Raw genomic sequence first — 71918 nt, forward strand, 5'->3', positions numbered from 1 at the left:
GTGTGCTGGAACTCAGAAGAGTTAAGGGGATGTGTATCATGGAGCTGTTGCCCGAAAGGTCCTTACAAAATCATAAAATGTCCTGAGTTGAAAGGGACTCACAAGGATCATGGAGTCCAACTCCTGTCCCTGCACAGGACAACCCCACAGTTCACACCATGTGTCTGAGGGTGTTGTCCAGTCTCTTCTTGAACACTGTCAGGCTTGGGGCCGTGACACCTCCCTGGGGAGCCTGTTCCAGTGCTCCACCATCCTCTGGGGGAAGAACCTTTTCCTCATGTCCAACTTAAACCTCCCCTGGCACATCTTCTTGAAAATTCCCTTGGGTTCTGTCGTTGGCTGCCAGAGAGAAGAAATCAGGGCCTGCCCCTCCTCTTCCCCTTGTGAGGAAGCTGTTAGCCCCCTGAGGTCTCCCCTCAGTCTCCTGGGCTGAACAAACCCAGTGACTTTAGCTGCTTCTCATCTGGCTTCCCCTCCAAACCCTTCACCAACCTTGTACCCCTCTTCTGGACACTCTCCAGTAGCTTTATATCCTTTTTACCCTGTGTTGCCCAAAACTGCACACAGTGCTCCAGGTGAGGCCACACCAGTGCAGAGTAGAGCAGGACAATCACTTCCCTGCCCGGCTGGCAATGTTGTGCTTGATGCACACAGGACACGGTTGCCTTCTTGGCTGCCAGGGCACACTGTTGGCTCGTGTTCAACTTGCCATCAACCAGAACCCCCAGATCCCTCCCCACGGAGTTGTTTTCCAGCATCTCGTCCCAGTCTGCATGTACAGCCTGGGTTGCTGCATTCCAGGTGTAAAATCCAGCACTTGTCTTTGTTGAACTTCATGCCATTGGTGATTGCCCAGTTCTCCAATTTGTCCAGATCCCTCTGCAGGGCCTCTCTGCCCCTGAGAGTGTCAACAGCTTCTCCCAGTTTTGTGTCATTGGTGAACTTAGTGTAAGAGTCTTAGTGAGGACCCCAGAAGGGGTCCTCATCATCTGCTTGCCCATCCAGTTCTGGGGCCTCATGCGTGTTGTGTACAGGCACCTGGGAAGGTGGGGCAGAATGAGGGTGTGTTTGCCTGCCACCCCCAGCAGTAACCTGTTTCCATTCTTCACCATCTGCTGGTTTGCCCCTTTCAGCATGGTGGTGAGAGGATAGGGGGTCCTTTGTATCCAGTGCCATGACTGGCTTCTGCTCCTGCCTCAGGGACCGTAGACTATGAGTCCGCCATTCTGGTTGCATGCGAGCCGGCATCCAGCGGCCAAGGCTGAGCTGGATGGGTCATGTATCCCATGAAGCGGAGCAGCTGGCTTTCAAAATCTGTGGCAAGCAGCAGCATTTCACATACAATTGCAGCTCATGCCACCGGCTACCAGCTCATGCACAACTAGGACGAAGTCCTAGGGAGGAGGTGTTCAGCGGGACTGAGGCAGGTTTAATGTCAAAAGAGTTCAGGCTTGTATGTGTGGGGCTTAATGTTTGGTCTATTTTTTTGAGTGGCAGACTGTAGCTGGACTCTGGGCAGTATTTCTGAATGGAAATCAGATCTGTGGAATGGTTAATTCGTTCATCACCATGTGAGACATGGGGGCAGCCTGGGGACACGCTGGGGCCCTGGGCCAGTGTGCCTGCCACAGGTGTCAGAAGAGCTCAGCAGTCTCTTCGGGGAGGACAGGGACAACTTCAAGACCAATGCGCTGATTGACCGCAAGTTACAGGTAACACTGAACCCAGGCATTCAGGAGGGACCCAGACATTAGGGAGAGGGAGGGGGGAACCAATGTGTTGGAACCGAAGTTCAGGGTCATGGGGGTGATGGGGAAAAGGGACGAGGGGGGATGGGATTCGAAGTGACATAGAGCATCACCAAAGTTGGGCAGAACCATAGTTCAGGGTTATGGGAGTAAGAGATGATAACAGATGGGACACGGAGCGGGGCGGGGGGAGAGAGGGAGGGTTTTGATCCAAAAGGTGGGCTGAAACAAAGGTCAGCGTCACGGGGGTGGGGGGAGAGGGAGGGGGAAAAAAGGAGGCACCCAGGGAAGGATTTCGCTGTGACACCGGGTAGAACCAATGTTGGCCGAAACCAAAGTTCAGAGTCAGGGTCATGGCGTGAAGGGAGAGGAAGGAGCACCAAAGCAAGTGGGGGACAGGATTGAGGGGACACCGAGGCCCCTAGGGGTGATGGATGGGGTGGGATCTGGGTAGACCAGCGGTCCGAGGGGACCCAGATGTCCGAGGCGAAGGTAGAGGAATGAACAGTGGGGTAACGTGAAGCAGGTGAGTGTGGGTCTGTAAATTCTTGTGAGGGGCTTCCTAGTTTTTCGGAGGCTAGGTTTTTTAAATTCTTTTTTTCCTTTTTCTTATTAATTTCCTCCCCCTTCTTTTATCTTTTCCTTTTTTTTTTTCTTGGTTGCTTTTTCTTTCTTTTTTCCTGTTTTCTCTTTTTTCTTGTCTTTTCATTTTTTCTTTTTATTTCCCTTTTCCCTGCTTCCTTGCCCCCTTTCCCCCTCTCTTTTTTCCTTCCTTTTTGTCTTCTCTTTTCCTTCCTTTTTATTTTTCTTCTTCATTTTTCCCTAGTTTTTCCTTGGTTACCTAGGTTGTTACTTCATTCTTTCCTTTCCTCTCCCCCTCCTAGTTTTTCAGAGCCTTCCTAGTTTCTGGTATCATCTGATGAGTGAAGTGTTATTTTTGTGTGCAGGTTTGGAAGCTAAAGGTCCACTCCAACACAAAGAACTCCCTCAGATTCCACCAGAACTCCACAGAGGCAATCTCACTGTGCGTCTGCTAAGGACAGCCAGGTGTCTCATGTAGAATTAAATTCTTTGTGCCGTGTGTGTGTGTCCTGCCTTTGAAATAAAGCTGCGCTGCCCAGTGTTCCAGCGTTACGTACCGTACCTGCTGGGATGGGTCTGTCCTCCCCACAGTCGCTGTCATTTCCATCGTGTTGCCGCAGCTTCGGCAGCATCACAGGTTTTGTTGGGCACACTGTTGGTGGGGACGGCAGCTGACAATCTCCAGTCACGTTGAGGTGCTCCGGTGTTTTTTCCTGGAATTTCCAAGGTCCTTTGTTTCTATTATTTTAATTTTGACTACTTATTTACTGTAAAACATTTAGAATAAAAACTTAATTGTAACTAGAAGAGTCTTTGGGAGTAAATAATGCCTACAATCTACTCTAGCTACTACTTAAAACTCTGCCGACAGTCATTACCCCAAATTTACATAATAAAATTAAAAATAGCAGAATATAAATACTGGAGCAGTAATCAGAAGTACTACATGTAGAGAAAAAAACGAAACTAGTTTTTGTTAAAAAAATATCTGTGCTGGTTAATCCACTTAGAAGTGATGATTAAAATGCCAGAGTGCAAATAAATAAAAGTAATATTATTTAGAGGGGGTTTTAGATCAGGTTCCAGGTCAGGACATGGTTCTAGAGCAGGGTTGGGTTCTGAGTTGGGGAGAGGTTCTAGAATCTAGTTCAGGTCGTGCTCCTGTTTTGGCATCTCTTTGGGGATATGTGGTACTTGTTGATGGCAGTGGGGCAGTCCCTGGGGAGCCCTGAGGAGATGAGGTGCACCCTGGGGAGGACTGGGAAGCCCTGGGGAACTGAGGAGAGCCCTGGGCAGGAGCCGGGGAGCCGAGACAAGTTTTGGAGAACTGTGGTGAGCTCTGGGGAAGGCTGGGCAGCCCTGGGGAAAACTGGGGAGCCTGAGGGAGCTGAGCTGAGTCCTGGGGAGGCTTGGGGAAATGAGGCGGATCATGGGGAGAACTGGGATTCCTGGGGAGTTGAGGCAAGCCATGGGAAGATGAGATGAGCTTTGGGAAGCCATGGAGAGCCTTGTGGACGCCTGGGGAGCCCAAGGGAGATGAAGAGAGGCCTCGGGAGCCCTGAGAAGAGCTTTGGAACTTTGGGGAATCAAGGGAGCCCTGTGGAGTACTGTGGATCTCTGGCGAGCCCTGGGAAGATGAGGGCAGTCCTTAGGGGACCTTTAGAGTCCTGGGGAGGCAAAGCAAGCCCTGGTTTATTTTTTAGAAGAGATTCTTATGGAATCTAATTCCGCTTTGTCATTTAGTCCTACCCAGAATGTAGTTGTGGTAGAAATTAGGTAGGATGCGTGGTCTTGCTAGAGCTTCAACATAATGCAATAGCATTTTAGTTTTTTATAGAAAATTTCAGCACAGAATTTTAATAATAATATAGTTACTGCATTTAATGAGCTACATTTTTACACAGCTTAGTATGACATCTATCTTTTTCTTTCTATGTCCTAGGAGAATTAAACTTAACTCCCTACTCAGTCACATTGCAGATGCAATAGATGTAGTAAAAGAGCAGGTATTGTCATTTCCAGTAAGGGTCCAGGTGATTGTGGTAAGGGTGTTGGGCAGGGCCTGGGGTATATGAGCCACACAGCCTCTCATCAGGTAGTTCATTCTGCTCCTAGGCTGCTTTGATGTTGGTATTCTGCTGCTCCTTTGTTCCTGCAGTAGTGTGCAGCTTTTGAGCCGTCTGAGCTAGAGAAGCAGAGATGTATATTTGAGATAAGAGGTTCAGGACGAGGGTTGTTTGGTTTGTTTGGTTGGTTTGCTTTTGTTTGGTTTTTTTCTTATTGCAGATGTTCAACGAGAACCTGGTGACTTACAGAAAGATCTGTGTTAGCTGATATGGTGTTCTGCTGAGGATGGTTTCAGACGCCTGGCCCTCTGAAAGCTAAGTAGAGGGACTGGGGCTGGGGAGGCTCTGGGAACTGCAGGGAGGGGTTTTAAAGTTGGCGTAGGAGAGGGCCATCCAGGAGCAGTCCTCTTTGGGCAGGTAAAGGGTGCAGGTAACTTTTCAGTGTGATGCTAGCTTGTGCCAGGCTCCAGCCTGTGTCTGTGTTGTTGTGTAGTCTGAGAAGTCTGCCTTGTGCTTGTTAGATGTTCCTTGGGTCTTCATAGAATCATAGAAATGTCCTGAGCTGGAAGGGACCCACAAGGATCATGGAGTCCAACTCCTGTCCCTGCACAGGACAACCCCACAGTTCACACCATGTGTCTGAGGGTGTTGTCCAGTCTCTTGTTGAACACTGTCAGGCTGGGGGGCCGTGACATCTCCCTAAGGAGCCTGTTCCAGTGTTCAACCACCCTCTGGGAGAAGAATCTTTTCCTAATGTCCAATCTAAACTTTCCCTGGCACATCTTTATGCCAATCTGTGAATCCCTTGCACCTGGGCCTGTGTGTGCTGTGCAATTCATACAGCTGACTCCCACCCCATTAAAACTTTCAGCCTCCTGTACAGGTATATGCAGAGATTCAAAACGAGGAGGTATGTGGGTGCTGTGTCCTCTTCAGAACCGCTGCAGCGAGGGATCACCTGATGTATGTCTTATCAATTTCCTATACTCTGCTAGAGTTTTTGAACATCTTGTGTGAGGAGTGAGAAGCCTCATTTTGGGAAATGTGTTTGTTCACAAATAAACACTTGCTCTGGCTTGAAGCAAGTTTTGCTGCTACTGTGTACTAGATTGAACTACTGGGGCTACATTAACTCTGAATTTTTATTAGTCAGTCTTGAACTTCTGAGCACAGTGCCTTGCTCCCTGTTCAAGGGACCTAATCAGGAGCTTTCTGTCTTTCTGAGAACATCTCGCTCATTTGGAGTTACTACAGTTCCTGTGCTTCAGATCATCCCTTCAATGGCAGACGATCAGCTGTTAGCCTTTTCACTAGCAGTGATCTTTACTGCAGCCTTAGTTTTTGCGTTTTCCAAAGGATTGGGCTACTGAGGGCAGACTCGATTTTACTTTTTCTTGTCCCAACTTCCAGGGTGTCCTTATGTTTCTCCTGAATCCTGGAAGTGACAGCATGAATAGGGCAAAGTGCTTGTCCCTGGACTGGCTGCTTAAACAGGTGAATTGCTCGCAGTGCAGACCTACTCTGAAATCCTGGAAGATTTTAGTATCCAAAATGGGTAAAAAGGGAGCTTTGGGCCTGGCTTTTCACCACTAGATGGCATGGGCCTTCAAGCTTTGCCACAAGAGGTCCATCTCGCAGGAGAAACGTTGAGTGTCCACCAGTACCAAAGCCATTGAGGTATTTTGCATTTGGTGTTGCGGTTTATAGTAATTCTGTTGATGTTTAACAGGGTTGGGAAGTACAAAGGCAGTTCCTTGCAGAGGCTGGGCCCAGTTCTTGTTTGGCTGGGTGCTCCACTCCAAAAAAGCTGCGGGACACGTGGAGCCCTGTGTCTAGGGGGGCCCTGCGTGTTGCTTTGTGGCAAAGGAGCATCACTGGATTTTGCTTTGTAAAGGAAAAGTGACCTCTACAGTTATTTGCCCCGAGGAGGGAGATCACAAAAATGCCAAGAGGGATCTGCTTTTCCTACCTCTCATCTTTCCTAAACAAAAAAACCCCAACAAAATACCACAAAACCAAAAGAACAACGACAAAAAACAACGTCATAGCAGCATTTCGTCACATCTCAGGGTTACAAATGTATTGTAATGTTGTAAACAGTTAAAAGAAAAGGTTCAGGTTTGTGCGGTTGTGGTGTTGTGTGTTGTTTTTGGTGGGTTTTGTTTTTCTTTCACAGTCTACTCACAAGGGCAAGCTGCCTGCTGTCCAAATCTGTTCAAAACCAACTCACAACTGCATGTCCTCATGCTTCTCATGGTTTCTCTGCAGACATGTGAGGTAAATGCCACCACACCAGAGGTGGTCTAAATCCTTCTGGTTACTGAACAGGTAAAGTAAAGGCTTATGATCAGCTCACTTTAAAATGTTCACCCTGCTATTAATATTAGAACTGGGGCTGGAGATCCTACACAACTTTTTTAACTTTGTGTTAAAGACACATTTTTGGGAAGAGCAATAAAATAAAGATACAGTAGGAGCCTTGTTGAGTTATCTTGCTACTGTATCTCAGTATGCAGGCTGATGGAGATGGAGGGAGCCCTTCATTGCACAAGGCTTCAGAGAAACCTGTTTCCCCTTTATTGAGCCCTTCATTTATTACCTAGGAGGAACAGCAAGCCCTCATTAGGAGATCTAAGGTCTACATTTAGAGAGCTGCTGGCATTTTTTTTCTTTCTTTTTTTCTTTTTTTTTTTTTTATTTTCAGTCTGTATGGTTTGCCAGGAAAATAAGGCTTATCCCAGCCATGCAGGTGTGTGCCTGAAGAGTCTATCTGCTGCTTGGGTCTGAGTGCTGCTGCTTTTGTGTTAACGACCTTTAGTGTTTGGCGAGACTGTCTGACTCATGAGCGAGAATAAACACATTGGGATTAAAACGTGGGCTGTCTGTAATCACCTGGCAGTGGCTGGGGGTGACACTGACTCTTACACTGCAGCGCTGCCTGGTGCAGGCAGCTCCACGGGGAGCATGGGACCACCTCTGCAAAGGACTTGCTTGCCTGTGTGCTGGACCACTGCAGCTGTGGCCACCTGCCCACATTATGGGGCTTGGGCAGAAGGAGGAAGCCTTGGCCTTATGGCCAGCAGGAGGAATGACTGAAGCTAGCCTCCTCTGTATGTTATTCAGGTCCTAAAGCAGACAGGGATTCTGGGGTTTTGTTATTGTTGTCTGGAATCCACTCCAAGGTTGACTATCTTGGATCCATCCATCACATCAGGGAATACAACAATCACAACAGTGTTTCTCCCCTCTCCAATACCCTTCCTCTCAGTTCATGTTAGGTGAGATGTGCTCATCAGCCCCACACTAACCAGGACTAGGGGATGCTTCAAAAGTAATTGTGAGGGACTGTGGGATGAGTCTGTCCTAGGGAAAGGAAGAAAGTGCTGAGAGGAGGAAAGTGTAGGGCTGTTGGGGTTCGGTGTGCCCTTCCTGCTCTGGGAAGGGAACACAACATACTAAGGACACTGTTTCAAGGTACAGGTATGTCACAGGTATGCGGCAGGAGCAGTGGTTTTTCTAGGAATGCAAAGAACTTCAGTGGTGGCCAGAGCAAGAGGTTTCTTGGCATGTCCTGCATGTAGATTAAAAAAATGCATTCCATGCAGTAGGTGATGAGAGCCTGCAATCTGCTGCCATGGGATCCCATGAAGATATGGCTGTGAGCCTCCAGATACAGGCTAATTGACATATCCATGGACAAACCCCAAGTTCATAGGTTAATGAAAAGTATACACAGGGCTGTATTTACTCCTATCTCCAGTCCAGTGATTGTGAGCTGCAGGGAGAGTCAGGTTTGTCAGTTTACCCTGGACCTACCCATCTGCCCCTGTTAAAAACAAAACATGGGGCTGTGTGCACAGCATACTTCTTGCTCTCTTAAATGTCAGCAGGCTGATAGCTAGAGATGCTCAGAGAACAAAACCAATCAAGTATTGCACACACCCCCACCACTAAAAAAAGTCTCTGAAGTCCAGAATGAAAAAAAAAATAACCCTTTGTTTTACAAATAGCCATCGTGTTTACTGCTACAAGAGACCAGCATTTGGTGCAGCACATGGGATGAGATCATGACCCTGCCTGCTTGCCTGCCTGTCTCCATGGTTGGAGATACTCTGCATGCTGAGCAGAGCTGGCAGAGCTCATGGGGCTCTGCTGTTGGGCTTTGTGCTGTAGTCAGCAGGTGTGAGACTGTCCTACCCTCTTTGTAGTTGGTTTCACCTGTGTAAGGAAGTTGTGAAAAGCTAATTAGCTCCTACTTGTGCAAGAGGTAGAGTTTAGAAAGCCTTTTAAAAATTATTAGTATTATTTTTTTTTTTTTAACTTGTGCTCTTTACCTAAAGTGCAAGGGCTAGAAACAAATCAGGCCTGGAAGACTTGCTGCTGTGTGCATGGAATGAGCCTTAAAAACAGATGCATCTCAGCTGGTGATGGGCCCACAGCTGTGGCTTTTCTGTGTGTAAGTCCTGTGCCTTCGTCTTTGTGTCCGTGGAAAAGAAGCATTGCTGAGGAACAAAAAGTGGCACTTGTTGAAATGCTCTCCTGGCTATTTGTCATATATATTTTTCTCCTGGGAAGCCTCATATGCATTCAGGTAGAGAACCCTGTATTTCACTTTTGTACCTTTTTCTTGTTGTTGTTTGTTTTTTTTCCTGTTTTGTTTTTTGTTTTAATTTTAAGGGTGGAAAACTGAGTAATGTTCACAGAACATGGAGATTTTATTTTCTGTCTTGTCTGGAAACAGAAGTTGGTATTTTCTGTTTAAGTTGTTCTTTGTAAAGTGGTTTTGGTGGGTTGCCCCAAAGATTTTGGTTTGCTGTGGAAGAGATGCCGCAAGCTCCTGTGCTACTGCCCTGTTATAGGATTCTGAGTAGAAGAAGTTATCTGTAGCAGAGCCCCTCTGATGAGTCTCTGAGATGTAATGGCTCCATATGAACTATGTGAATTGTGGGACTACTGTCGCTGCTAGTGCAGCCTGAGGCAGATTCATCTGCTGGCAAACTAGTCAACTGCAGGGGTCTGGGTTGCATGGTGGTGCTCTGGTATCTGTGCTGGCCTCCAAGCAGCTGCTTTTCTTCCCTCCAGTAGCAGTATTGTTGTTTTGTGACACAGGAGCAGCTTGTATCTTGGTGCTTCTCAGTCTGGTTAACTGCTAATGAGCACTGTGTCCAAATATAATACCTGCCTGCTTATTCCTGTGCTGCCAGCTGCCCCGGCAGTTCATTGCACAGGTATTTTCTTGCTGGTAGAAGGCTTTGCTTGTGTCATTGAGACTAAGCTTTCTGAGAGTTTGTTCCTAAATATTGTGAAAAGAAAACCAAAAACGCATGAACACTCCAGAGATAAAAATTTATTCAGTTGGATGTATGTACTTGCCTGTCAAGGGTTTGATTGTGGGGTGACAATCAAACCCTGGCAGATGTATTGTTAACCTCCTCCCCGCCCCCTTCCCTCTTTTGGCCCTCCCTCTCCCCTCTTCCCACTCAGGACAGGCGATCGGGAGGGAAAGAAGGACAGAGAGAAGAGAGTTGGAAAAGTTAAAAACATTTTAATAGTGCTACTAATAAGAATAGAGAAAATAATACAAAATATACAAAACCAATCTTGTAAGTCTCAGCAACTACAGAGCTGGCACCCGAAGTCCTGGATTGGACCCTGTAGCCAACTGGAGCTGGATTCAGTCTCTTACTAGGCCTCAGTTCGCAGGGATGACTCCTCTCCTAATGTTGGCCATAAGCAAAAGGGACAAGATCCTCATGATCTCCCACTTTTATATGAAGTATTCACGTGAATGGGATGTTTTACTCAGTTGGTCAGTTCCTTGGTCACCTGTTTTTTGTTGCCCCTCTCGTGAGATGTCCATCCATCCTTATCAATAACTTCGCATTCCATTGCTATGTTTACCAAAACATGTATCTGGTTCTCCAAGAAAATGCAGCTAATATGAAGGCTTTAGCTGACAGGCAAATTCACTAAAAGAGAAACTTGTTTTTTAACAAAACCAGGACATTGCCATATTGTTTGCAATTGTGTCATCCTCGTACTGGGGGCAAGGGAGGAAACCCAGACAAAAATGGAGTGAGGCATCTATAAGTAAAATAAAGTAAATAAAAAGAGTCTTTCACCAAATGTTTCTAACTAGTGAAAGAAAGAAAACTCACTTCTTCAGAAAATAATTTTGAAACCCTCCCTTCCAAGTTAAATGCTATTCAATGGCATGAAGCTCCTTTAGTCTTCCTTGGGGATCCAGCCCTTCCTGTGTTGGAGGACACCCGTGCCAGGTGTATGGCTACTTAGCCCTGGAAATGAGTGTCTAAAACTGTGTTTTGTGCTTTTCCATCAAGGCAGGGATATGTGCAGGATTGCTTATTGAAGAGGAGCTAAGCACCGTCTAAACATGTTCTCTGTGAGCCTCAAGAACACCTGCCTGATTTTCCTGTCCAGATATGTGAGCTACCTGTGTGTCCAGCTCGTCCCCTATCGAGCACAGAGCTCATTTAGGTTGATGGAACCAATGGGTCAGGTCTGATCCCAAAGCCTGGAGGCTGCCTGAACACAGAGGGAGGTGGCAGGACTGGAGGGATACAGCTCAGATGGGGGTTGCGACATTTGCAGGCTCAGGCTCCATGACTGCTCAGACTTGCTGAACCCTCAGGACCAACATTTTGGTGGTACCAATACCAGCTTCAGGCTTGATGGGCCAAGGGGAGTTCAAGAGTTTCTGTGGTGTGTTAGTGTTCAGTTTGTGACTTGACCTGTGTATGTAGCCATACTCTGTTTCAGGAGGGTTTCTGTGTAGGAGTTATCATGCTCAAATTTTAGGGGCCCATGGTACGTTCATTTGCATCTCCTTGTCTCAGTTGCTTTTGAAGACCTAAGGACACCTAAACACTGGAGCCTGGAAATGGTTTATCTCCTCCTAAAGTAGACTGAATCATATAGCTTGGTCTTTACGGAGTCTGTTTCTCTCTGTTCAGTTTAAAGGGGACCCTGATGATATCTCGCATGCAAAAGTATTCAGGTAGGCGAGATGAATTGCACCTGTGGTGTCTCACACTGGGAGGAGAGGTGGGCTAATCCAAACTGGGGCACTTCTGAGCATCGCCATCCCCATGGAGAAGGAGGGAGCAAGAAAGAGGCTTTCATGTTTGCATATCTCAGTGCCTTCAGCAGCTTTACACCTCAGATGGAGCAGGTGGTTCTGTGTCCTGCTGGTGTCTGTGGGACATGTGGATTTCCACCTTCTCGGTGTGCAGAGGCAGCTGCATTTGCTGCTGGATGGAAATGGTGGATTGTGCATCCACGTCCTGTGTGTGTGCAGGGGGACAAGGTGTCCTGTGCAGCACAGCTCAGCTCTAGGAATGTCCTTTTGGTCATCGTAGCAATTATTATGAAAATGATATAAACTGCCTCATGGCTGTGCTCATTCCTTCAGTAAATCTGAGTGGACAACTGAAAGCCATGTCTTGAGCAGTGAGGCCTGAAAATAACTGCAAGCCAAGCATTGTAGAATGCACATGCTCTTTCTCATTTATCAAAAATTAATTTCTCTTTGAATTGTGGCAGAAAGAAAAGCCAAATAAGTGAACTTTTCCCCTTCTGGAAGGCAAGTTAATTACAGGTACCTGTTTGCAACTCAAATCACCAACTGAGATAAAAGGCTTTTAAGGGGGCTGTTCCTACAATTCTTTATAAAATCAAAGCACAGGGTGAAAAAACACCAGAAGTCCATTTTTTTTCTTTGACATGTTCATGGTCGGTCACCCTTGTGGCTTTTTCTATTTGAGCTCAACTGGAAATAAAGGCAGACTTGAATCACTGCACAGGGAAATACCTGGGAGCCTCCTGCCTGCCCCAAAAGCTCTAAGGTATACTTTGATTCTTTTCTGCAAGAATATATAAAGTCAGAACAGGCTCTTTTTTTTTTTTTTCCTCCCCCCTGCTCGTTTAATTTAACCAAGCTTAAGTCTGCCTCATATAAATAGCAGGTGCTTCTGGGACATTGTTATTGCACTTTCCTGGTTGGCAATGGTTTGGGTAGCCCTGGCTGCAGTGTTGAGCAACATAAAGCTAGTGAAGTAGGAGGCAATGAATGGCCTCTTGGATTTGCTTTCCTGCAACTTTGTATCAAGGAAAGAGCTCTGGTAATTTTTCCTGTAATTAAGGGAAATTACAGGTAAGGGGAACCCCAGTCCCCCCTTACCCCCCAAATCTCAGAGCACAACCTCCCCACATAGCAGCAAGATTTTTATATCCATCCCATGGCTGATGGATGCTGATAACCACGTGAATGTGCATGGAACCAGGGAATTGTGATTTTTTTTTTTCGTTGTCGTTGTTTGTTTTGGCTTATGGTATCTGTAACCTTTTGGGAGCCCACTGTGTGCAGAGGTGGTGGCTGCTGCTTGTGCCAGGAAACTGAAGCAGTGCTTTACAGATGAGATGAGCTTTGCATATTTCCTGTAGAGCAAATACTTTGTGCTCCCCCATTCCATTTTTTGCTGTAGTCATCCTGATATATTGGGCTCCTGCTTATACAGAAAAGGATATCATGTGTCTTGGTGTTCAGCAGAGGAAGAGAAACCCCTGTCGGGGAGGTGGTGTGTTATGCTGAGTCCATTGCAGCTGCAGCAGTGTTCCTTGGATGCAGGTTTCCCAAGCTCTGGGTTTTGCCCTCAGCAGGGACTCAGAGGACTCATGGAGATGAAGAAGTCAACAGCAACAAGGTGAACTCATGTCAGGAACACTGACTTGATGGACTTTGTTTGTAGGGCTGCAGGGTAGAAGTTAAACCCAGAGGCTGCAGAGAGAAGAATGCAAACCCCAGATCCATTCTAGGTTGAGCTTAGTCTAATCGTGTCTGCTGAAAAGACAGAAGCGAAGCCCAGACTCCTGCGAGGAGATTACTATTGCAAATGAAATCCCAGGAGAGGTGGGAAAGTCATGTTCTTCTCAGCATTGCCTCACCCTCAGAGCATTTCAGCTTCTGCTGCTCACAAATCCACAGCAACTGCAAGGCAAGACCACGTTGCTGTAAAGACGTGGGTTTATCAGGAGATACAAGGAGCTTTTGTCTCCTTGCTTTTGGCCATGGAACTGCCAGCTCCTGGTTTTCTGCTGCCCTGTGAGGCTGAAGAGGAGGGCTCTGCAACAGCCAGCAACATGCATGGCCAGCCATGCCCTTATGTTTTGAACTGGAAACTGTCCTTGTTGGTCCTTTGCTCTGGGAGAGCAGCCCTCAGTGGTCCTAGCCTGGAAGGTGGTGGGACGAAGAGCACTCTGCTCTGAACCCAGCAGCTCCTCAGAGGCACAAAGCAATGCCCTGGGAAGGTGTCTCCTCTCAGATCAGGCTGCTGACTATTTCATGCCCTCCGTATCTCACAAGCACTGAAGTTTAAATATTTGGTTTGAGAATAGAGAATGACATATTTGTGTTTCCTCAGTGATTCCAACAGCATGTGCAGCATGATCAGGCCTTGCTAATGATGCTAGCTGCACTCAAAACTTAAGTTCTAATTTAATTAAATTGCCTCTGAGCAGGTCATTGGAGGGAAATGGGGGCCATACCAGCTGCTAAGTAAGAGGATCTGTGCTAACTCCCAGGAGGTGAAGGTTCCTGTCACTCCGGCTCCTTCTGAAGTCAGCACATCTATGGTAAGTCTGGATCAGGTGGTCCTTCTGCTGCCATTCACTTTACCCAGGTATTCTTAAACCTGGATTCAGTGTCGTCTTTGAGTAAGAACTTCTGGGAGGACTTTGTAGCACTAGATATGTACTACTGACTAGCTGTGATGCTGAAAAGCCACACAGGTATATCCAGGGCTCCTCAGACAGAGAAAGCTGCTGTCTTAGGCGGAATTTGAGTGCACATAGCAAAAAGAAATGCTTTAGAAAAATAACCTGCAGTATCTGGACAGTCCATCTCTGAGATGGAAAATCTGTCAGAAAAAGGGCTGAGTTATTTTAAGCACAGTGTGTATGCACTGCTTTTGCAACATGTTTCAGAGTTGGGAGGAATGTTCTGTTGTCCTCCAAGACTGGCAAGACCCTGTCTTTGCCCTGGCAACATTCCTCTCTAAATGTGGACTAATGCTGTGAACACCGTGAGAGGAGAAAGCGGCAAAGAAGGGCTAAGAATTACCTTTGGAGTAAATCCTACAACTTTCTAAAGCCTTTTGACTGAGACTGAGCCATGTTAAGACACAGTAGGCAGCCTGGAAGTGGGGTTTGACAGGGAAAAGCTGGATTTGGAGCAGGACAGCTACAGATGCTTGGCTTGTGGGCAGAGGGAAGGTGTCACTGCTGTGGCGATGCTCTGAAGAGCGCTGGCAGCGGGTGTGGGAGGGACATGACTGAAATGTAGCCCAGACGTACATGTCGGAGAGTGCCAGAAGCTCTAAGGATTGGAAGTTACAGGGATAGTGAAGATGCTGGGGCATAATCTAGCATCAGGTTATGATGTGGGAATTTGGTTTCCTCTACCTGGTTTGCCTTTGTGGGGACAGCAGACAGTAGGTTTGTGGGGGCTGCAGCAACCCACATTTAATGGAAACACAGAAGCTGTGTGGCCCTGGCCTGCACGAGAGGGTGGAGGAAGCAGCAAGGAGTGCACTGAAATATGTCCCGTGGGCTCTACTGAAACGTGCGTTGCAATGGTCTGACAGAACTGATAATTTCTCCAAAACCTGCCCATTTCAAGTGTGGGTTTTGTCTTTCCTCTTTTCTCCCTTTCTCATCATCCTGGAAGATAAAAGCAGCAGTTTTCTAATTAATATCAATATTTACTGTCTGGAATAAGGAGCCAAGTGTCTCCTGCATCTTCCACTAGCATGAGGCAGACTTTCTTTTCCCCGCTGGATGTCAGACAGTCATTTCACACTGGCCATTGACTTGGTTGCCAGACAGCAGCAGTTTCTAGGCAACTGGGTGGGGACACTGTGGTTCAGGCAGGAGAGCAAAGAGGCTCTGGCTTCTGTTCTGAACCATTTTGGTTATCCAGTCCAGTTGTTGTTAGTTGGCCTTCTAACTTTTACCAGAGGAATGAAATGGGGCACTCTCAGGAAGCAGCCCTGCATCACTGGCTGTCCCCTTACAAGGACACAACAAACCAGACCAGGCACTTTCCTTGCACTTACACCATCTGGCAGGAAAGTCTTTTGTTGGCAGCCGAGGACTGGCATTAAGCACAGAGCTGGTCCCAAGCTTGTCACAGGGTGTTTGACAAGAGGGAGGGAGGTGCCACAGCAACAGTGAAACGGGAAAAAAACTTGGCTGTAAGAATCACAGAGTTTTTCTGCAATGTGGTTATTTCAGATGGAACCCATACCCAGGTGATGCTCGATGTGGCATGCAGCAGAAGATGGGTGCTCTTACTGTTGAGTTAGAGGGGAAGGATGGCTGCGTTGAGGGAAGTTGCTCTTCCAGCTCCTTTGTGGATCATGGCTTCACCAGTAAATGCCGGAGAGAGGGAGCAGGTTGGAATGGGTGGACAGTCACATCTGTGTCCTGCCACCCCACCTTATAGAATCACAGAATAGTCTGGGTTGGAAGGGACCTTCCAAGGCCATCTTGTCCAACTCCCTGCCATGGGCAGGGACATCTTCAACTACATCAGGTTGCTCAGAGCCCCATCCAGACTGGCCTCAATGTGTCCAGGGATGGGGCATCTACCACCTCCTGGTAGTATTATCCTGAGATAGTATTGAGAGGAACTGCCCCATCCACCCCAAGGACCAGTGCCTGTGCTCAGATGAGGTGGCTCAACATGCAGCTCATGCCACAGGGACAGACACCAGGAATGGGGCAGGATGGTCACCTGGCGCACTGAAGACTGTGACTGTGGTTATTTTGGACTTGATGTGTTGTGTAGCTGAGTTGGATAGATGCCGCTTCACCTGCTGCTTCTGGACAGTCAGAGAACCACTCTATTCCTTCCTCTTAAACCCTCAGGTTCCCACTTCATGCTACAGGCACTGATCAGTGAAAAGATGGAAAGCAAACTCCTCATTTCAGAAAGGCTTTGACAGTATTGGCACCAGCACTATTTCCTTTTAAGATGCTTACAGGACTCTGAAAACAAGAAAAAATAAGACCAAGTGCTGCCTTTTTAATATAAAAAAGCCTAGTCCTTTAATCATTATAAAATCGCTCTCTACAAGGTAACAAACTGTAATACAGGCTTGCAAAAAAGGTTCTCCTTTTGAAAATACAAACTATCAACATAACCACTAAGCTTTGAAACACTTTTTAACTTTCTAAGAATATACAGTGAAAAAATGGACAAGGAAATCCAAAAGAATCCCAAACACCACTAGTACAAACCAGGTTCAGGTGGATTGCTTTTTGGCTATCGGTTGCAAGAGGATAACCACCTGTTCTGGATGTTATGCCAGAACCAAGGCCTGGAGCTGACTCTGGGCCAGCTGAGGTCGTGCTGGTTCCCACCACCCTTCGGGAATGTTCTGCAGACTCTAGAAGCAACATCACGGTAGCTTCATTCTGAGACAATACATTAAAGCTGCAAGATTTCACACACTGCTGAGGTTTTGGCATCTGAGAGGACAAATCCCATTTCAATAAGGCACATGTTTGGATATGAACTGGGAAAGCAAGAAGTTGGGAAGGAGTGCCCAATTTTGAGGTACTCCTGATTTCACAACTGTCTATTTACCAGTAATCTGCTCACTGTTGCAAATGCTCAGAACACGTCCATGTAGGAGCACCCCAAAGTAAGCAAGGACAGTAGTGCTTCTGCTTTAGAAATGCCAGGATTTACTGGAATTTCCTTGAGCTATTGCCCACTTCAAAGCATGGCTTTTAGTCTGAGGACCACAGGTAAGTGGAATTCTGTGACTCATTTTTAGGGGGTTCACAAAAGGCAATGAAGACAAGTAAGCTTATACATGTTTTGGAGCAGCCAGCATACATGAAATTTCTAAAGGAGTCTACCACTCTGCTAACAATTTTTAAGGGCCTAAACTGAAAATTACTGGGTGGGATCATGTGTACTTACAGATGGAATGGCCCCTTTAAAACAGGAGGTCATTTTTGGCAACAGTGTAGTGCAGAAGGACCAGCACCTATGCAACAGAATTTGGAAAAAAAGCCTAACAGTTGAATGGAAGTCAGAACTGCAGCAGATGCAATTCTCAAGAATATGTCCTAGAAAAATAAGTGCTATTTCTTTATTGACTTGTGTATGTGCTCTAGAGATTTTAAAATATCTGTGATTTCAAACTAAGCTGTTTTTTTCCATACGAATTACAATTTGTATGTGAATCCCTCTGGAAGGAACTGGTATTTAGAGACACGGCTCATCTGCAACCTCAAAGGTGGTCCCAATGGATGCTGGGATCCTCTCCGGATAACTCTGAGTTAGTGAACAATAAGGCTTTCAAGCCTCACTGTTAAATTTAACTGTCAATGTAAGGACATACAAGTTAAACACATATGAATTTACATTGCTGGGAATTCATCCATATTTTGAAATCCCATGTTGCACAGCTATTAGAAATAGCAAAGTTTGAATACCACAAGATATTAAACATATATGATTCTGCCTTCCTCTTTAGAAAGTTCTGTTTCTTATACAGCCTAAAAATGCTTTTCTCACAAATGCTGTACACCTTGCTTGACGTGTTGAAGTTGTGCATATATGCTACTCAGAATGATCAAATGCTGTACATAATAAAGTAACATCAAGAGAAGAGTTAAATTTCATGGAATTAACCGATAGAAAGTAATTTCTAAGAAGGGAACAGAGTTCTATGAGAACCATTACACTTGCTTCATGGATTGCTACAAACAGGTTTCACAATCAAGTCCATATGCCAAAATCAAGCTGGAATGAAACAAGAAGAGTGCAGCATCCAGTTAACAAATATACTGAGGAAACAGGCAGTATATACAAAAGATAAGTACTGCTTACCTGACGTGTAATTTTTAAGGTGCTTAATTGATGTTTTAGGGAATGTAGCGACATATACATATATGCAGTGTATACAGATCTAAATGTGTATTAGAAACATAATACAGAACCAGATATATTCCCAGATCCCTGATTTCATTAGATTCTCTAACGCACAAGAATGTATTTAAAATATTTCATTTTAAAAAATCTAAAACAAACAAACAAAAAAAAACCCAACAAAAAACCCCAAAAACATTTACATAAAAACAGCTCCAGTTTATTTGCTCTTCTGCTTTGCTGCTCACGGATTGGATTCTCATGGGTTTCATAAGGACGCCATTTGGACCAGCGAGAGTTTGAACAACTGTGCGTGGCGAGACAGCTCTGTCACTTGGTCCACCATCTTCTGCAGGGCTGCAGTGTTGGGGTAATGCAAGGCAGCCGTCTTAGTGGCCAGAACAACGCTCTTCAGCAGTTCACACAACTGGTTGCTGGAGTTCATCACTTTGTTGCGTATGTCCTGAGTTGTCACTTGCCTCGTGAGCGTGTCCCCAATGAACACGAGTTTGTGAGCACTCAAAATGACAAATTTGCTGTGAGCCACGAAGATACGGGGGGGCTGAGAAGCATTGACACAACTGAAAAAGGCGTCGATGGCATTTAGGAGGGAGTTGAAGTGAGTCTCGCATTGGTCAGCGTAGAATAAAAGCAGGTGGCTGTCACGGGAGGTGGTGGTGCTGTTTGCAATCTGGAGAGCGTGAGGTGGCTTCCACTTTGAGATGTCATTCTCTACTGGCTTTGTGATCTCTTGCTCCAGACGTTGAAACTGATTAATCTGAAAGGCAAATAAAAGGGCTCTCTTGAAAGAATATTCTTGTAGGATGTTGTTACAGATTACAGTTTCACCTTAGGCCTCAGGACACCCCTGAGTATCCTAGATTTGCCTTATGCTTAATAAAACATTTTCTAAGATATTTTCTTTTGGAGAGTGAGGGGTAATCAAGTGCTGTGGTTACCATCAATCCAAATACACAGAGTTCAGAACAGAAAAACATCTGAAATACTTCATTCGCATTTAAAAAAAAAAAAAACAAAACAACATCAACCCTCCTGAATTTACAGGCTGTTGCTCATTTGGAATATTCTGAAATCACAAGCAAGAGAGATGGTTCCAAGTGGCAATGACTCCTACACAATCTTTTAAAAGCTGCCATCTCTGTGGGATTTTGAGAGGACAAACCTTCAACTCTCGCCTCCACAGTGCTTGTACAATTTTCTGCCATACGATACGGCAACAACATATTGAAGAACTAATATGAGGGCAAAGTGACAACCCTCAATCTTGTATGATCTGTTTTTTTAGCATTTACAGGGATGTTAAGCACAGTATTTAATTTCATGGTATTGATGTTCACTGAACAGATGTGCAGGCAGCACATGTATTCAGTATGGGCCAGTGATTAAGGCAGCGGAGTGCAGGTCAGGAAAGCCAATTTCTCAAGCTGGCTTTGTGACTGACTCGCTGTGAGACACTGCAGAAGTCTGTTTCTCCTCTGCAGTAAGCTTTCAGAAATGGAGATTGCTTTTTATTATACGTATGAACCGGGCCCACCACAATAGCACACTGCATAAAAAAGTAATTAGTCTCTTAAATTGAGATGGTTAGAAATTGTTTTCAAGGGAAGGGCTTGTTCCTGCCACAAGAGATGTCAATCCTGACACTGAGAGCTGTGGCTGTGCTTCTGCTCAGTTACTAAGTGGCAACAAGGAAGCAAACAGGGGAGAGATGCTGATCTTCAGAATAGCTACTCTGCAGTGAATGCTTAAGTTGTCTTTGACATATGCAATTGCTAACACAGATGCACAGGGTCAGGAAGGTGCAAAAATCTTGATGCTTGCCATTTCCCATGTGGAGCATGACAGTTCCTGTCCTTGCCCTTTGTGTTGGTAAATCCATTAATGGTGGAGCCTGACTGGCACAAATCCCACTTGGAAAGAAACTAACCTGGAGCCACCGTTTACCCAAGACCTGACACCTTCTGCCTTCCCTATCTAGCGTCTGGGACTCCCCAACTGCGTGTGCTCGGCAGCCATAATGTCAGCGGTCACACACTGCTAAGGGAAGGGTCCCTCCTGCTTTACTTGACCCGTACACCTTATGTGTAAGGAACATTGAACTTCAATGTGGTTGTTGCACCTGAACGAACATACCTGATGGTGCTCTAGCTCCATTTTGCTCTGCTTGATGATATTTTCTTTTTCCAGCAGCTCCCGCTGTTGCCTTTCAAATTCTTCTTTCCCCTGTTTTGTATAATATAGGACAGTGTGTTAAAACAAAGATGCTCCTGAGCTAAATGACAACTCATAAGTTAAATAACAGGCTGCTTTACATTGTTTTTTTTCACAGGCAGCGCACCACTTAAGAGTACGGAGAAGAAAAGGATAGTACAGCAGAGCAAAAGGCTACTGCTAGTATGTATGCAACAGTCCTATTTGAGAGGACATAATCACCCTGCTGAAATTACTCTTGGACATGTATTAGTGTGACAATCTGGCTTTCCTGCAAACAACTTCTACAAAAACCACAGACAGCTCTTACTTGGCCTTGTGCTGAACAAGGTGTTGGGTTTACCTACCTGCAGGTGAACATAATCGTAGTCATCCATCCAGCTCTTTTCCGAGCTGTCACAGGTGGTACTATGAGGGTTCTGACCTTTACTCATGAGCGGAGGAAGGGAACTGCAGTGGTTCTGTGCTTTTTCTACGTGATGCTGCATATGAGGATTGTCGTATACGTAGTCATTCATTATATTCTCTGGTATGTTTTTGAAATGTGAGCTGCTCAATGCCTGCTTGAAGAGCACCTCTGCATTGACGCTGATGGTAGTGGTCAGTTGCTTGGCATCGTCCGGGACTGTCTTTGCCACCATAACAAACCGATCCAGGTCGTCACACTTGTTCTGCAGTCTGTTGACAGCTAGAACGTTCAAAGACCAGTTGTAGCTGTTCAAGTCGTGGCTGGTTTGAGTAAGGATCTGGTGAGAGTCCTCCAGCCTTTGCACCTCCCTCCTCATTTTGTTGAAAAGGCTGAACTCGGACAGGCAGGAGGCGTTGGCTGCTGACCCTTTTGCGAACTGGAGGTACTCCAACAGCGACTGCTCCACCTTATCCACAGCAGTGTGAATTTCATTGATGTGTTTCTCCATATATCCATAAGACCGCCAGTCTGCTGTAACGAAGGCCATGAGGTTACTGACAGCTGTCTCCACCATCTGCTGGAGGCGGTAAAGCCTCTCTATAGCAGTGTCTGGATCAAGGATTAGTCTTTTGTCCTGTGCAGTTGATGCTGAGAAAGAAGAGTCTTTTGATGTTGTTGAAGATGTGGACATGTTACTCCTTGTGCTTCCTGTGCTGGAGAAAGATAACCTATTCATCCCATCAGTCACATCCTGTAAGCCTTTAGTGTCTTGGAGGACTGCTGGTGGCACATCATATACACCTTCCTTTCCTTCCAGGATGAGGCTTTCACTGAGTCCTGTCTGTTGTCCTGGGAATGCAATTCCTCTGGGGGTATCATAAACATCTTTTTGAGGTGCAATTTGCTGTCCAAGAAAATGGCTTTGATGGTTCATAGGGATGTCATAAGCATTCCGTTTCTGCGGCACTCCATCTGGCAATAAAAGGCTCTCAGGAGAAAATTTATTAAGTTCTTTCCCAGTTGCTTTGGTGATGGGAGGAGGAATATCATATACTCCTTCTGGTCTTACACTGTGGCCCACTGGAGATGAAAAATCTTGCAAGTTTTCCCTCAGGACTGTATTATCTCGATATGCAGATGGAGGTGTAGCATAGACCTGAATCACAGAAAGCAAACCATGAAACCTTTGGCTAGAATAACAAAATATTTTACATCTTCCATATGGTCTATAAGATGCTGGGACGGAAGATCTGCCATTGACCTTCACGGAGTCAGGTACTTATCCTGAGTTTGACTGAGCATCAGTTTTAATATCTCACTTTTTAACATTCATCTTGATACCATTTCGCATAAGCAGCAAAATCCAAAAAGGCAGCATGCTGCCACAAAGATAATGTAGGTCTAATTATCGATTCACACTCCATTATGTTAATAATTTTGACGCAGTGCTTCGCTTTACCCATTTTCACAGTTTAAAAATGTAAGGAAATCTTTAAAGTACTGAATCTTCTTTTCCTTCAGGACCATACATGAACTCTTGTTTAAACATGTCTTTGGTCAGACATGAAAATACAGGATCTTGTGGAAACAGTGTAATACTTACCCCTTTGGCAGGTGGTATGTCATAGACTCCTAAAGCTTTTGCTTCTCCCATGGGAACTGGAAGTGCAGGCCCCTTAACCGATGTGGGGGGAATGTCATATATCTGAAGAAAGAATAAGCTGATTACAGAAAGAAGTCACCTCAGGAAAGCTCTGATCTCAGATGAGATTTTTTTCTGTTTCCATGTTTCCCCTCAAAAAGCCTGAAGATGATTAGAACTCTTCACCTTTATTTCATATGGAAGAGCTGCCTGGATTTGCACGGTGTTTTGGACAGTTAGGAAGAAATGCACTTTGCTACGTCCCCTCTAGACAACTGTGTGGACAGTGGGCTGGAGAGATGAAGTCACAGCTGACTTCCATGCTGAGAGTTAAATCAAAGCCAGTCCACCTGTTGGGCTGAACAAGGGAGCAGTATGTTCACGTGACCAGAACTGATCTCACCTTTACTGATGGAGATTAGAGGGACTGAGGAATAAGCTTGCACTAGTACACACTAAACTCTCTGAAACTAAGGCTGCCCCTGTCAGCATCGCTCATCTGCTTTATTGGGTGTAGTGTGAACGTTCCTACTAGCAGAGAGTACAGCTGTTGGATGTTTCCAGTGTACGTCTTGGTGGTATGTCCTACATTACAGTGGGTTCCACATGTGGTCTAAGGTCTGAGTGTCTTCCCAACAGTTCCAGGCATTTGGTGTCAGCCTGTGTTATGTACTACTGGGCTCCCTAGAGGAGCTGCTCTGTCAAAGAGCCATGGAAAGATGCAGGGTTCTTGAGTTACAGGTCCTGCAAGCAACCCACTCTAGCTAGACATCTGTGGCCTTGGGGTGATCCCCCAGAACAAAGATAAATTTCAAGGTTAGTGACATGGTGCAGTAGATCAGTGGTGAAAACAATTCCCTGCATGGTAGCTGTTCATCTAGGCAATAATTTTACCCTTACTGAGTGAATTACTGTCAACTATACAACAAAGTAAGGGAAAAAAATTGTTCCCAGGCAGAAAATTAATTCTGTTTAGATATACTCTTTGATCAAAACACAGAAAACAAATGGGACTTTTGTGTTTGGTGTACTGCCAAATCTTAGTCAACATCAAATGCAACTTTGAAATACTTCTGTGCTCTGTGAATAAGCCACTGCATCTAATTAAAACATATTTTCTCTCTGAAATGAGAGAACTTGCTTTGCTCATAAACTTCTGGTAGAAATTCATCACCTTTTGTGCCCTGTCAGTGCTGTTGGCAGTTTTATTGGTACTTACCCCTTGGAGAGGGCGAACAGGGGGAATATCGTAGGTATCCTTCTGGTATTTGGATGGGAATTCATAAACATAACCTTGTCCTGACCTGACTGGAGTTATTACCTGTGTGATAAAAGAAAAAGAGGAAACATAAGTCTCCGAGGATCTTCACATGTTCTCTCTGTAACTGCACAGGGGACAAACAATCCAGTATGATTAACATTCACACTTTATGAGGCAATATTTGTAACACAAGTCTGCATATACCTCTGACAGCTGAACATTGCAAAATTACTATTAATAGCTACTATTAATATCTCTCCCTTCCAGACCAGTTCTGACATGGCTGCTTGATAGTGCTACACTGTCTCCTCTTTGTCAAGCACAGATTCTCCAGCAGTTCTAAGAGAGCCTGGTACCTTCTTTCCATTAATTGTTCACTAACGCAGACCACACAATGGGATGGTTACACCACCCACTCACTGAGAAAAGGGCTCTGTTTGCTCTGCTCCTCCTACGGACGAGCTGAGTGTCCCCACTTATTGACAGAGGCTTAAAATACTATGTTCAGGCTCTGGGAGTTTTCCTCCTTTGGTTGTGGAGGGATTTCCCACCTGCTCTAGCCGGATGTTTTGTGTTGCTGTGCTCCATAGCAGAATATCCTGCATGACTGAGTGTGAGCTGTGGCTTTGGAAATTCTTTACATAGAAAGGCTGTGCTCAAACCTTTCAAAGCGAGGTGTTCTATTATGCTGTCTCAGTTTTGTTTGTCTGTATTAGTGGCTAAGAGATAGGAAATGTTAAGCCATTATTTAAGTATATAATGCAAAAACAGCCTCTGGAAAAAAAAAAGCTTAGGATTTACATTCTTTGACATTTTCTAAACCATTAACTACCATAATGGCTTCAAATAAAAATTGGTCTTTGGCAATTTTCCTCAGAAAGAGCTGGATTTATAGTGGAAATGCTGACATCTTAGCCTCTTCTGGTGCAATTTAGCTCTAACACAAAGAATATAAATACTGTAACCCAAAGGCATAAAATGTCAAATTAAATAGGCCCATAAAAGATGTGGCCTTGTGCTCAGCTGAGCAGAGTTCTGTACCAGAGCTACCTCACTGTCTTCAGAAGAACAGGCAAGAAACAACAGTTTCTGTCCAAGGGCTCAGTAAAGATCCTATAACAGTTTTTGCTGTAAGGAATCCTGGCATCCTGGCCAGATTTCAGAGTGAGTTTTGCTTCACCAAGGCCTGCAAGGGAAGTCCCTGATGTTAACCTGCTATGTTAACAACACAGGCTCTTCTTCTTTTTACTTGCTGCCCAAATATTGCGATGTAATCTCTGGCCTTGCACCACGAAAAAAACACTGGATTTTCGCCTTGAGGTGGCTGCCATGCCAGCTCACCATAGAGGTCTGATGTAATGTGAGCAGCCCAAGGCAGTGCCCTGGTAATGCCAGCCACTGCCCTGGCTGTGTGTGTCTTAGCTGAGGGAGGAACATCCATGCCCAGCAGGCAGGGTAAAACAGGAGGTTTTGCAGCTGCTTTTCTTTGAATAAGCATCAGAGGACAGGAGCTGGAAGCGATACGATCTCCAGAGCATTGGGGCAGATCTCTGCCCATGAGAGAACTCTTGTTGAATTGGGTGTGGGCTTAATAGGGCTTACATACAGAGTGTTTTTAAAATTAATCTAATAATGTATTGAATTTATTACAAACCGTTCCACTCCCACAGTCACCTACTGTATTGTAAAAGGTATCTACAGACAAAACTTTTAAGAAAGTTCTCCCTTAAGTTACTGGAAGATTCCCATAATGGTTGACTCCAGACATTATCCCTCCCAGGCCACTCTCATGTAATACTGGGATTATTTTGATTGCCTGAGCATCTTTGGACTTGTATCAACATCGCTTCCTCATGCTTTTTTTGCCAGTGAGGGGTAGTGAACAGACTAGCATAGTTTGTTGTATATTTTTTGCATCGTTTTTTGATTTCATTTGGGTGCTGCCAGTCAAATGCTTTCCAACCAAGTTAGGAACAGAAGGATTTAGTTTTAAGCAATGTTTAGTCAGAGGTTCTTTCCAGAGGCTCCAAAATTACAACCATGGCATTGCTTCAATAATGAGTCACTGGGTGTTTAAAAATGATCCCCTGGGAGAACAGACAATGGACAGTACAAAAAAAAGGGCTGTTTCCTGGGTAGCCTATCTCCACGAAACCTTTTACTACTGTGAACATCGTGGCATCCCAGGTTGCTGGCCAATATGCTGGAAAACTGCTTGACCATCCCAGAGAAAAAATAACAAAACAGTTCACGGTGGGCAGCTGGAGGCCCCAGGCCAGCCCTGGAAGCAGGGAGAAGTGGTCGGTGAACTGCTGAGGTCCATCTCTACTTTACCTGCTGACTGTTGCCTAGCAGGACAAGGCTGGGGGTCAGGCTGTGTTGGGCTCCAAAAATACAGGTATTGGTCCCTCAGTCTGAAATTTTTATAAACCCTTGCTCAGTTGTGGTCTACTCCAGAAGATGAACTCTCTCCTAAATCCAAGTCAGGAGTCAAATTTGACCAGATCTCCTCCAGATCTTAGACGTGTGATGCTCCTTACAGTCCTGCCCATGGAGGAGATGAACAGCATCTCTGTAGACGCTTTATGGCACCTCAGTTCTGCAAGGTTTGCACAGCACTTCAGATAAGTGCCTTTACACACGCTACCCATCTCATGCATAAAGTCCCTTGGGATACAGAAACCACTACTCCCTCCTTGCTCAGAGAATGAATTTCTATGAGCAAACTCCAAGAAAAGTCACAGGCCTCTAATATAAAAAATGGAGCTGGTTGGAGCAGTACAGGTAATAAGGTATGCACAAGTAATAAGGTATGCACAAGTAAAACTACTTGCTCTTGTTGCATAGATAAATATGATATTTTGCTTTTGAAAAATAGAAGCCCCGGTCGCAAAGCAGATGATATCCTTACACTGTGGAGTCTGGAACACAAGTGGAAGAGAAGCTACACTCATGCCTAGTACATACAGAGAGATCCTCTCTCACTCTGCATACAGGAGCATCGTGCAACTGAGGTTGTTCTTGCAGCTTATCCTCAGAGACCTAGCCCATTTTTCAGAAAAGGCTGATATAACACATGCTGTATGAAAGGTTTACACTACTACAAGGCTGATGTTTTTATTTACTGTGCTGTGATACAATCTCAGATAACTACACTAAAGCTAGACTGGCCAGATGAAGGAAGCCAGTTTCACTCATTGCTGCAGGACTTTTTTATCATATATTTTGACACTTTCGCTCTTTCCCAGACTTGACTAACCCGATCGAGTGGTCAACCAAGGTCACTCCTTTGTTTGTGTGAAAAAAAACCCTCCTCTAGGTGCTTCTGGTTGTTGTCAAATGGAGGTTAAAACACCAAATGCCTGCTTCTGGGTATTCATCGATACAGCCTGCTTATCTATGTGACTGTGGACAGAAGACCTGAGCTATCTGCAGGCCTATGTTCAGCAGTGCACTCTAATTAAGGTGGCATTTACTTCCAAATGAAAATGCATCAGAGGCTTTTATGCCTTTTCCTTTTTAGGCTTATGAAATAGCTATATGAAAGACAGAAAATACAACTTTAAGAAACGGACACCCACCAACACTAAGGTTTGTTGATAACATGAAAGAGAACTTTTTCCTGTGACTCAGGTAGATTTTCCTGTGTGGAGGATTGTTATCCAGTAACAACATGTTCTGAGTGATTTCATCATAAAATCCTCTACAAATGCTGATCTGGTCTGCACTGAGTACAAGAACGTTTCCTGTCGTACCTCCACTCCCTTCCCTTCCAACACTTTGCATTAGGTTACACACATCTCTGGACAGCATGTTCCTAGTCAATTCTGAACAGAAGCAGCTCATCAGCAAAACATATCTGGAGTGAACATTTTGTAACAGTAATTGTAAGAATAGCCACGCTATTTGCCAAAGTGAAAATGTGGAGGATTGTTCTGACTCTCATATCGCCAAAACATGACCTTGCATGAGAAGCCAGAACATGTGGTCGCACTGCTTCTGCTGAATGAGGAAGAGGGAGGGAGGTAGCCGGGTAGGTGAAATACGAAACTTACCAAACCAAATATTTTTAGCAATAAATTTTGATTTCAGATATTCAGCCATAAATACAAGAATTGAACTTGCTGCTTCTGAATGGAATGCTCAGCCCTTTCAACACATTGTTGAATCATTTTTTATGGTTTTGAATGTCTGATGGCAGTTTAGTTCTGAAGATGGACTTCAGAAGGAAGGAGGTGACTGCAAAAGAAAAGTTCCCCTTCTCTCACTTCTGGAACAGGGATAGCTGCCCCATCTGGTACTCAGGAATTTATATCCTAAAAAATGTCACTGAACTTCAGACCACATGAGGATTCTGATTCTTTTTACCTCTTCTAAGAATGCCTGTGGTCATCTGAGTTTAAATAATCCTGCACTGCAAACCAGCAATTTTCTTTGTTTATGAGTTAAAGGAAACAGATGGTGTTCCCACAAACTCTCTAGCCCAACATTCTCAAAACATTGTTAACCACTTAATCCATGCAGAGCAACTAAGAGGGATCAGGTTTGGTTCTGGTGAAACATGTAATGAGCCTGCTTCCAACTTTCAGTACAGCAAAACAAAGACAACTCAACAGAAAGTTTGTTCTGTTCTTGCTGAAGACCGTGTTCTTCCAAAAGCCATTACTTGGGTCTTTTCCATGCCAATGGCATGTTCCTAACCAAGAAAAAACAGCTGAATGTGCATGTACTTTGCAAAGTGTCCAGACCTGTGGTTCATTAAATCCCCCTTCCTTAAATATAAGAGGAATAAAAAGCCCATTCTGTTTCTTCTAGGATTAAAATGGATGTTAGGCTGCAACAGAGAACATTCCTAACTAAAGCAGCAATAAGACAGTTCTCAGGCTTACAGCGGATGCACAACACTGTAGTTTGCATTGTTTAGGAAGGACAAAGAACAAATAAACCTACTGAAGCCAACAGAATTACTCTGAATTTATGGCAGCACCTTGGAAGGCACAATTCAGCCTGTTTCCATGAACAGCAACACCCGATAAGCAGAATGATGGGAAACAAGTTTTGTGGAGTTTTACAGGCGAGAGAACTGAAGCAGGTGGCTGTTGCACCTCTGCAACACCCTGCCCCAAACCACAGGGAGACAAGGGAGCTGAAAAGGGCAGCCTGATATTTCCCAGTGTGGCCTCTTAAACCCAAGCACCTATTGATGGCTGCTGAGTGCTTCTAAAACAGATCAGCGACTTTTGGAGGTGGAAAAGAATAAGCACGTGAGGTAAATTTTATAGATTTATTTTAAATCTGGATTAAGATTTGTATGAAAATGCTTCCTTCCATGACGCTTTCCTCTTCACCCCATGGGTAACTGTCAGCAGTTGATGAGCTGCTACTGCCATCAACTGCTGCTAATGTCATGTGTCAGTCCTGTATCTATTAAAATCAGCTGTACCTTATGCTGGGAAGAGTCTTGCACTGGAGGCGGCCAAGTGGTGCTGCATAAAATGGTGTTGTTACAAAGACTGGATGTGGGTGAAAAATGAATTAAAATGTAAGTGAAGGAGAAAGAATATGATAGTTTTCTGTGGTAAAGTATTTCTGTAAATTAAATACAAAACTCCAGTTGTTGAAATTCTGTTCCTAAGCCCCTTAGGTAGATATATAAGTCACCTGGGCTTTCTTAGGCTTGTAAGGAGAATGAAATAGCCAAAGAGAATATGGAGAAATTATAAGAGAAAATTAGTGGAAATTATCTTCTGTTTTCTTGAATTTCTTGTCCTTTAGAAGTCAGTGGCAGGAGCCATTGAAAGATGCTGGATCAGGCAGTGAGCCACCTCTCAGCCCTCCTTTCTGTTTTGCTGCATGTACTTAGGAAGGTAGGTATGTCTCTTTAAATGTTTTTTTTCTTGGGAAAGGCTCTGTGGCTAAATTGAACTGCAAGAAGTTATGTTAAAGAAAAGAGTCCCTCAGGTAACCTGGGTATTTGAAAGAACCTGGCTAAAACTCTGTCCTTTTTACAGAAAGCACATAGTGTTTCTCTCCTGTCTTTTGCATCAAGATTTTTGGTGACTGATAATGAATTTCCTGACAGTAATACCTATTGTATCACTCAGTATTGTCTGTTGTAAAAGAAGAGCAAAAAGGTTTTCATGAAGCAGTAGCCTTGACTTACTTATTTGCTATATATAAGACACGTTTCTCAGTGGTCAGGGAGCAAAGGTTGGGGTTTCATTTTCACATGTGCTAAGAATACTCGTTCTCATAAATGTTTGCCTTTTTCAGTTGCTATAGGTCTTGGGATTATCAAATCATCTTTTTCATCTAAATAATGTATGAACATTAGGTCACTGAGTATTTTCTGCTGAGACTGAACTGTTGAAGAGCTTTTGATCAAGGCTCACAAGCTGAAAGAGGGAAGGAAGCCTATAGAGTTACTTGTAATGCACCAGGCTTGCAGCTGTAACTGTAAGTTGATTCTAGTGTTTGCAAAGCAAAAGGAAATGGACAGAAATGACTGTACTTTCTTTCCTGAGCCGAGTTATCAGCTCTACTGTGTGGCAGAAAGAAGTGCGGTTATCAACACACAGTGACACTTCTGCTTGTCTTTGATCGGGTGTTCCCAAGTTAATTTTCTGAGAAGTAAGATCGACAGGTGTGAAGATACGGATATGTGACAAATACTACCCTGATACAGAACTGATTCACAGTTTTTGATGTTGTTTCTGTCTTTGAAATACCTGCTTATTTTCTCCTACACTTTATGTCCCTTTGTTCTCCAAGATCTATACCTATGAAGATCTGTTTTTCTGCTGTGGCTGTATGTGCTCTCAGGGCTAAAGCCTGTCCAGATATCTCTGACTCGTGGTGTGTTAAATTAAAAATGCTTAACTTTGCAGGCTTAGGGATTTAAACAGAAACTTTAAAGTGTGGCTAGGAAGTGCCTCACCAGTAGATGTCCAGAATTAAAAAAATGCCTCCACGGTATTGTAATGTGAATAACAAGAAAAAAATGAAAATTTTTCTCCTTTTGAGATGGTATTGTTTCAACCAGATTTATGCAAGCTTTGGGTTGCGAGTCTTCAAGATGTAGAGCAGAAGTTGTGAAACTGATTTAAAATAAAAATGTGAAATCATGAGCTGGGCTTGATTCAAACCTTTAACTACTGATGCATGTACAGCCAACTTCTTTGCAACTTACTTAATCCCTACTTTTCAACTTCTGGTGTGATCCTTCCCTTTTCATTAACCAGCACACAAAAGCAGGTTAATTATGCTATTTTTCAGTTTTGTATTTTTCCTAACTCTAATATGCAGGTTATTATCTTTCCACACAACTTTTTCTTCTTCTTTAATCTATGGAGTTATATTATCAACATATATTCCAATTAGCATAAAATGACAGGGCTATATTGAGTTTAGGGGAATGGTGCTGACTTGATTAGCGGTCATTTCAGAATATGGTGTTGAATTTATGCCGCTGCTGGTGTTAGTGTTGACAAACTAAACGCAAATACAAAGGTCTCTCTACAGACCTTACTGGATGAGCAGTACAAAGCACAAAAAAGCTCAACAATTGTGTCACTGACGTGATTTTACTGCTTTTTAAAAATTTCTTTTAAATATGCTTTTGTGACCTGATCCTGCTCTTACACCGACTGTAGGGCTTTCTGCCAGTTGTGTAATGAGCAACACTTCTGCTTGCTTCAATGGAACAGGCTTGGTGCTGGCTGGCCTTGAATTGCAAGGCTGACTGGGAAGGGGTATTTCCCAGGTCCTGGCAGAGTCATTCTTACTTACTTAATGTTATTAAAAAGAGTCAAAGCAACACTTCTGATGATGCCCCATTTTTTGAGAAGAACAGAATAAGAGAGATGAAAAAACATACCCATTACTATGAAATTACAGCATTTTTAAGAGAAGTGTGAAAGAAGATACTTGTCTAATACTCTGAGAGTTTTACCAGGGTCATCCCCATGACAGTTACTCAGTTTTAGACAGACAGTGACATCACTATTTCTGCATGTGTTGGCCACCAGGGCTATTGAGCTGAAATGTTACAAAACTGATGATAAAACAGGCATGCACTCTGAAATAAATGTCTGTGGATGGATCTTATGGAGAAACAAGATCTCCAAATTATTGTGTGATACGGTCTTCTATTGGAGAAATATGTTTATCTGATAAAACATTCTCTGGAAACCTGTGAGTAAATCTGAGTTGGAGTTTTGATTAATGAGAAGTTATGAGTTCAGCACCTCAGCACTCTGGTATCCTACCCAGGATAAATACTTAAAGCAGTGTATTGCTTTGGCTGTCCCAGTCTCTGTAGTCTTACATTTAAAAAAGGTTGTCACACAAAGAACCATTTGGCAAACATGCACTTGTTTTCTATGCTGGTAACCCTATGACTGCCTTGTGTCAAAGACAGAAGCCTAAATTTAGGGCAGGTTCGGAGAAGGAGAGGAAATGAAGAAAAGAGATGAGAAGACGAGGTGCTGAGACAGGGCAGAGAGCAGTCTTGAATGACATGAAATCCTAAAGACTCACAAACAATAAATCAGTTTGTTTCAGTCCAAATGACCTGTTTTAATTCTTTTGAGGAGCTACATCTGATTTCTGTTATTTCTTCCCTCCTATATTGAGTTTCTAGATGGAAAGTTGGAGGGAGCTTCATTTGGGAATTGAAGTAGGGTATTTCCATGACTTCTTGTTTCCCTTCTTTCTTCCATTAAGACACTTCTCAGACCAGTTTCAGTTTTGGTGAATTGGCATTTCATAGTGGGTTAAAAAAAAAAAAAAAAAAAAAAGGTTGAGAGGAAGCATTGCCAAAGAGTTTCAATTCCACAAGAGTGCTCTTGGAGGTACACTTAGGCAGAAACAATGAAAGTGTCCCTAAATCATTTAGGTTGGGAACTATGTTGCTCTGAGAGAAGTAGACAAAGAAAGTCTTCTATCAGGAAGAAGCTCTCTTTAATTTGATTTGTAGAAGTCTTTGGCTCACGAACTACATTCAGGCTCCATTTATATAAGAGTTTTTCAAGGCAGCTGTACAGACAAGTGCTCCTATTAACTGGTGTTTAGCATAGCTTGCTTTGGCAAGTTTGTGGATGGTATAGACACCTTTTAAACAGATATAAACTCTATCCATAATTGTCTGTTGTGTCTATATAATTATATACCAGACCTCAAGTCAGGACTGATTGTGCATATAAAAAAGTAGTGATGGTAAGACACAATGGGAATATGTTAGTGTCTTCTAAGGATTAGAGATGGACTGTCTTATGGAAAGTTTCTGTTTCCTAAGAACTTAACTACATTAATTTCACTTTGATTCCATTCTAATGATCTGGTTTGGGAGAAAGCTGTAATTTTTTTTTTTAAACTGATGCAATATTATCACTGTATTTAAAAAACAAAAATGCAAACATTTCATGTCAGAAATGGAATGGCATTCTGATGCTAACTAGTTTTCCTCCAAATCAAAACATCTACAAAAAGCACTGAATGATTGCAAAGCCTCTAGATTTCAATAGAACTCTGTTTTCTGATCGCCAGCAACCCATCTCCATCTATCCATTCTTATCTCCAGAAGCCACACTTCCTCCTTATAATGACATTAACTTTTTGAACAATCGGTTTTCTACTAATGTTTTTGTAAAATGCTCTGCTGTTGCATTTGTGTTTTAGTACTTGCAGGGAAGTTTAGACTACCCAAACTTAGTGTTTGGCTAGTGTGTTTTCAGATGTAACCAAAAGTCCAGTTAGGTTTCTAACCACCAAGAAAGAGACCATAAGCTCACATTTTTCATTTTATTATTATTCTTTTTTTAGCTAAGGTTTGATCCTGCACTTCTGCCTGTGCAGGCAGATTTGTGTCCCTGAGGACCTCAGTTGTTGGATGAGATTGCAGGATTGGCCTTTTCTCTGATACTACAGGGGAAAAATGCATTCCTCTGGTCTACAAGTAGAACTGATTAAAAAGAGCCCTGTGCTCAGGGAGAAACAAGGAGTAATGTTGAGCTCATATGTTTGCTCAGCCTAATAAAATGCAGTCTTTTTCTTAAAATACTTCTCTACAAATCACATCAGTGACTAACTACTGCTTACTCTGACTTGTGGATGAGGGTTTCTTCACTCAGTGGTTTTCATGGAGACTACTGAAGATGGATTAACTGCACAGGCTTTTTATCAGTAAAATGGCATTTCTCCTAATAATGTCACATGAAAAGTTACAAGTGAAAGTCCTGAGTCTAAGGAAAAGGCTGTGTGCTGTTTTTACCACTGAGTTTGCATTTAATTTGAGAGAATTTAGTACTGTAGAGTGTACTTCATGAAACAGAGCACTGAGTGTTGAGGTATGTGGTACCATTCCTGCTGCACTCAGCAAATTTGCTGTATGTTCAGCACTTCTAATGCTGAAGCAGTATTTTGTTATAAGGGATACAAGTCCCCAAAGTAGAATTTGTAATGTGAAAGTAGAAGAGGGACTATAAGATGATTGTTTGAGCTACTTAAGCAAACCATAACACAGGAAGCTGTGGAATTTCAGACTTCAGGTTAAATGGGGACTTTATTCTATCTTGGCATGTCAATACATTTTGCCAACAAAATAAAAAATACTAGATATGCTCCTGTTCTTTTTGATGACAAAATGTATTTGCTACACAACTCTTTACTATGCTTAATTTCTTCTTCATAACTGTGAAAACAGGCAAGAGAAAAGATAACATAAAGGCAGGCTTATTTCTGGCACAAGTATTATGCAGCCGTTAGTGCTAAGACAGTACTTGTTTAATTGGAAGGAAAAATGTCATGATGTGGCTAAATGGCTTCTGTTACTGAAGTTTGTGCCAGAACTGTCAGGGTGGCGCTGCTTGTGGGGTGGCGTTTCCACTTTCTCATGGATTCATCCAACATGACTCTAACATCAAGAAAGACTAGGGAACAAGGTCTCTTCCTTTAGTTGTGGTTTACCCAAACCTCCTGCTGAAGGCAGTGAACTCCTGAAAAAGGTGGAAATGGCAGGATGGTGGGGTGTAAAACCCTCCATCTGTCAAGGGCATGTTTATACTCAGAAATAAACCAAGGATGTTTGCATGTGAATAAGAGTTCCTTTCCTATTCTGCTTTATCAATTTTTAAAAGGTGGCTAAATCTCAGTCTTTCCTTAACTGCAAAGGTCTAGTTCAAACAGACCAAACAACAAAAAAGCTGATGTGTTCCAAACTGGCTTTAATCACTATTTGCCTGAGTTTGTCCATGCCTTGTGGGAGCTATAGTTCAGGGCTGGTAATCCCTGCAGTGCAGCCTCTTCCCTGGTTGAACAGCTGTGGTGCATCAGCCTCATATTCTGTTTTGTGCTGATTTCCCTTGATCAAAAGTTCTCCTGAAAGCTTCTGGTTCCTATAGAAAGCTTTCAGAATTTGTCAAAACAGTCTTCCAATAAAGCAATGTTTCCCTTCAATATTTTGGCCATTGCCGGTTTTCAGGGTGGTAGGGACAGCACAAGGATCAGTTAGGGGCAACACCAAACCAGAAAAACAATGTTTAAATGTTAAAAAAAAAAAAAAAGTCGCCACTATAATTTAGCTTTCCTTAGTTTAAAGCTCATGTGTGAACCAACGATTTATCACAGATGCTAAAGAGACTTTGTGCCTTGACAGCACCTTTTCCAAAGGATGTTCTCAAAGCAGTCTGCAAAGAATGAGTTCTCTCATAATTACCCCACATTTTTTGCAGATGAGATTGTTGAGGTGCAAAAACACCTCTCATGACTATGTAAAGTCTGTGGCAAGAATAAACCCCAGGTTTCCTGAATGTCAGATGTGTCTAAAGGTTCCTTCTCTTTGCTAGTTGCAACAAAAGAGAGTAAGTTTGAAGGCAGAGCACAGAAAGGAGGAGTTAATTCTCGAATACAGCTTTCATATCTTTATGTTCCTCATACGCTCTTCATACATAGGGGTGTAACCATTTTGTGACTAAACTTGCAGTACAACTATAGAAGCCTGGGGCTAACCAAGGCTAATTTTAAACCATCCCTCATTATCTCAGTCATTTGTAGGGTGAGTTTCAGAAGGTGGTATTTTTATTTGATAAAAGGAGACGATAGGCCTCTGTTGTCAACAACTAGCTTGGCCAGAATAAATTCATCATTGTAATTACCTGCCTCAGGACTGCTTTTTGACTCTTTGCTTTGTGGTTCTGGCCAAGGAAATGCCTTACCTCAGTGCAGCTTTATAACACGCCTGCTGTTGACTTACTGTTGCTTGAGGCTAGACAATTCCTGCCTGACAGCAGTTCCTAAGCTTTGCCTGTAAAACTTGTATGGCAGCCAAACCACACATTTACACAAAGAAAACAGGCAAACGTGCACAGAAATGGATTGGATAGAAACTGCTGCTGGTTCTGCTTAGAATGGTGTCTAGAGGATACGGTCCTCTCTAGCTACTGCTTTGGGAAGGGAGAAGGCTTCTGTACAGGACAACTGCATAGCAAAACTCTTCAACATCCTTAAGACTGCCAAAATGCACAGCTTGCTAACCAGCTCTTTCTGGTGACAGAAGAAAGCAGAGTGACTCACAGAAGCCATTGGGGCAGGTGTCAAAAGTCTGAGAAAAGAGATGCATCATTTTAGAAGTCAAAGCAAAGGTGCTCAAGATTTCCAGCTTTCCTTAATCCTAGGGATTGTTTTTACAGATCCCTAGAGGAGGAGGATTTGGAGGACAGACTGTTTCCTCAGACAAAGGAGATGAGGGCTAAAGTTCTTCCCCTTAATTAGGCTCTTCTTTCACAAAGGCATTAGCAGATAGTTGCAGCTGTAGCAGCAAAAAGCAGTTTTGCAAGGTTAGGATGACAAAGAATGGAGTATGTTTTGCCTCAGACTCTTCTGTTACTAATAACCCTACAGTTCCCTCTCGTCTGTCATAGTTTCCATCCCAAATGGCTTTTTTTAGTGTAGAATTAACCAGTTCCAAGGGTCTAGAGACATATTTGTCTCTGACTGAAGAAGGACACTGCCATGAGGTTTGCCATTCAGCAAGCCTGCCACTAATACACAGTGAATGCTGAGCCTCAGCGTTCTTAAGCTAAATAAATTTAAAGTTAGGACTAAAGCAATCTTATCATAAGTAATGAGAATTGGTTAGTGCTAATCAGGTTGGTAGCTACTTTGTTGACAATATAATGCTTTATAAATGTGTGTGTGTGTGTGTGTGTGTGTGTGTGTGTGTGTGTGTGTGTGTTCAGTTTATTCTACAGTTGGCAGCATAGCCATTTGCTTTTATGCAGCATAGCTGACCTTTCATAAGTTGCAAGGAATTAAATGAAACAAGTAATAAGTCAGCCAAGTAAACGCTCTTAATTTTTTAAAGAAGGTGACTTGAATTCAGAAGAATGCATATTCAAACCTGCTGGAAAATTTCTAGGCAGAAACTTACAGAAAACAGGTTCTTTAGTGCCTCTGAGTTTTGCATCTCAGCAAGAAGTTTGTACTTCACTGAAATCTTTGTTTTAATTTTCTCAGTGTATCTAGAATTTTAACACAGCCCCTGTAGCAATCAGGTTTATGCAGAATGTCATATTAGTTTCAGTGGAGCTGGAGGAGGTGGGAGGGAGAAGAAACTTTGCATACAGTTCAAAATTTTTTTATTTTCAGGCTTACACTGTGCAGAGTACACACACAGTTGCATTATGCTAAGTCAGGTTCAAAATTAAAGTATATAACACTTATTCCAAGCTGATATTTTGGGCTTCACAAAAGAGTCTAGAGCAGCTCTGCAGTATGGTGAATCTCCCATGGCCCTAGCCAACTAGCTCAGGCATCTCTGCAGGGTGCTGTAATGTTTCGTGCAGACACACACTAAAATGTGATCCCTTCTGTGCTGTCTCATCAGTAGGCTATTTACCAGGTATCCACTAACTGCCTTTGAGGCTATGTAAATGCTACTGTGGATAGGTAAACTATACTGCTCCTGAAAAAGATTTCAGTATATCTAGTCTTTATCGCTTGACTTGGAATGATTTCACAGATCTTTTTCTCTTGCTCAGAAGGAAAAAAATCCATTTTTCTCATCAAGGAAAATGAAATCATAACAAGGAAAAATTAGAAGATGTCTTCCAAAGACCCGATATGAAAAAGGCTGAGTTGAGGGTGAGGTGGTAGAAAAACCTGAAACAGACTGTCTTGCCAATCTAAATTAGGAGAGGAAAGATTAAACCAGTTAGAACTTCCTAATCTTATCTGCTCACGTAACTTGGATAAGTATACTAGGCTTTAAGCTCTAAAGGTAAGGAGGATGCTAACAGCTGGAGCTGTTGAGCTGGGAATGGAAAGACTGTAGGAACTTCTTGGCTTGGCAATAAGGGGTCTGGAAGGCCAAGAGAATCTCCTTCCTCCCTCAGGGACCTTCCCTAACTCTCTTCAGCCACCAAGGCACTATGTGCCACCAGGGTACCTTTACCTGTGAAGGTAAAATGAGGGAGTGACAGGAGATGGGGAGAGCCTGAGCAGAACAGGAGGAATAAGAGGGGGGACCCACAAAACACAGTGCCCCTCACTGGAGGCTTAGGAGCTCTCAGCTGCTCCAGTAATGACTGCATCATGGAGCTGCTGCAGCTTCCACTTTCAATCAAGAAATTTAGGTGTAGATAAACATCAGATGCACCTTTATAAACTTTTGGTTCAGTATTAAAACATCCCTCATTATCATAATCTTCTTGCTCCCTCACTTTTCCAAGTATGGCCCTTGTCTCATCAATCATTGCTTTCTCTTTGTAGTTTAGACCCACTGGAACTTCTCCAGCAAGGCAGTACATCATTTTTAATTAAACAAAAATTACTTGGTCAGATTATATAACTGTTCATTAATTTGTGGGAGGATTAATCTTACTGCAGCAGCTCTCTTTTGAGCATATAATGCAAGAGTGCCATAGGCCAGGAGTACTTCAGCCTCCATGAGGAGCCTGTGAGGACATAAAATTGCATATTTCCCCTCACCTTTAGCAACTGCGGTAGCACAGCTCCAAAATGCTCTACTGTGTATTTCAGTTTTGAATTAAGCAAGCTGTTAAGATCTGGGCCTTTATTTTCCTCCTATAGTAGTAAAGTTACTGCTGTAACTTTATATATTTTATGTATGTATTTATTGTTCCTGTATTTTAAGTTCACAGGCTATCATTAGATATTAACCATTTCACTGGTGGTCAGCCGAAGAGACCTGCATTGCAGCTATGACATGAAAGCAAATGCACGCACCTTGTTAGTCAGAGCTGGACTGTCAATACATCTTTGCATGGAAGGTGGCACTTGATAAACATCGTGTCCCACTAGTCCGTGACCAGTGGGTATTTGGTAAATTCCCTGATTCAGGTGGGAAGGTGGCACTTGGTAGACAGGATCCCGTGCTGAGGCATGTGAGCTTGGCACTTGGTAGATCTTTTGCTGGTTGAAGGATTGATGCACCAATCCTGAATTGGACATATCCTGGCCAGAAGGACTGTCCTGTACCACTGGACCTATCAGGAGTTTCACACGGTTGCCTGGAACGATGCCTTGCCGGCCGTGTAAGGAGCAGAGCCACCATCCTTCAAGACCTTCGGTGTTCTGTTCTATCACCGTCAAAATGTCTCCTTTGCGGAAGGCCAACTCTTCTGCACATTCGGGGGTGTTATCATACAGGGCTCTTGCCATAAGATTCTGTGGAGAAAGAAGCACAAGATAAACAAATGAACAAACAAGCTAGAATTTTTCTAAAACTTTAAGCACATTCGAAGTGGAGAGAAATAAACTGAATTTGAAAAAAAGGTGTGCAGGAAATCTAAATGACATGGAAAATAACACAGCACAGGATTCTTCTGTCCCAAGTGGGAGAAATGAGGCTTACGTATTAACAACGCTGCCAGTCAGAACTTTTCCAGTAATACCAGGTTCGATACAAGCTCTTTATGTGGTCTGTTCACCTGAACAGACAGGAAGCTGTGAGAGTTCTGCTCTTGACATTGAGATGTTCTTCCTCTGATTGGGGGCTGGTACTTTCATCTCTTGATGTCAAATGCCCTATTAATGGCTTTGTGTACTGCTACAGCTAGCTATCTGATACTTAAAATTAAACTTGAGCAAGACCCTTGGGTATGTAATTGAGAGCAGTTGTTTCCAAACATTTTCACATTTGCAGGGTCCCAAAAGACTTGTCAGTACAGTTGCAGATTCCATTAGTGTAAAAACAGCAGGCTGGATTTTCTTAGCTGTCACCTGCAGGATCCTTAAAATCAGGGATCTGTAGACTACCTGGTGAGAAAAACAGGCCTAAAATACAAATCTACAAAATCTCACAGTTTCTGAACTATGTTGCTCACTTTGGTATGTAGCTCTGCGCCTTCTCATCCTTTCTGTGAACTTCCTTGGTGGCACAGTGCAGTACAGCATTAGTGTAACATGTAAAAAGCTTCTTCCTCCTGCTGCCTCAAAACCACCACCACCAAAATAACCCCTAACCTCAAAGAACAAGGTTCCTCAGTCACACTTTCTGTAGAAATACCTTGAAGAGAACATTATTAAAAAAAAAAAAATGTGCCCAGAGAGCCCAGCTGGAGTCAGCCTTTGCTGTGGGAAAAGCTGTACCAATCTATGTGGCCCTGTCCTTATGTTAAGAGGGTAAGAATTTAGGTACCCAACATTACCATAGTGTGTGTCTGTATGTAACTTGAGAGGAGTCTAAGGGCAGCCAAGGAGTTTCTTTGAGCTGTGTCAACATAGTTTAAGCATTCTTACATGCATTTTGCTTGATTATGTCAAGTGGAGCAGTAACTTGAATATAGGGAGCTTCACACTGGTCTGCTCCGAGCTGATATAAGATTGTGGTCTGTGAGGTAGAGATGTGTTACTAATAACACTATCTCCTCTCATGGATCGAACCAGCTCCTTCCCTCTTTCTTTGCAGGCCTGTATGGCACATCCAGTTCTGCATAATCACCCAAGCTTAGGTATTCAATGGAAAGTAAGCAGCCTGACTGTACTGACATTCTTGGACGCTTCACAAAGGCTGTGAACATTTAATTTCTTGGCACTGGTGATGTTTCCAAATGTGTTGGCAACAACTGCTCTGTGCCTGCCTGCTTTTCAGTGCAGGCAGTCAGCAGAGATGGTTATAAAGTAATTGTAAGCACTTGAAAATATATAGGGGACCCTGCATTTGGAGTGTTCTAACTTTGGATGCACTACACAAACTGAAATGGTGCTAACCCACAGTAAAATAGGATGTGCAGCTGCCTTGAAGATTTATCTTCCCTCTGTTAAAGATACAGTGTCAAGTACCGTTTAGTGGTTTTTATCTGTTGCATTTATCCTCATTCTTGGATATATCAAAACTTTTTTATCCCCCTCTGCTTATATCTTTATCCATTAACACATACTGATGTTTTCACATCATCTCTGTGCTTCATCAAGACAGCAGGCTTCCATTTGACCTTGCTCAGTTCAATTCTTTAGTGCAGCATACAGCCAGGGGGTTGCAGGAAGAGCTGACTCATGGATGGAGAAAGGGGAAGCTCGGGTGTCACATAAAAGGTAGAGGAATATGCTTTTCCCAAGATGTGGTCTTGAAACAGGGTGGATGAGATCAGTTTTCTCCTCTCTGAATGGGGGATCAGCTTTCAAACACATGAGAAACATTGGCTTTGCCTTTCATCAGCATCATTAGTGAGGGCAGTATAAATTGAGCTTTGGCTCAGAAAAGCAGGACCTCCATTTTGAACTCCTATCAAAACAGCAGCACCAGGGTTCTCCACTCTCTCTGCATGTCTACTCAGCTCATCTGTCAAGAACACTAAGAAATGCAACGAGATAAAGCAGGGAGCAATTTTGTCCGTGTCTTGGCAGAACTGTAAAACTGTTCTTTAGCGTGCTCAAAACCAGTGGTCTCTTCTTGAACACTACATCTCTGCTCTTGTCATGTTGACCTGGCTGCTCAGCTGAGCCCAACGAACTTGTAAAAGAAAAGATCTTGTCTATTCTGCATGTCCAATTTGATCACTTATCTTTCTACATTTCTTTCTAATGCCTCTTTCAGAGGTGAAGTCTGCTAACATGACCAGCTCAGCCTGCGCAACCGACTATTCAAGAGACTTTTGCAGAGGACGTTGTTTGAAGAAGGAGGAAGATAACAGGGAGGACACAAAACAAGCAGACTAAATTAATCATAAATGCTTATTCTTCTATACTTCAGTGATTAAAGGTATTTGAAAAGCCTGATTAGTTTCTACAGCAAAGCAATTCTCAGAACAAAGCTGGAATGGTGCTAGAATTAGAGCAGATAAAAGTTCCCATGTGAATTTTTTTCCCAGTTGCTCATTATCTCTGTCCCAGTGACCTTCTCGCCACCTGGCGTGCAGCATGTTAATACTTTCTGGATGTGCTTCAAGAACTTCTTTGCTGCAAACAGCTTCAGATTCCCGTTGTCAGTGTTAACTCAGGCACCAGCATGTGAATTACACTAATTGATTGCCACTTGTTTCACAGCAATTTCCCCAAGGCGCTTTAAATAGCCCAGACCATGCCATCAACATCAGTCACTGATGGGGCAGTGAAGCAGGCAAAATATTCCTCTAAATAAGCAAATAAGCAGTGGGACCAGAAACACTGAAACCTGTTGCTTGTTGCCAGCAACACAGGCACTGTTCCTGCTACGAAAACCTTCTGTGCTTTGAGCATCTCCCTGTTACTTCTTTCTTTCACAAGATTTCTTAACATGAGCTTCAGGAACAGTGTTACCGTTGCTTTCATTAGTTAGCTGAGTCAGTCCTGAGAAAATTGGTCACCACAGAAGGCCACCAGGAAAGTTTTTTTTGAAAACCACAGAGGTACCTTTAACCTGCTGTGGTGATCAAAATGGAAATCTGCTTTTCCACACACGAATAAGTCCTGATGGAAGACTTCTCAACGCTTGTGGGCTTTATCTGGATTAATGTGACAAATGTAAATTTTGGATACTGCGGGCATCACAGCTCACATCTTGCAATGCTCCCTGTCACTGGTCTCATCAGCTAGGGAGGATTATCTGGAATTAGTTGGACTTGCTTTTGGAGTCATGGATCTGTCACTCATCCATCTGTGAAACAGGCACCAATGAAGCCTATGAGAAGGCAGAAGTGCAGCGGTGACCTTTTCATATGACTGCTAAAAACCCCTTGTTTATTTCCTACATAAATTGGCAATAGCAAAAGTGCTAAGGAGAAACTTGTCTTGGAGCTTGTTTTGGCAACTGGCAAGTTGCACAGAAATTGTTTTATATTTCTAATACAAAGAGGGGTTTGCCACAAAAATCATCTGTGCTTCATAAAATGAGCATACTGGCACCTACCACCTTCTTTTAATAAGGTCAAGGATGGATATCTCTCTTGCTTTCCTTTGGCTGAATTAAATTAGCTGCATGATGGATGCAGTGGTGCTCTCTTCAACATCTGAAAGCACCTGTGGTCTACATACAGCTCCATTCTCTTGAGCCTGCTGTGTTTCAGCAGCCATACTTCCAATTCTCTACAACCAGTCATTGACTGGAAAGATTCAGTTCAGCTTTCGTATCCTCAAGCCTTACTAGTAATGCTGGGACGTTTGGAAGTTGAAGCCAGGGTCAGGTCCCCACTGTGTTAATACTCTGTACAGGCAAAACAACAAAAAATCCATTTGTTCTCAAGAAGCTTACATTTCTCTTAACGTGGGATTCTTAAGTGCAGTAGAAAGCATCTTTCGTAAAATCACTGAAAAAAAAAAAAAAGGAATTTTCCCAGTCTTTTGTTAAATAAAGTGGTAGCCCAGTCATCAGCTGGTGAAAGTGAAAGGGAGCCTCACCCTAATGAGTGCTGCCTGGGGATTTCAGCATGAACCTGCAGGATAAGGCTCAGCACTCTGATGCCTTGTGTCAGAAACTCTTTAAAATAATGAAAACTGAAATAGATACTCTCTAGATTAAATACAGAGTACAGTGCCCATGGTCCCAACTGTCTACATGGGTTGAGATGAGTAAAATTTTCAAGCTCTCTCTGGGTAAAGTAGACCTGGGATTTGAAACTTTTATCTGAATTCGTCTTTAATGCCAGCTGCAAATCCATTAGATAAATGCTGGAATGGTGTAATTTGTATTCTCTGCACACTTCAGATTTTGATCTCTTTTGCATCCAGGATGTATGTTCTATTAAAACTCGACTGAGAGCAAAAGATGCTGTCCTGAAAGTTGTTAACTGTTCTACTTGTAGAACCGTAAGCAAAAAAAAAAAAAAAAAAAAAAAATTCAAACCATTTTTCTTCTCGGATGCTAAAGGGGTTATAGGCCAGATTCAGATTCACAAATGAGGTCTACTATAGAACAGTCAAAGGTGTTTCCTCTTTTTTTAATCAACTGCAATTGATGGTTAATGGGCCTGCAGCTGAATAAAGATGCATGAAAGTGCTTTGAAAATTATTATCTGTTTTGGTTGGCCTTCCCTGCAGTGAAGGGAACTGATAAAATTCTGTAATTTGTGGCTTGGAGGATGAAAAGGTGGTTTGTTGATGAGGCTGAGTGGGAGAAGATGCAAGAGTTAAAGCAAGTGGTGGAAACGTCCACTCTTTCTGTCAGAGTAAACGCATCCAGTGACGTGGGTAACAAGAACGTGTGAGGTGCCCACAGCCACAGAGGCAAACACAGGAATAACAAATGACACACTATGAGATTAAATACAATGGACTCTTTAAGGGCTGAGTGTCACAGTGCCAAGCTCCTAGCGCAGAGCTGCAGAGTTGACTCCTCAGCCAGCTCTGTAATGAATGAAAGCTGGAGGAAAAGGTTCAACCAACCGTAAGCTTGAAGAATTTTAGTTGCTTCCCTCAGAGGTGCAATATGAGGATGTTGCAGAGCGTACAGGATTGTCAATACTGATCTTCGCTCTGTGCTTAGCTGGTGGGGTGTGTTGTTTTGCTCTGCTTTGTCTTGTTTTTAAATACTGCTTCCTATATGTAGAGTTTATGTGAAAATAGAACCAGGGAAATCACCTCTGCTCTTAACTGAGAAAGGGTGGGACTTTTTTTCTATTATTGGACAAACTGCTTCTTAAAAGGTCAAATGGCTTCTCTTCTATGTTTAGCTAGCTTAGGAGAAGGAAGGGAGGAACAAAGGAAGGAAAGGTGGGGGGAGACACCCCAAAGGAGTTGTCTATGCTCAAACCACTAGATTCATTGTGGTTGGATCACTTTTAATTATTCATCACATTTTTATATGGATTCCCCTGTCTCCTTTTGATTTTTCGTTACTATATTTTTCCCTTTAGGTTTCTTTAAAACGAATCACTGCTGTTCCAAAGTAAGCTTAAGCATTTACATACCCTTGTGGTTTTAATAGGCCTAATAGTAACAATTTGCCTGTGAGACCAAAGAACCGATCTGAAAATCAAGAATAGAGTTTAGTTTTATTCTGGCAGAAATAGTTTGACTGCAAGCAGTACTGGTAGAGGAGAGAGAAGTTCATGCTCTGTTGTAACTTCTGAGAGAAGGGCTGCAGTACAAGAGCCATTGGACAGTTTAACATTGGGGCTTTTTAGCTCCCATCTCCTTTTCTATTTCTCCCTGTCACTACCCCTGAAATAAATAATTTCTTATGCTGTGTTTGCAAAGAAAGAAATTATTGAGGCACAGTAGGTAACAGGTCTATCTACAATAAGCAACTTCCCATGAAGATTACAAGCTGACAGAAGTCACAGAATAAGACAGTCAGCCTTGGAAAATGTCTGTTGCTAGTCTCCTCAAACCTGGAAGAAGGCAACATGAATGGCACAGGCAGTATCTAGCACACACAAAGCTGCACTGGTAGGTTCTTAGACATGTCCCTGTGGCCACTGAAATGAAAAATGGACTGCAAAATGCTGTCTCGCTGCTTGTCTTTAACAGCCCCCACATGCATCCAGACCTGTAATGGCAAACTGCCAGCAGCAAGCTGTGTGCAGGTATTTGCTTCTCATCTGAAGTTGACAGCTACATGGAGGAGGCAGGAAGTGCTGCCACAGCAGGTATAACAGAACGTGCTGCACTACCAGAGTCTTGCACTCACCACAAATTCAGCAAGAGGACTCTGAAGGGCCCTTAGTGCCTATTTCAGACTGTGGACCTGCCTGCTGGCTCTGGGAACTATCAGCTTCCTTGGCTCACAGCTAATGACAAAAGAGGGAGCCTGGTTGCAAATGTTTACCATAGTAATGTTTCAATTGACTCTTACAAGCAGAGTCCACAATTCTACTTTTTAGGCACTCTCTTGCTCTCTTCCACCTAAAAATAAGGGTTTTTTTTTTGTGCTGATACTTTTCTGGTCAAGCGGTGCTAGTCCAAATAACTACAAGTCCTGCTGGATGGAAATTAAGGTAGTTTTCCATGTACAGATTTGGAAGGTTGATTTACAGCTAATGAGAGAGTGAGCTGTGGGTTAACAGCCTGAGCAGAGCCGTGAGGAAGACAGGTCTTCATCCATCCTAAGTATCCTTGCAGTCTAGTCCCATGTGTCTCTGGAACAGACTGTCAGTCATGCTAAAGTATGCCAAGCTGCCTGGAGGTTGTGATGTGGAAAACTTTGGGTCTGCAGGAGAGAAAGGAAAGTGTCTTATTTCAGTGTTCCAACATGCTGTCACAGCTGCTCTCTCTGGCCTCAGAGGCCTGAATTTCAGAGATTGTGTGGTGTTTTTTTTCTTTCTGTTAGCATGGCCAGTTTTGCAGAAAGCTAATGATGAAAAATGGGAATGTCCCCTCCTTACCGGATCACACTTGGATAAGCTAAACTAGGCATTATGGCTGTCATGCTCTGGATATATTGCCCATTTTTGCAGGCACAATACTTCCTGCAGCAGGGGTGCCATGCAGGCAGAGAGCAGACCGACTAGGGCTCAGGCACTTCACACTCCTGCTCAAGATGCTGATGTGGTCCAGCAGGTCACCCAAGACTGGGATCCAAATGTAACGTGAACATGTGAGAGACTGAAGGCTTTCTCATCTGAGAACAGTTTCAGTTTCAGTATAACTGTTCCATTTTAAGCAAATAGGAGATATTTGTGTGACCAGGTTTTTTGTAGGCAGCCAGCAAAGTACTTTGCAAAACTGAGGCACAATGGTGAACCTGCAGCTTGGGAAGGAATCCAAAGGAAGAAATTAAAAGAGTAGAAAATGTGAGGAGGAAGGATAAAAGGAAAAATGTAAAAATGAAGGTTAGAGCAAGAGATCCTAACCAAAGGTTTGGCCTGTATGAATAAAATACTTCATTGTTCTGCACTGAGTACATCACCTTATTGCTGTGCCTGACACTTCAAACTGGACAAACAAGTTGAAAAGAAAGTTTTCTGGTTCTGTATCTATAAGCAACAAAATGATAACTCTACATTGGCAAGAAGGACAATGAGCTAGGCTTCATTTGTTCAGATTATATTTTGTCTCTTGAGTTTTGGGTTTTGGCTTGGATGGTTTTATTTTACTTTAGTTAGCAGGGGTGGGGGGGTGCTGCTCTGCTTTCCTGGGCATTACAAAGGTAATAATAGAAATACAATTTTAGGTCAGATGTTAAATAAGGTGTTGATTTACCCCTTCTGTTTCTGATGCAGTGAAGGATAGATTTATCACAAACACCACTTGAATCACACAAAACATCTGAGGAGTTCAGTGAGCATGTAGGGGGAGTTTAACAGAAGTGGCAACTCCCTTTTACTACATAGCAACCTTCTGTTTGGAGTCTGTGCAGTGAGACGCAACAGGTCATAGCTACGCTAGCTGAGGTAATACTCTTTCACTCAGCCCTGGCGAACACCCCTGAGGTTAACGCACACGGCTCCTGTGTTGTCAGACCACCCACCCTGTGTTGGAGCTGTCACAGAAGGTACATACAGTTAGCGACAGCAACGTTTATACTGGAGCAGAACAGGGATCCGATGATGACATATCCTGATCTTATTCCCCCGCCCTCCAAGTTTCTGGGGTTTTACAGGAGAGCTGAAATACCATTTTCTTTGCTCTTTCTGGGAATGCAAACCACATCCCCTGACTTACCTTCAAGACCTATTAATACTTTGGGAAATTCCACCACACCTATCTCACAATTTTTCTGTATATGCTTTACACTTGTAACCAGTTTCCTCTCCCCCCACCCAAGGAAGGGTGTGATCTAGTTCCATAACTTTAAAAGGCTTTTTAAAATCTGTCTGAGGGCTGTATGCCTTCTGTGACATCAACAGGGAGGGGGGAAAAAAAAGGAAAAAATAAAGCATGCAAACAATAGCCTTAGAGTAAATATGATCTCACTGTGATTAAACCGCAGTACATCAAAATCAAAAAGCAGATGGAAAACCTAACCTCCTTCCCTCAGGCAAGCAATTAAAATCTTAATGAAAGGAGATCGGATTTGAATGCTTAAGAATTGAAAGAGCAGAGCAGACAAAAAAAAAAAAAGGATGGAAAGAAAAAAATCCCAAAACGTGTGTTTTGCGTTCTCAGTTTTCCATTTTCCGGCATTTGCAAGCAGTCTTCCCCAGACAAAGTTTCCTTAAAAATCCCTCCTCCTCCCAGATTTAACCCTTCTCTGTGCAGCTCTGGGTACACAATCATAACTTGACTGTCCACAAATCACAGCTGTGTAGACTTAGGACCTCAGTATTGTCATCAACTTACTTCTGTCTGATATTTTCAGCTTTGGAAAGTATGATTTTTTTTTTTTTTTAATTTTTTTAATCTCAAACTTAGATGAACTGAGACATGCTCTCCTTTCCCCAAGTCTCTCCAAACACTCTCCACAGAAGGAAAAGCCATCCTTCTCTGTCACTTTAGTGTCACCCATCTGGGATGCTACACAGCAGCTGCAACTTGGGATGCCCTTGGAGTCCAGCTTACTGAAAAATAATAAGCTTCAGAACTCGTGTTTCCAGGCTCCTGCCAGCCCTCAGCAGCCTGATGGGCGTGAGCTGCCTGTGAATCAGACACACTTGCAGGGGAGCAGGGCCTGGCTGGCAGGTGAGGCTTGCCAGGTCCAGTCAGGATCTTCTCTGTCCCACAGGGCAGTGGCCAAATACCAACAAGACTCCCAGAACAGCTCAGTTTTTGGCAAGCTGACGTTTTCTAGGGAAGCACACCCCTGGGGAAAGGAGAGGGAGAGTGTGCGGGTGCATTCTAAATGGTTATGGTTACCATGCTGCTTCTCAAATTGTAATACAACTTTATTTGTACTCTTGATTGCATGAGAGTTTGGTCTGTGCAGTTTCTGGGCTGCAAACGAGATAAAGCAGTATAAGCAGGGAGAGAGAAAAAAAATAGAAGATATCTACTTGTAAACTAGGGCACTTTTATAGCAGTAAAAACTGGTTTATAACCTGAAGTATTTTAACTGGATGTGAAGTCCATAGGACAAGGGCATTCGTGACACTATCTACTGTAAGCTGTATGTTAAACAGAGAGTGCACACTTCCAGTTGTTTTGTACTTCACCCTCTGGATCAAAAAATTCCTTTGAAAAAGAATCACTGAATTTTTATGGTCTGTATTTTCCTCTCCCTCCTCTCAAATAAGCAGGATAGTCATTGGAGGAATTGAGCTTTACTCCTAGGATCCCTTTAGCATTTTCTAAGATTTGTTGTTGCTAAATGATTCACAGTATTGGTCCTACTAAAATCTTTAGCTTTACTGTGAATGAGGCCTATGAAAGAAAGGGCCTCTGAGCTGCTGACTGCATTCCTGTAGAGTAAATCCATTCTTATTACTCTTCCTTTTTCAGGCAGGCTAATCCACTCCGACTGTGAATGAAGTATTTTTAAAACAAACACAAAAATAGAAAGGTGAGAATGGGCCTCATCCCTATAGAGAAAAAAAATACACTTTTTTTTTTTTGTCATGCTATGCACTCATGTTTCTAGGACTGCAAACTATAGCTTTAGCAGTTCTGTTTCTTGTCAAATGCAAGCTATGTCCAAATCTGCTGTGGAAAAATGAACTCCTTAAAATTAAGACAGTTTCCACTGCTGTAATGTCTAGACCAATAGGCAAAAGAAAAAGGTCTCTTGCCAAGAGCAGCCTGTGATAGGCAGCAATATTCAAGGGCTGTACTCTTAGCTGCTATAAAGTGCTCCAGCTTCACTGAGATAGTTGCAGCCATTAACAGGCAGCAAGGAGTACTTCTAAATGCAGTTTCACTTAGCAGTAGTCTAACTTAAAAATATTGCTGAATACATGCCATAAATATTCTTTGGTAGTAAATTCACAGAGGACTGTCTGATCACTCCTACTGAAGATCTAGCATAAAGTACCTTTCAGAGTACTGTTATAGCAGGTAAATGTCCATTGCTGGCATGGATGCTCAGAGAGCACATATTGCATAAAGAAGTGTCTTGAAAAGTGACTTGCACATTTATGATTACAAACATCACTGAATGTGGGCTCCTACAGAGGCATGTGGACTTTAGCATCTCAAGAAGTTTAGCTACTTGTCTTCATCAAGTGCAGCCAGAAATGGGAACTGTAAAAGATAAGGGTTCTCCACCATTGCTGCAGCTAAGATGGACACCTCTGCATTCTCCTCCTAAGTACTTATGTTGCTTTAAAAATGAAATTAAACTCCTGATTGTGGAGTCAGGTGGGTTCCTAACTGCTGTTCGTATGAATAGGATTTAAGTACTTAAATGTCTGTGATAAGCTAGTCCAAAGAAAATAAGAAAAACAAAAGTGACCTTAGCTAGGCCCCTAAGTGACCTAAGCCCATCTAGTGTATGCAAGCAATTCCCATGCCCCTGACATCTTTGATAACAACAGTATGACAAGGAAGAAGCCCTATGCTCTAGTCATGGTTTTCTGATCTTTGTAAGCAGAGAGGCACAAGGCTGTTTGCTATTTCCAGATGCTGAGGGAACACCCTCTTTTCCTGCACTGCTGTGCAAAAGCAGGACATCAGTTTGACTGAGGAGTACCATGAGTGCAAGCTCTCTGCAAGAAGACAAATAGGTTTCTCGTCTCCTGGCATTACTAAAGTTGACTAAAGTAGCCAGTGGGTACACCCATTCCAGTAGTGGTGCACAAAGGTGTGTGTGACTCAGGAGAATAGACTTATTTGAACTTTGACTTGGGCCACCAGATGCACCTGGCCTTGCCGCGGTTACTCTGGTATTTGTAATGGAGCACAGGCAGTTCAAAATATACACTTCTGAGCAACAACACGTAGGAGTTCAAAGTTCAGTGATAAGATATCCATGCAAGTGTAATCTTTTCTAACCCTGCTTCTTGTTGTGCTTGAGATCACAAGATTCCAAAGGTGAGTTTGTACGTGGTCTTGTGAGTTGTGGTCCAACACTTAACAAGTTCACAATAATGCTTCGTCAGACTTCTCCAAAGGCTAGGCTGCATTTTGCAAAATGATGGTTATCGGCTTAGAAGGGTTACAGAAGTCTCCTGAATCATGCTCTAAGTTTTCCTTTGCAGAAAATATTTCCGTAAAGTCTTACTATTAGGCAGTCCTCCTGCTCTCTGATCCAGCAGGACCTCCTCTGATTTGGTGTTTTGATAATATAGCACTGTTTGGAAAGACTAATATTGAGTCAAGGTACCTTAAGGCAAACTAATAGTTCAATGTGACTGCAATCTCCAGCAGGATCTTAAAAGCACAAGCAAACCCCCCAGACTGCCTCTTGTACTATCTACCATCAAACTGAATTGGAACTATCAAAAAATATAAGGACGACTGTTAATGTGGCAGTTCTGTTTCATCATCGTATGCTGGGAACTACTGGACAGAGACAGGTTAAGACCATCAGTTTCTTGATGAAACAGACTTACAGCTACATCACTTGTGAGCAGCTGTTAGCATAAAACCATAGAATTTTAGAAATTATGCAAAAAAATCCATGCTGTTTGCTGTAGCATGTTTTGATGGCTCTTTTTCACCCTCTGAAACAAGTCCTGTAACATCCCTAAGCCTCAGCATCGCCATCTGTAAAACAGAATTTACAGCACCTTGCTATCCTACAAAGTCTTGGGGGAGAGCAAACAAATTCTGTTGTGGAAGTCTCTCAAATACCCCAGGTACTGAGGCAGTTACCTCTATTAAATATACAAATACATACTTGATTCAAAATTGGAGGCTCATAAGCAGCACATAAGTCTGGGGGGGGGGGGGGGTGGGGAGGAGAGTGGGGTCACACAGAGGCCACTATGCAGAAGAGCGGGAGATAGAAAATGACAGTGGCCCTCCAGACTTCGGGAATGAACCAGCCCTACTGCTACATCTAACTACTGCTGCTGCTGGTTTAGGCCTGATCCTGTCAGACTCCTGCCACCTCCCTCTGTATGCACACAGAGGAGAGAAAAATCACAAAACTTCCATTGCAAATTCATCACAGTAACAGACATAGGACAAACTTGGACAGTTTCTCCCTTTGTTGGTTTGTTCCTCTAGTATTACCTTTTACAAGGTTTTACAGTTCCTATTCACTTCTAAATTAGACTATCATCCTGTGATTGCTGAGATAGCAGGGGGAGGGGTTGGGGGGTGGTGGGAAGGAAAACAAAGAGGAATGTGAAGAATAAGAGAAACAGAGAGGATTTGGTTAGTAAAGTACAAGCAGTTCTTTTCCATTGACATGGCTCAACACTTAAAGCCTTTCATTGCCACGGTTACAAGCAGCTTTTTACAAGCATTTCTGGTTGGGCATATAGTATTTCTTCCTAGTGACACTATTTTGTTTGTCTTGGCATGCAGGCATTGTAATCAAGTCTATATATTACATGACTGTGCCTTAGTACAAATGGCAGGCATTTCAAACCCTATTTACTTAGGTTTCTTCCTTGCCCAACAAATTGTCTAAAAATAGATAATTAAGACCTCATACCTTACATTTACGTCATTCCTTTTGGCTTAAATGAGGAAAAAAATGTAGGGTTTTTTCATCTCCTCTTTCAGTAACTGTTTAGATCTCTTAGTAGACACGTAAGTCCCCCTTTTTTCTTCCCTGTCTTTTTTGTTTTGCTTGTGAACAGCCAACAAGCTACGAAAGCCTTGTTATGATAATGTTTTCTCCCTTTTGCTTCTTTCACAATTCTGTTGCCTGAGATAAGAGCACTGGAATTGCTGGCCAGATACATCCTTTCCCATCCATGTTCTTCTCTGATCATGATAACCCACTGGTATTTCTGTTCCTACATTTTATCTGTAACTGCTTCATCCTTGGAATCACAGTCTGGCTTTTGTTTCAGAAAGGGTTGATCCTACCTTCTGGATTACAGAATCCTCGAATGGCATCCTGTGAGAACTCTGTACTGCAGTTTTGTGCTAGATGCAGATTTAGTGCAAAAGGATGCTGTTGTCAGCATGTGAAGAACTAGGGTATTGCCATAATACAGCTTCATTCTACAGAAATTAGTTTCTTAAAGTAGCTTTGAGATAAGTAGGACTAATAAATACTCACAACCAACATACAAGTATTTGTTATGCTTAACATTTCCTATGGCTCAGTTAGAATAACTTGTGTTCCCTGGTGTACATGAATGGCAGAACAGGACCTAACTTGGAGTCATATTTGGTTTTGTGTTAAACAGTCACATTCTCACTGAACTGCACACAATGCACAGAAGATAGAAGTGTAGAGACATACATAAGATAAAATTCTGAACTTGCTGAAATCCACAGGAATTTTCCCACTGGCTTTCAGAGGACTTGGACTTGAGTATTATGTTTGGAAGAGTGTTCAAAGAGTGGGATGGACAATAAAAGAAACTTAAGTAAAAGAGGAGAGTCAACCAGTTTTCAAAACCTTTATGGGCAGGAAAAAAAAAAAAAAAGAAAAAAGCACACTGAGTAGCAAAAAGGGTTTCAAGACCAGAAATGACCTCGGGTTTAGTCACACTGAAAGTGAGGCCATGGGTGACTGGAGGCATGTACTCAGGGTCTCACATATGAGTCAGTTCCTGTTCTGTCTAAGAGTTAATACTATAACAAGCATCTCAAACATTTCATTAAACGAAGCCTTATGGACTACTACAATGAAAGTAAAGAATGACAGGCCCCAATGTAGCACCAAGAGCAGTTAAAAAGACCCAACTCTGCACCTGGAAGTTAAGTCACCTTTGAAGTAATGGTATGTTTCCTGGCAGGCCATGAGCATGCTCTGTTCCTTTATTTTCTGCATATGAAAGAAAATAATGGAGACTGAATGAGATATTTGCTTCATCTGTTACTCCAGGGATAAGAAATAGATCTAAGGATGTTTGTCTTAGTTAGAGGCCAAACACCTAAGTCTTTGTGTGTGTCTTGATTTGTGTTTGGTGTGGGTTTTTTTTGGTTTCTTTTTGGTTTTGTTTGTCTTTGGTTTTGTTTTTTTAATGGCTTGTTCTTTCTTCGTCTATCTTTCTCTGTCTAGAATTACGTAATTGCAAACCCAAACCAAAATGATTATTCCAACCAAACAGGGCAAAGGAAACATTACAAAGCAGGGAAGACTTCCCTCTTTTGAGTCACTTTATCAGTCCCTATTCTTCCAGTGCCACTGAGCTACATATGAAGAATGATCTCCTTGGAGCAGAAGACGGATGGGTGGTGACACTAGAAGTTAGGAAGTTCTATAACTATGCAGGACCATTATTTTGCTATTGGGATACAACACCTAGCCATGGGCAACTGGAAAGCAGTTCATGAGCTCTGGGCTAACAGTGACACTGCTCTTCTACCCCCAAGTGCCTGGTGTTTGGTGGTAAGAGTCACAGCTTTTCTAAGCAGGTATAAGGTCTACCTGAACTGATTTAAAGGGGAGTAGAACGGGACAAGAGGTGAATTTGATCTCCAGACTTCAAATCAGTCAAATTTCTGAGACAGAATTAAAAGAATAACCAACCACCCACAAAAAACCAACCAACCAACCAACCAAAACCCCCACATCAGATCCAGATAAACATTTTCCAAATCATGGAGTATCTTTGTCTAACTGTATCTCACAAAATTTCTTTTTCCTGGTTATCCTTAACCACCACGAGATGGAGAAACTGGCAGCAGCTTTGGAAATTTAACTCTGACCTTTCCTAAAGTTTCGATAGGAGAGATCCTGAAAGCTTTGACTGAGCACAGAGATATATGGAAAAGCATAAAAATCTGTATATGTTCACCTAGGTATCACTCACACATCTTATTCTGCCCAGGTTTATAAGTCTTATACACTGCTATAGCATCAGGGCTCTTTTATACTACACTGCCTGAATTCAGTAAGAAGACAGACTTCACTTCCAAAGCAAGTAAGTCTCCAAGTACATAGTGTGACATTTCCAAATCACCCCTTTATTGATGCTGTAGTTATTTTTGGCAGAGGAAGGAAAGTTTTTCCTTCCCGCCCCCCTTTTTTTATTTCCAATCACACAAGATTACGGTATGTCTGTACAGTAATCTAATGTCTTGTGGGCAATTCAGTACCTTGCCCATACGTTTTTGGAGTAATATTACAATGAAAGCTTCCACATTTGTGTCTTCTGAAAAAAAACCCCTCTGGTAAAAACGTTAAGCTAAATCACCTACTTTGTTTAACACAGGAAAGGAGAACAGGCTATGCATTTTTAAAAATATATGGCTGCATTTTTTTTTCATTTTTTAAATATTCAGTTACGTATTTTTCTTTCTTGCTTGTGACCCACCAAGCAGACAGCTCTGAAGAACTTTCCCTGTGATAATGAGACATTCACAAAGGGCAGGAAAATGGGTGAAAACAATGATAGGGCGATGGGTACAAAATGGAACACAAGAGGTTCCACTTAAATATGAGAAGAAACTTCTTCACAGTGAGGGTGACAGAACACTGGAACAGGCTGCCCAGGGAGGTTGTGGAGTCTCCTCTGGAGACATTCAAAACCCGCCTGGACACCTTCCCGTGTAACCTCATCTAGGTGTTCCTGCTCCGGCAGGCAGACTGGACTGGATGATCTTTTGAGGTCCCTTCCAATCCCTCACATTCTGTGATTCTGTGAAATCACATCTCGGGGAGAAGCAGCGCTACCTGTCCCAAACCGATGTCGGGCACCGCGTACAGACCCGCCTTTCCCGAGACACCGGGCTCACACCCGTTAGCCAGCACCGGCAACGGCGGGAGAGGAGCCGAGACACCGGCCGGGCACCCGCAGCGCTTGACGGGGGAGAAAAAGCCCCTTCTCCCCGCACCGCGATCCACCCATGGCACCTGGGGAGAGTCTCCTCTGCCTTGTCACCTTTCTCTGCCCCCTCGTTTCCCCCCAGGGCACGTCTCTTGGGGCTCCGTGCCTAGAGACAGCACAGAGCAGCAGGCGGGGGTGCTGGCCACCCCCCGGCCCAACGGTTGTACCCGCTTGTCTTGGGGGAGCCCCGAGCCGACCGCTTCTTGTCAGCGCTGCGGCTCCTTCAGCGAGAGCCGCTCGGCAGCCGCCAGGGAAGCCGCTGAGAGGGGGCCACAGAAACTTCGAACACCCGCCACTACCCCAGCCCCAAGACGGCGCCCGCTCACCTTGTACTTCATGGCTGCGAAGCGCTGAGACGGGACCCACACAACAGCTACACCACCTCCGGCCGCATCGCCGTCGCCTCTCCGCGCCCCCGCCGCCCGCCCCGCCGCCAGGCTGCCCCGCTCATTTGCATAGTGCCACTCCCATTGGCCTCGCTCGGGGACAAGGTGGGCCCTCCCCGGCCCCGCCCTCTGCCTGGCCCCTCTTCCCCTGCGCGCGGGGTTCCCGCGGCCGTTTGTGGGGCGCGCGGGGGCTGTTAGCGGAGCGGCGCTGAGGGGAGCGGGGTGCGCCGCGCTGGGGGAGCTGCTGCCCGGTTCCGTGTCGGGGAACACAGGGCCCCTCACAGCGCGAGGGCTGGCGGCCCTGTTTCCTGTCACCCAGCGGCTCCGCCCGTGCCCTTTCAAAGCCGCTCACCTCGAGGTCTGGGCATGAAACGGGACACTGGGGACAAAAGGCCTTCTGTCTGCCGCCCCGGCTGCTGCCTCCTTCGCTGGGTGGATTTCTGGGCCTGTCAAGGTTCAAAGCGCCCAGGCTACCAGTGAAGGCAGCCCTGGGAAGAGTGGCTCTGAAGTGACAAGAGCGGTGAGGCAGCAGAAACACCTCTCACAGCCTGGCCTGGGACTCACAGGGGCAGGGCCTGTACCCCCAGCCGAACTGCACGGAGCCCCTTGTGCCACCAAACCCTTTCTATCCATCCCTTCTGTAATCACCTTGTGCAGCTTTTGGAGGAATTGAATGCTTTGTGCTGCTCAGTTGCTGTCTTTGTAATTGATTTTCGTTCTCATTTGTCCCCCAAAGATGATCTTTTAACTTGTACTGCTGGGATCAAGGTGCCATGTGTTCGCTTTGCCTTGGGAAAGCTTGCTATTTAAACACTGATTAGACACCAGAGGCCAAGATGGCTTTAATGATCTAGAGATGTCCATTATAAAGAGTGACCGTGGCAAATAAAGATTATTTGGAAGAGAGTAATAATTAACCCAGGTATCTTGGGAGCAGGAAAGAACAGGGAAAATAATTGTGCAGTGATCTTCCATGCTTTTTAAAGTAGACCTCTTAATCAGGCATGATTAATATGGTGCACATAATAGGAATCTTTGTGTATGGGACATGGTCCAGCTTGTTTAGATGAATAGGAAATAAATTCTCTCCCTTTTGCCCAAGTTGGATCTTACCCAACATTTCTAGGTCACAGATGGACTCGACTATTTCTAGTGGCCTAAAGAAAAACAGCAAAGAATAATCTTGTACTACCCGATTACAAACATAACTTCATTCCATAGTGCAGTGATATCCTTAAATTCTCATGTGACTAATCCTGTAGAGAGGGATCCTATTGCTAAAATGGCTGCATGGCTTCTAAAGAATGTGGTACTTTTATCTGCAGTCTCCTCCATTCCCCAGTTCCAGCATAAAATGTGGGGTTGTACTGTACAAATTTACTGAATGAATGCAAAAAATACTTTTTTTTCTATATGGTCATCTTGACTGCACATGCCCTAATAATTTGTTGGTATGAGTCCCTGTCAGTACAAAAGATGTCACAGTTATTAGTGAAGAAATGTGAACTTCTGCTTTCTGCAGTGCAAAACACGCGGCTGTGGCAGGGCTCCCTATGTAGTGCTGTAGCTTCACAGGCTATAATCCCTCATGGGAGTTTTTCTCTGGGTTTTTCTTTCCCTTTTTTTTTTTTTTTCCTCTTGATTCTTCTGATTTTCCAATAATATACTTGAAACAGATGATATTTTATATGCAGTGAGTTTGGGGTGGCATTGTTTTAAAGTGTAGCATCAAAATAAAGTTGGGTAGTTTCAAGAGAATAAAGCTAATTTGTGTGTTGTGTCATTAGACATTTTATTTAAGAAAATAATTCTTCCAGTGATTATGCATACAGCTTACTATTAGGAGAGTGCAAATCTCTTTGGAGTGTTTCTTAACTGCAGAGTTTGACCTTTGATTTTCTTTGCATGTTTTTGCCCATCATATTCCAAGGATAAAAATTTCTCCTGGGAGGAGAAAATTTCTCTTAAGCATAGAGAATGCAATGTCTAAGGTGTTAGTGTGGTATTGGGCTAGCATCCAAATCTTATTTCCTGAATAAGTCCTGTATAATCTCTTTATGTGGCACCATTGTTATGAAGATAAATACATTAAAGACTGTAAAACCACATTAATAAGAACTGGATATGTATCAGAGACAAAAATAAGAAAAGTAGAACCTTATATCTGACTTAATCTATATTTAAATCGAGAGTGCATCTGGTTTCCAGTAATCCCACCGATAGTGATACTTTTAACATAATTAGTGTTTTTTCTTTTTCAGAATGCTTTACAATCACATTATGAAACCTCAGCACATTTGAAAAGCTGTGCCTTCTGCTTTTGGTTTAGTCTGTATTGCTTTCAGTGTATGTAAAGTGTCCCTGACTGATCTTAATACAAGGTAACAGATGTATTAATGTAAAATTCTAGTTGGGTTGTTCTGTTTTATATATTATTTTGCTTTTATTGTTCTCCGTAAGTCATATTAAAAGCTTTTAATTAGATGCCACTCCAATGACACTTGGGCACAAAATCCACAGAGTCTATCAGTGTTGATAGCTATACTTTACAATTCTGAAGAAGCAGACCCAAGAACTGCTGTTTTACAGGGAGAAAAAGATTGCCACCACACACCACCGCCTCAGTGAAGTCCCACTGTTCATTTTATTCATGCACCCTTCCTTTCCCTCTCTCACCTACTCTATTTACCATCTAAGGTTGTCTTTGTACTCTGAGGGGGTTTTTAATTTCCCCAAGGGTGAAATACTCCTGCTTAGTGCAACACTTCTAGCAGAGCTAGTGGTGTGGCCGAGCTCCCTGATCTAGCACGAATATCAGGAATTAGATATACCTTGAAAGAGAGATTTGTCAATATGATCCTCTAACCTTGACACATTACTGTAAGAAGTCAGAATCGTGGCAAGCACGCATTTGTGGTTAGTGCAACCACTTTGCTTTTCTTGATGACCTAGCCGACTGCTGTGCTTTTACTATGTAATATTGTATTTCAGATGTAGTCTAGGAAAGTTTTGAGTTGGTTTCCTTGGATAATCAGCTTAATTATACAATGGAACATGCCAATAAGGGAGCCAAGACCTGGCGTTACTGAAGTCTGTGTTGCAGAGGCAACTTGAGCTATATTGCCAGGATTTATAACTACAGGACCTTATTGAAGTTCTCAGGAGGATTATTCATGTAATGTGTCTTTTGCTTCACAGCACAGCAACAGCTTGATTCACCGCCTCATATTTTATGCCGCTGCAATTCCAGCAGAGTAGCAAAGGGGTTCTGTGTGTTCGTCTTGTGCCTGCAACAATGGCTTTTGTTTGTTTCTTTGCTTTTGCTGACAGCAATTAATATTACTCTCTGCTTATTTGGGCAACTGACTGCTTGTCTCCTACTCTCATGCACCATCCTGGTGAGCTTATTGCATGCTTTATTTCTCACTGCACCCCTGGTCTTTGTCCTCCTGGTGCCCTCCTGCTTACCAGCTGAGGTTCTGGGGTATTTGGGGGACAGCAACAGGTGAAATGGTAGAACAGTCAAAGGGGATGCTTGTCAGCCAGGCTCTGCAGCTTGCCCGCCACAGCCCTTGGCGCACAATGTGAAAGGGAGTTGTCAGCTGGGCTGGGAAGGGAATACCCATTGAAGCAAATCAGCCAGCTATTGCCCTGTGACAATTGACAGGAGAACAACACGAGACGGATATCCTGCTCTGAAAGGTTACTCAAACAAAAATCTCTTGTTCCTATTTCCCCATGACACAACCTGAGAAAGGAGAGACACAGCAGAGTGTCTCCCTCACAGCTGGGAGAGTCTTTTCAGGAAGGGTCTGTGAGCTCTGAGCTCTGTGTCTGGGAAACACCGACCTTTTTTCCTTTTTAAATTTTTTCCCCTGCACAAAGCCCTAACTGTCCTTTGGATAGTGTTGTGTGACATCTACAGCACTTCGTACTGTGATAATTGGCATGGGGATTGGGATTAAAATTAACTTGGTTATACTGCCACTGCACTTTATGAGGAAAGAAGAGTCCTGGTAATCAGCCTTAGTCCTGTCACCTCTATAACACTACCCAGACTGGTTCAGCGGTGATGCACTAGGTGGGATTTTTTCAGAATATAATTGTTTTATACACAATCAGAGTGGTGGAATTTGCTTGCTTGGACAAATCTGTTAAAAAATATGAAACACTGCTCTTTCCTGAAAAGAACACTAACAAAAATTCACCACTGATGTGGGCAAGCTTCTGTGTCTGTGTGCACCTCACTAGGAGATAACAAGAAAAAGATTTCATTCTCACCCAAAGAAGGGAATATTTTGCATTTCAGCAGGCCAAAACAAAGTCTGCTCTGTTTTTCTTTGACCAGCAATGGAAATCTTTTCAAGCAAGTGGTCTATTCCATTTAACAGTAATAGAAGTCTGTCCTAGCAGACAGATGGGTGGGTAGTGATTGCTATAGTGGTCAGATTTAAATTCCAGAGTAAATTTCAAGAATAAAAATTGTTAATAGAAGTATCTTTTAAAATTTGACTATCCTTTGCCATTCTGCCTAAGATGCCTTTTAAGCACAGAGCTGGTTCACTTGCCTTGCTCTAGAATTCTGCATCCCACCTCCTTTCACAATAAGGCACAAAAGCTGTTCACATTCTCAAGAAGGGCATTTCATGCAGTGTTTCTTCAGGAAACAGTCATTTAACTTTGTAAGACAACTATCAAGGCCCTGTTTAGTGACCCTCCTTCAGATAAATGGAATAAATGCAGCTCCTTCTGTCCTCCCTGTTTTGCTTCAAATGCCAGCCAGAAAGAAACATACTGGTGTCCTCCCACCCAAAAGGTTTTGAAACTGAATCCAGCCCTTGTTAGCTTGAGAAATCATGGAAGGCAGCTGGACTTTCGGTAATCTGGCTCTGGCTATCACTAAGCCGCCAACCTGACCCAGTAAATACTGAAAAGTCTGTTCAGTTAAAAAAAATCACTACAATTTTCACTTGTTAGGAGAAGCAGGCCATCACCTCACGGGGGAATGAACACAGGAAAAGGAAACAGTGGAATCTCTATTAAAACAGCATGAGCGACCCATCTCTGCCTGGGGAAAGAAGAGAAAGTAGAATCGTAATGAAGCAAATTTATCTGTGGTCCAACACTGGCTACTAGCTGCAGATGAGGATGAAAAAGAAGAGCCTTTCCAGATCTGTGCAGCATGACTGCCCCAGCCATCCAGCTAGTGTAGAGCCTGTGGGTCAGGGAGACTTCACGTTCTCAGCACCCTTGGCAGGAATTTGTAGAAAATGGCAGCAACTGTGGGTGAGCTGCCACACGCACTTTGCAAAGCCGAGGCGAGTAAGAGCCCTGCAAACCTTGGTATTTACACTGGTGCAGATAACGTTAGTGCATTGATTAGGAGAGATGACAGAAGCTGGTGGCTTTAAGGTGTGTGCAGGACTGTGGCAGACTAGGTCCCCAGTGCTTGCCTGCCAACCAACCGGTGGTGTTGGGAAGGCAATAAGAATGTCAGGTATGTGTGGAAGACTGGAGAAGGAAAAGAATGTCAGGATGGAGCACACATTGCCCTGTTCCTCCCAAAGATACTGTCAAAGGCTTATTCATTTCCCAAACAAACAAACCAGTCTAACAGTTGTGCTCACAGAACATGCTCCTTTTTTTCCCCTCTGGCACTGAATATTTTTAATACATGGGTTAAAAAATACAGGCTTGCTTCCAGACATGTGGCATGCATGCCATTCAAGCTACTGATGCCAAAATAGTGGGGGTTTTTGTTTTTCTTAAGAAAAGCTGAGAAATAGCACAGCTATGGATACTGCAAAAGACTTCCGTTCTCTCTGGTTCACAATTGTGTGGATGAAATATGATAAATGTAGTACAGGGAGGTTGCTCAAAAGGAAATGTATGTTTAGGCATCACAGCTCGTTTAAGATGAAAGGAATCCAGAATTGGAACCGGAATTGCCTCAGATGAGAAACTTAGGCACAAAGCTTAAGCATGTTAAGCTTTTCATGCAGTCATGAGAAGTTATAATGCTAGCATCCAAAAACTTGGTCTTTACCTGAACTTTCTGCTTGAACTTTCCCCAATTTGGGCAAAACTCTAGACTGAGATTTTATCCACATGGATCATGTTACATTATTTCACCAGCTATTAAGATTGTTAAAATAGGAGCAAATTGAATAAGGTTTTTGTTTGTGTGTTTGGTTTGGTTTGGTTTGGTTTGGTTTTTTTTGTGGAGGCCGACCAGCCTAGCACAGCACTATGTTCCCAGTTTGCAAACAGCCCAAGCTCTTTTGAATACATGTGAGCAGCACCCTAGATTTGAGGGAATGAAGCCTCGACTGAAGCAGCGTACAGCCCGCCTGCAAAAGAACCCTTCGTGAGAACAGGAGAGTGAGTTTGGACAATGAGGTAGGAAACGGTGGTTTGGAGTAAAAAGGTTCACTTTCCTGTGATATCCTGTCTGATACCTAGGCAGATAAAGTTGTGTAGACTAGCATCGGTAAGTTTTTTCTCTGCAGATACTATCTCTCTTGCCTCCATGCATGCACACACCAAGCCATTCCCATCCACAGAAACTTTGTCTTGAACATGGAAATGCATGGCTCTGCTCTTTCCATCCTTGGTGCCTTGCTCCTGCCTGGTCTTCCCACCTGCCTTTCCTTCCCCTCCTCTTGCCTTCACAGTCCTGGGGTAGAGAGCCCCACTTCCAGACACACGTGCCAGAACTTTCCTCTGAAGTTGCATGGAAGGAGGTTGTACAGAAACATGAAGCTACAAAGTTGTGTATAGGGAGGGGTGTATGTTGAAGTCTTTACCCATCTATTAGACGGTTTTAAAATACTGCATCAAAATCCTTGAAATTCCAAGAATCCTCTGTGCAAAGCATTTCTACATCTTAGCCCCATCTCAGGGAGTCAGGACCAAAGAAACCCATGTCTAAATACTCCCCTCTTCCCCTTGATTTGCAAAATGCACACTACTTTAATTTGGCAAAAAACTCAAAACTGACCCTAAAATACAGTTTCTCCTGACTGTAAATTGTTCATCAGTTTTACCCATCATCCAAGGAATCATCCTGTGGCTGGACTAGCCAACTGTACCTATTTTGTTCGCAAAACCTGTTAGTTTTGTTCTTTCTGGTTTTAGGAACCCTTTGTTGAATATCTCCTACACTTCTTTTACCCAAGGTAGTCTGCTGTTGTTATATTTTATATCCTCAAGTTTTCCCTCTCCCCACCTCTCACCAGCCACTCTTTCATAGCACCAAAAGCTAATCTCCCTGGTAGGGGCAGCAGCTTGGTTGTTGTCCACTAGCCAGCAACCAGTTCTTTCCAGTAGGAGGAGGGGAAGAAGAAATGAAAATTTAATAAAGTGCAAATTACATATGTTTTTTGAAAAGATGAATCCAAAGGGGAAATTCAGGATTTGCCTTTGCAATTACATTTGATGTGAAGCCTTGGTTTGATTTGAGGCTTGAGGAATTTCAGTGAAATTTGCCTTTTTTAGAGATGTTTGGAGGGAGGATATACAATAGGAAAGGCAGCATCTTTTCTCTCTTTCTCTTCAGCCAGATCTATGGAGGTCAGTTGATATCCGTAACAACAAAGAACAGTATGTGAAATGTCTCACACTGTCTGGCTTATTTTTTTTCTTCTTTGAGTGTTGGTATTTAAGCTCTCGTACTCAGTGTAAATTTACATCTCCACAAAACTGCCAAAAATGGTTATCTTTGCTGCCATCTAAATCTGTTTATGGTGTGCTCTCCCAAAATCATTCTTTAAAGGAAAATGACTGATTTCCAAACCCCTCCTACTCTTCTGTTATTTTTAACAAGCAATTCAGTCCAATGTTGTTTAAAGAAAAGATCATTGCATTTCTGCGTGTTGCAGGACTCTCAGGAAACAATAGCAGAAGAGAAGGGACGTGGGAACTCTGTTCCCTCTCTTTTCCATTGCTAGCATTTGCGAACTCTGAATGCTTCCAGCAACAGGGTAGCCAAAGACAGGGTGAAAAGGACAGAGCGCATTCCCATTGGCAAAGCTTCCCTCAACTTCACTGGGACCAGGATTTGGCCCACGCTCCATCACATCCCAAGCCTTGGCTTTGACTTAATTGGCTCCTCATAGTCGACTGTCTCTGTTGAGGGAGGCAGCGTTGCAGATAACTTGGCTCTCACGAGTACCCACCACAGTTATTCTTCTGCTTGCTTCAGGCTGAGTACTTACCCTTGCACAGCTGATAGAAGCACCAGTCTTGGGATCACGTGAAAGGAAAGCTGCACACCACAGTTTGGTGGTCTTTCCTTCAACACGTACATTCTCTGTCTGCCCGTTCCCTCACGTCCCAATTGATTCATGATGTTTGCTTCTGAAGTCTGAGGAGGGCTTGAGTCATAAGGGTTGACATGAGGATTTGACTCCTCACCTCCTCAGAGTTCAGCCCTGTCTGGGAGCTGTAAAGGTCTGGCTCCACGAGTGCTCATGGCTTTTGAGGAAGGGCTTAGCTCATTTGTCATACCATAAGGTCTTGAAGAACATATGTCTGGAAGCCATTGCTAAAAATCCTGGGGAGCGTCAGGGTACTAGAGAGGCTCTACTTTAAAGTTTTGAGATAGAGCATGTTGGCTCTGCCTCTCTAGACAATAAGTAAGCACTGGATAAGGACCTTAGTCATGCTTTCAAAACTAAAGCACGGTAGCGTGCAAGAAAGAGCCCAGCTGCTGTGGGGTAGGTTCACAGTAGCTATTCCAGAAGTTGGTTTTCCAATGAAAGATCGTGGTAGGGGTGAGTGTTTCCCCAAAAAAGAAGACCACAACGGCTGGATGTATGCAATCCCCTCTCCCCAGAACATAAGCAATGGTCTGACATGACTGTCTGGTGGTGTATGCGCTAGCTCAGAAACATGAAAGTCAAAGACATGCCGGAAAAGCAGTTTTGGGTATATATGGGTCGAAAGTTTTGGTCTAAAGCTGGTGGAATACACTCCTTAGACTGGTCTTATGATTTCATTTCCCTAATTTCTCAGACATGGGTCTTCTGGTACAGGGATCAAAAGTGGAAAAGCATAAGAAATGCAGGGTCCCAGATGCTGACTCCTGACCTAAGCACATGGGTGAAAGAAAAGCCTGTTGGACCACATTGCGTTTGTGACAACTGTAACCACTGTGGGGAGGAATGGAGGGAGACATTCCTTTGAATTTGTGGGAAGAGGGAAAGAAGGCAAGGAAGATGGATAGAGAAATAGACTATTATTAATCAAAATAATGAGAGAGAAATAGTCAGGGGCATTAGGGATACAAAGCACCCCACACCTTATGTGGATCAGTACAGATTATAGCCTTTTCTGTCTTGAGAATTCTATTCCCCTCTTTACTTTGATATTTTAAACATTCCGTGCTTGATAAATAACAAAAGATGTGGTTCTTAAAGACCCAACTACATTCTGGTAGCAGCCAAGGTAACTATATGAAGACAGACAAACTTGTGTTAAATTAAAAAAAAATAGATATATCACGCTAGAAAGTTATGTAAGATTTTATTTTAAAATCATCTGGTCCTAATTTACTAAATTTACTGTCTCAGAGCTAATGCCAAACTGCTACATTTGATTTATAGAAATACTTTAGCACATTTTTCCATCAGGCTATTGTAGAGTATATTTACTGTCTTTTTATTATCGTTAAAAATGCAGACTTCTTTAAAGGAAAGGAACATTTTTGAAGAGCTTATTGATAGTTCCTCACAGGATGCCAGAAGACATGCAGATAGTAAACAATGCTGTGTGTTTAGGAACATTCCACTCGATTTTCAACTCCTTCACCATCTTTTTTTTCCTCTGTAATTGAACAAAGTGATCCATCTGGTAAATGGATGTTTGAAAATGTCCGATTTGTGCCAAACCACTTTTCTTAAGCGCAGACTACATTTTATTTTTCAGGCAAATGTTTAAACAGCAGCCGTACTGTGATGCATTGCTAACCATTTAAAAAACACACACAAAACCCAGACAGCGGGCAGGGGGGAGTCGGGGTGGTAGAAAGCTTAACAAATACTCCATTAAAAATCTATCTAAAAATATCGTGCTAAACAACCCTTCTTCTTCCCTTTCTCTCCTGGACAAGGGCTTCTAAATGGGAAATGACTGCAAGGGAGTAGAACCTGTGCCCTGTGTTTAGCAGAGTGATTGGACGCGTGCTTAACTTTACACATGTGCTCAAGTCCTTCCATATTCATTTGTATGTGTGCGCTTCACTGAACTGGGTCATTGATGAGTCTTCCTCTGCTTGTGTAATAAAATTGTATTCCATAAGATTTATGGTTTTCAACTTTTTGAGAAGTCATTGTAGCTTTTTTCCTCTCCGTGTCAATCTCCCATTGAACTTAGCTACAAAGTGTACACCATATGCCATGAGTTCTCAAATTTATGGATATTGGGTGGAGTTGTGGTTCAGGCCTTCTGCTGATTTTTACTTGTTTCTATACACTACTATTCTGAACTCAGAAGTGCCAAAATACCGCAAGCAGAGGGAATTTTTCTGGTATTTCAAGCGTGAGCAGAAGTAGGTGGTACTAGACATCCCCTATTCTTCTGTGGTAAAATCAGACTAATTCAGATCTAACCTAGCACTCATACCAGTACCCCTTCTACAAAATTCCCCATGTGGTTACCTGAAACTTGTATTGCCTGCTTTCATTTTGATACCTCTCTTTCTTTGTCCGTCTGTACAACTGCTTTCTGTTGAATCTTAGATTCTCCTGAAGTCACTCAAACAACTAACCAACTTCAGGCACTTCAGCTCTGTTTTGAGTCCATAAACTCCCTCCCATTTTAAAGCCCAAATCTCTGAGTAATTTTGAAGCTTCAGGGACTGATATTTTGTGCCTTGATGCAGCAAGACATGCCAGCTTCAAAAAAAACCCCATAAATGCTTTTAAAGAGTCTGATCTGAATAGCAGTGCTTCCAGATGGGATGGGTTGGCACAGCTGAAGAGGCTGTTACTTCAGTAAAAGAATGAGAGTGTAATCCTGGTCCTAGCAAAGGATGGCTGTGGCTCCACGGTATCATCTGTTTATTTTCAAGATAGAGAAGACATAGTCAGCCATCCCAGTCTTAACAGTGCCAAGGCAAAAATGATGTATCCATGAATGCCCTGCCACTGTGTCTGCTTGTAACATCCAAAGATTTTAGGGCATTTCAGTTTTGTGAAACAGGTTACTAGGCTGCTGTGGTTTTCGTTGTTATGGCTGTTGGAGAAGGACTGTCAGAAAAGGGGAACTGTGTTTGTTGCCGAATATGAAACAGTTCTGGCTGAGAAAATTTCCCTGCAGCTCATCAAGTTCAAATCCACCAAATCTCAAATGCTTCCGTGATAGAGATGCATGAGAGTCACTCATGAAGAAATGGACCAACATGAAAGGGAAAGAGGATAAGAAGGTCGCAACTGGGAAAATAAATGATTCAGCACTAGTTTTTGTGGGCTGGCATTTGTGTTTGCAGGTCAAAGTCAGTGTAAAGTTGTAAATGTTCTTTTGTGTTCTGCTTTGGAAAGGATATAATGATGCAAGACAAGCAAAGCACTGAAGTCTAAATTTCATTTGACACACTATGAAAATGAGACAACTGTGTGCTAGCTGGTTGAGGTCCAGAGATGTCACCTCCCATTACTGTCATTTGTTGAGTAGTTGCCAACATTTGTCCGTTTTCACAGCCCCATCAGTGCTATAGAAGAATATTTCTGGGACTCCTCAACAGCCCGAGGAAGAGTGGAGCTTTGTTTTTCGGGACCTAATCCCCTTAAACCACTTCCTCTTCCCATTGGAGTGGGGTTTTCTTAATGCCTTTTTGTGTGTTTTGTTTTGTTTTAATGACCAGTGCTCTTGGAGCTGTTTCCAGGTCTCCCTGAAAGGTCAGGTCTGCTTTTCTCTTTGCTTGCCATTCATATGGTGAGTAGCAAGTGCTTCTCCTGCCCCATTCCCTCAGGCTTTGAGGCTGCTCTGTTTGCTGATCTCAGTTCTGTTCTTTGAGGTTGACAGTGGCTATTTCATTCTTTCACTTTTTAGAAAAAGAAGAGAGTTCCTTAAAAACATGTGAATTTATATCCCTTCTTGCTATTTAGCACTACTTCACCCAAATATATGGGTAAATAAAAAAATGCATCTGTATCTTTCAGCCTTTTCTTTGCACAGTGATAGAATGAAAGACACCTGATGCAGAGAGGAATTTTTCCACCTGTAGCTCTGGACAGCTTTCAGCTCTGCTTTAATGTTTGTCACGTTGTTTTCTCTTGCAGGATTTGTTCTGTGTTTCAGAAAAGGAAAAGAAACACACAGGTGATCTGTTTATATAGCCATGGTTCTAGACTTCAGATGTATTGTATGTAAGCAGGTGTCCCCAGCTAATCTAAAATACATCAGGTGTGCCATTTTTATAGATATATATGATATAACTACTTAATTAAACTAGCCATACGTTCAAGACTGCATCTGTCTTTGATACATGCAAGAACTTGGCCATATTGAGAACCTGCAAACTATACTGAAGGTGCTCGGTTTTACGAGTGCAGTTACATTCGTATGTGTAGGGTTATAATTCTGACTTACTACGTATAAGTGAATTTGTATAGATGAATTCTAAATGCTCACTATGAATGATGTAGTTAGATACAGAAAAATCTCTCAGGGTATGAGAAGATCTAATTTAGGTGTGAGTCCAGCCTTCAAAGCAGCAACTACCTTCTTTCTAATCAAGGACCTGTCTTTTTGTAATGGTATTAAGTTCCAAAGTTCAGAGCCAGATAGCTAATATGAATTGGATTCATTTTTTTTTTTCTTCTCTCTCTGTTACTTATTTTAAAATTGTGATATTTCTCAGCTTGGCCAATTTATTTTAAAAATAATTTGGTTTTAGTGTTTTGTTTTTTTGTTTTTTTTTTTTTTTTTTTTAACGTCATGACTCCTTTTTATTAGAAAAATAATCTCTTGATTTTTTTTTCTGCTAGTCAGAACTCTACGATCCATTCCCCTCCAGGATTTCAAAAATTAATTGATTGCAAAGAGTGGCACTTTTGGACCAGATGAGGTTAGAAAACAAGTGCTGAGATGCTAGTATGAACCTGTCTCTAGACTACAAGCACAATTAATGTGAGGAGTACTGGAGAAGAACTAGGTTCATTTAGCTGTGTTCTTTAGCAGAGGAAAATAAGGGAAGATTTATGTACATTATAGTCTGTCAATGGTTTATTTACCACACTGTGGTTAAATATTGGTTAAAAGAACATCTTGCAGTGTTTTAATATATATTGGCCTAGAGCTATATATAGTAGAGATGTAATACACCTGTTTGGTCATGTAGTCCCTTGCATTTAAGAAAATACACTCTACTACAGGTGTTTCCTTGGGGTATGTGGTAGGTCAGCACTGGTGGCTGTTCTTTGAGGTAGAGTAGTGGTGCCATCAGTATTTTGCAGGAAGGAAAAGTGAGGCACTTGGTGATTTGCTCATGATCACACAGGAAGTGCCAAACAACTGAGGTACAGGCAGCTGTGAAATGAATGGCAGAGATCATTTGCTATGTGGCTGTGACAACATTGTTTAATTGGGGAGCACAGACATTACTTGATGGGACTGCTGTATCTTCACTGAATCTCCCTCATTATATCCTTGGCTGTGCTGTAATCCTACAAATAGCACCTAGCCAGATTTCCCTTACTCTCAGGTCCGTGTTGCTGTTCTCCTCAAAAATCAAAGTGTTTTGGAGGTTTGTTTCACTTGGGCATGTGAATGTTTGAGGGCTAGCCTGTCAAAAGTAAAGGTGGGTCCACCAAGGGTGGGACTGGGTTGCCTGATAATGGAGTCTATGGACAGGTCTATCTTTGGGTATCCCAGCTGACATACAGCTGCAACTTCAGGAAGGCAGCAATATCCAATAGGTCCTATTACATTATACTCACCCTTGCACAGATGTTAGAGAGTTGGGTGCCTGAACCTTTTGAATCCAGCTCCTGAATGTTTGTTAGGTTTGTGGCCAAGGTATCTGAACATCCTGGCTCAGGAAAGCTGAGCAAGAGTTTGAGACCTGCATCTCCCCTGTCCACAATGCATATCTTCTGGCAGAAACCAGACATCCAGAAGAGAAACACATAAAATAATAATCATCATATCTTCAAAATATGCTTGAGCTGTTTCCAGGTAAAATTTTGGCCCAGGGATTCTGGGAGCAAGAGAGATTTGGTAGTCAGAGTAACAGTAGTAGAAAAATTTGGACCAGTTTCCGGTCCCTAAGGTTCAGCCAAGTGAAAATTTATCCACTGTGGAATTGTCACAGTCCACTTGCTTAGGCAGCTATGACCCCTGACACTTTTATCCTGTAAATACAAAGCAGCCTCTTCCCTGGTCCACGAAGGAACAGAAAATGATTAGTTGCAGTCAAGCATCTCAGTGCTCAAAGTAGTCAGTAAGTTTTTCCCAGGGGTTCTGAAAAAGCTGTTCATTTGATGAGATGCACAGAGAAGGCAAAGATATTGTAGAGGGAAACTACTCTTCTCAGTTGTTTTCTGTTTCTACAAATTTGTGCCATACTTAAAAACAAAAGACCACTAAATCCATTACTGATTTAGCAACTTCTGCATCAATATCCTGCTCTCTGCACCAGCAGTCTAACTACCTTGCTAGCTGCAGCAACAAAATGTATCTTTCTGGGTTTTTAGAGTGAAATCACACCTCACACTGTGAGTTTCTAGGCCATGTGCTCACATTCAGAAAGGATGTGGTTTTCCTGTTCTGTAGGTTGCAACACAGAGCTGCACCAAAATGGACTCTGAGAAAGCTTGCTGTGTAGTGCCAGCTGTGACAGAGCTTCACCATTAGTCTTCACAAAAGGTTGAAACCCACTGTTTTAGTCTTCTGAACTGCAGCTAGCCTGCTGGGAAGGCTAATCTCAGGTTTAACTTGCACGCTGGACACAGTAAAACAGTAAGACAATGACTAGAAGGACAGGGGAACAAATGGAGACATGCAGCACAATGTTCCTCACCCAAGTGCTTAGTAAAACTAGCCCTTACATACTCTTTGCTTTGGCTTCTGCTCATATTGAAGGTGCCATCACAATAAATCTCATCCTCCATGGCAGGTACCTAACTAGACTTTGCATCCTGGCTTGACTCCATACCCACAAAACTGCACTATACATAGAACCCTTATATGCCACCTTTTTGCTTGCCAAACATCTATTAAGTCCTTATCAGAGCTTAGGAGGTCTAGTCTGAGCCCTCTGGCTTTGGAGTCTGCAGAGGGCCTCACTGTGCTTGTGGAAGCTAGTTTCTGCAACCAATTCGCATTCAGTTATGAGAGGCTTAGCAGTCTTCTCAGTAGCATGGAAGAAATGTAGGTGGAGACACCTGCTCTTTAAACCAAATGAGGGGGATACGCAGATGTCATGGTTCCTCTGAAGCTGCTTCCAAAAGGGCTACAAATTTCTAGGAACAGGTGTCTTG

The 71918-nt window shown here is 43.1% G+C and overlaps 1 protein-coding gene across 1 annotated transcript; it reads right to left on the minus strand.

The window, feature by feature from the left end:
• Positions 1-16496: 16496 nt before the first annotated feature.
• Positions 16497-56466, minus strand: NEDD9 (neural precursor cell expressed, developmentally down-regulated 9). Its single transcript, XM_065831602.2, has 7 exons — positions 56377-56466; positions 39147-39587; positions 23862-23963; positions 22604-22705; positions 20939-22156; positions 20514-20603; positions 16497-19137 (listed from the first exon to the last, which is right to left on the minus strand). Exons 1-7 carry the CDS (start codon positions 56386-56388, stop codon positions 18628-18630), a joined length of 2475 nt encoding a protein of 824 aa, XP_065687674.1. The 5' UTR covers positions 56389-56466; the 3' UTR covers positions 16497-18627.
• Positions 56467-71918: the final 15452 nt, after the last annotated feature.

The sequence above is a fragment of the Patagioenas fasciata genome, chromosome 2 (assembly GCF_037038585.1).
Source record: "Patagioenas fasciata isolate bPatFas1 chromosome 2, bPatFas1.hap1, whole genome shotgun sequence".
Classification (NCBI taxonomy): domain Eukaryota; kingdom Metazoa; phylum Chordata; class Aves; order Columbiformes; family Columbidae; genus Patagioenas; species Patagioenas fasciata.

Bases quoted from the DNA above. Each gene is read 5' to 3' on its own strand.
- NEDD9 (XM_065831602.2), bottom strand. The intron at 20,604-20,938 runs GTAGGTAAACCC...TATACAAAACAG, and splicing joins ACGATTATGTTCACCTGCAG to GGGAAAGAAGAATTTGAAAG. The intron at 19,138-20,513 runs GTATGTTCGTTC...TTTGCCTTTCAG, and splicing joins TGGAGCTAGAGCACCATCAG to ATTAATCAGTTTCAACGTCT.